This window comes from Monodon monoceros, unplaced genomic scaffold (assembly GCF_005190385.1).
Source record: "Monodon monoceros isolate NGI ecotype Baffin Bay Population unplaced genomic scaffold, NGI_Narwhal_1 Super_Scaffold_7, whole genome shotgun sequence".
Taxonomy (NCBI): Eukaryota; Metazoa; Chordata; class Mammalia; order Artiodactyla; family Monodontidae; genus Monodon; species Monodon monoceros.
This window is the reverse complement of record NW_021703784.1, coordinates 65193402-65265490: the sequence shown is the minus strand read 5'-3', so window position 1 is coordinate 65265490 and position 72089 is coordinate 65193402.

The window sequence follows — 72089 nt, the reverse complement described above, 5'->3', positions numbered from 1 at the left end:
CTAGCTGCCAGCCTCTCGGGCTGTGAGTCAGCCCAGGTCACCGCTCACTTCCCTTCCCCAGGTGCCTCGTGGGGAAGCAGCTCCCACTGATTTGAATTCAGGACATTGTTAAGAAGCCCCTTGTCACACTTGTCACACCCACAGCTGTCCCACCCCTGCCAGCGTAGGCGAGCCAGCCCTGGAAGGGGACTCACTGCACACACACAGAGTTCTTTGAAGCACTCCAGAGATTTCACTGAATTAACCTCCTTTGTCCTGCACATAATTCCAGTGGAATTAGTCAGCTTTAATGGGTAGCATCTCATCCTACTTCCCTTTCTGTCTGGAAGTACACCCACTAGCCTCTCCCTCCAAACCCTTTGTTTTTCAGCTCCAGGTTGGTAGCTATTCAGTCTATTAACCCTTGCACAGCCACGTCGGATGAGGAGGGGGGTGGGAAGGATATGCATTGAGGTTTACTAGGGCAGGAGCCTTTGCGCTATTATCCTGTTGAATCTTCACCATAGTCCTTCACGGTAGGAATTATTGTCCATTTTCTAGATGAAGAAACTGAGGGTCAAGCAAGTTATATGTAATTTGCTCAAAGTCACAAAGCTGGTGAGGGGCAGAGCAGGGATTTAAATTGGAGTCCATCTGATTCCTTGACCCCTGCTAATTTTACTAACCAGCAAAATTCTACTAACCAGCAAAGCAGGAGAGTTACTTGGGGGAATCTCTAGTCCTCACACTGTTTTTGTTTATTTTTCAGCAAAAGAAAATAAGTTCCTCCCACAGCCCCTCACTATAGGAAACCTTCTCGTTGACTGCATGACCCTGTCCTCAGTCACGGAGTGATTTTTGACAGTGTGATGACGCAGTGTTGCAAACTGCAGACAGTGCAGTCACCAGACTACGTACTGGCCTGGATAACACAGAGATCAGGAGCCTGTCTTTCAATTCTTCAAGTTCAGAGGATCGTCACTTGCCAAGTCTGTCCGTCCACCTGCTCCTCCACACTCCACTGCCCCACCTTGCTCTCCTACCCTGGCCTCCAGCTTCTCGGCTTTTTCCTCTATACTTTTCCTACTGGAATTTTCTAAACCAAAGTGTATTCAGAGAACATCATCTTCTGTTTAAAAACTACCAGCAACCTGACGCTGGGTATATGTCCAAAGGCAATGAAATCAGGATCTTGGAAAGATATCTGCTTTCCCATTCACTGCAGCATTATTCACAATAGCCAAGACACGGAAACAACCTAACTGTCCATTGATGGATGAATGGACAAAATAATGAAGTGTATCTTTATACAAAGGAATATTATTCAGCCTTAAGAGAGAGGGAAATCCTGCCATTTGCAACAACATGGATGAACCTGGAGGATGTTAGGCCAAGTGAAATAATCCAGACACAGAAAGACAAAAAATGGATGATCTCACTTACCTGTGGAACCTAAACTAGTTGAACTCACAGGGCAGAACGGGGTTGTCAGAGGTTTGGTCGGGGGGTGGAGGGGTGCAGGTGAAAAAATGGGGAGATATTGGTCAAAGCGTAAGAAGCTGAGCTATAAGGGATGAGTAAGTTCTGGGGATCTGATGTACAGCACGGTGACTGTAGTTAACACAGTGTATTGTACACCTGACATTTGCTAAGAGGGTAGATCTTAAGTGTTAAAAAGGTAACTCTGTGAGGAGATGGCTCTGTTATTTAGCTTGATTGTGGTGATCATTTCACAAGGTAAGTGTATATCAAAACACCGTACTGTGTGCCTTAAATATACACAATTTTTATTTGTCAACTATACCTCAATAAAGCTGAAGCAAACAAAAAACCTTCCAGGGCCCCCATACCTATGGGAAAAAGTTGAAATCCCTCAGTGAGTCATACAGGCCCTTCCCATCTCCACGGTTCCCTCTGTGCAGCAGGTTAAAGCCACTGAAGAATGTGTACCGGTCCTTAACTGGGCAGCATGTACTCGGGCCTCTAAGCCTTCATAGGAGTTCTTCCTTCTACCTGGAACGGGCTTCCCTCCTGCTCTGATTGGCAACCTTCTTCGAGATCCAACTCAGATGTCACTTCCTCTGAGAAGACTGCACTCTCTGTGACCCGCTGTGGGCTGCTGACCTTGCTCCTGTCTCCTGAGTTAGTGTCTGCCTTCCCCAGTAGACCGGCAGCCCTCAGCAACAGTGGCAGGATTCGCTGGCATGTTACACTTGGGTCTGAACAGACTAGCACGTAATTTGCTTTTATTAATAGTAAAAGCACCAAAGTTTTCGAATGAGCTGCTTTTGTTATAAATTGGAGTGGATTCAAGGTTATTCTTACAATAATGTCATTTTCACTCACTCGCATGTTTTTCTGAGTAGGCAAGAAAGGGGTGGGGTTGCAGCTAGCTTGCTGATAATTGTTCCAAGTGTTAAAAAAAAAAAAGATTAAGAAGGGATCAACAGATCTTGAGATACACTAGCGGGCCACGGATAATAAAGGATGCAGGCAGGGGTACATGTCTGCATGGAGAATTTATCATTTGTGTGTGTGTGTGTGTGTGTGTGTGTGTGTGGTGGTGCGCTTTATGTATTCATGCTCAAAAAAATACTCCTGGATTAGAGCAACAATTATTTTTGTCATATTGAAGGTTAACTGTGATAAAGATGGAACAATGTGGAGAATTCTTGATGTTAAGAGGAGAAAAAGGCAAAGTCTCAGACTACATGTAAGTAAGTAGTAAGTAAGTTGTAAGTCCATAAAAAGTCAGTGCAAATCTGGGAGGAAGTCAAGCTAAGAAACAAAAAAAGCTCTGATTTGTGAGATGGTGAGGTTTTAGGGTGAGTTTTTCCTCTAACGGGTTGAGCAGTGCCTCTATCTTGCAGTGCCTCTATCTTCTCCTGGGTCTACCGTCACCCAAGCTGGACAGTGTGTGGTCACCAAACCTGTAGCTGTTACCAGCCCATCTGTCTAGAGCTTCAGGGGATAACAGTCCACCGCACCTGCAGCCAGTACCTGGTGCCCATGCTCCTCAGAGGGAGAGTTGATACAAAATCCTCCCTATTGGTGATCCCTGTTTTAATTAGTCATCAACCCAAGTATAAGTTATCTAGCCATCACTTTGCTAATGTTCCATCCTTTCCACCATGCCCTGGACTTTCTTGCCTTTGACCGAGCCCCTGACCTCCCAAACTCCTATGACTGAGCCCTCAGGAATTGCTTGTTCCACAACCACCAAACCACCCAAGCTCTTCAACTCTTCCTCTGTGTGTTCCTTCCCCCTCCTTCTGAGTAATGAAGGCTGGCCGGCCCCGGGGACACCACACACCCTGCACCCCTCTCCAGTCATGGCTGTTTGCCCTCCACACCCGCAGTCTTAGGGTTGGAAGGTTTGTCGCTGTCCTTGTTCCCAAATGCTACCCTTTGAGGTTCATGCTGTTCAGCCAGACTGCTCTCTTCCCTGTTGCCGTCGTCATCCAGCCCACAGTCACGAGCTCTCATCCACTGGAGACTTGAGCACCTGGCTTATCGTCTTCCTTTGCATCCCTGTCTCTGCTTTATACCTGGTTGACCTCAGTATCTGCGTGGACGGCTGCTCCAACTCCACGGCCCCATCCATTTCTTTCTTTTCCTTCGCAGTTACGCTCCTCCAAAGTGTTGTCTCTACTTCATGTCTCCATTTTCCTTACTCCCCTACTCCCCCTTCAGTCACTCAGGGTAGGATGCTGGCGCTGCCCACCACCAGAAGAGCTCGCATTGAGGTCACCGATTACCTCCTTGTGATCATGTCCAAGGAACGTTTTCCCAGCCTTGTCTTACTTGCCCTCTCAGCAGGGGCTCCCACTGGACCATTCACTCCTTCTGAAAACACTCCTCCCTTGGCTTTAAAGACAAAATATTCTCCTGGTTTCTTCTCTGGTTTCCCTGTACCCTTTGCAGGTCTATCCTTCTCATTTTCACCATCAAATGTTAATGTTCCTCTTCCTAGGTGAGCACATCCTTACTCACAACTTCAGTTCTCTGTAAAGAACATGGAAACTTATACCTTCAGACTTGACCTCTTCTTCTAAGTTCCAGGCCCATAACTCCAACTTTGACTTGATATTTCCATGCAGATGTCTCAAAAGCAGCTCACGATCAACAGGCCCCAAGTCTTACCCCCTACATGTGGTCCTCTTCCAGTGTTTTTTGTCTTAGAGGACAGCACCACTGTTCATCTCATCACACAAGCCAGAAATCTCAGAGTTATTTTTGGTATCTCTTTATCTTGTACATCTTATCTCCAATTTATCGCCAAAGGCTATTTCTTTTCCCTCCTAAAAGTTTCTCAAATCCACCCACTGCTCTTGATCTCCAACTTACTGCCCTAGTCCAAGTCAACATTATCATTTGCAGGGACTAATTGCTATGGTTTGGGCTATCCCACGTGTAATTAGAGTCCCTCGAGTCCAGGCCCTACAGAGCATCTGTAGGCATCTTTTTGAAGTAGTCATCTCATTATGCTGCCATATGCTTAAAACTCAGATAATTTTTCATCTTTTTAGAACAATGACAAAACCCTGAACGTGGCCTATAGTTTTCCTTTTATCTATCGCCTCATCCTATTCTCCCCTCTCTAGCTTTCTTTCCCTTCCTTATTCCCCCTTGTTCCCTCTCGCCCCAGGGCCTTTGAATGGCTATTCCCACCGCCTGGAATAGTCTCTATACTCCTGGCTTAGTTAACTTCTACTTATGCTTTACATCAAGCAGTGCAAGCATCTTCTTACTTCAGTGTAAGCATCACGTTCTCAGAGAAATCCGTCCTGACCTCCCCAAAGAGGTCAAATTTCCTTTAACGAGGTTTCATAACACCATGCATGTATTTCTTCATGACACTAATAGCAGTAGACAATTGTATGTGTCATTATTTGAGTAGTGGCTTTCTCTCCCCCTGACATTAGAATTCCATGGGGGGCAGAAATCATGTCTGATTTTGATCAACATTGAATCTCCAGCACAAAAGACAGAACTTGAGCACCCAAGCTAAAATAACAGCTTCCACCATTCTTATTTTTTGGTAGCTTTATCCTTTTTCAGAGCAGTTATAATCACTTGCCATATATGTACATGTTTATTTGTCTATCTCCCTCACTAGATCGAAAGTTCCACGAGGACAGAGAATTTGTTTGCCACTGATGCATTTTATTTCTAGCACCTAAAACAGTGCCTAGCATGTGGTAGTTACTCCATAAGTAGTTTTTGCATAAATAGTATGTGTTTAATAAATATCTGTTGAAATAATAAATGTATTTTGCAGAAAACAAAAATAACAACCCTCCCCAGCAACAGTATGGTATTTATTTAGCCTTTCTAGCTATTATGCACTTGCATGCCTGCGTTTGCCATAAATAAATTCATTACATAAAGTTATAACAATAACTACCAAATTTACCAAAATAACTACCTACCCTAATTAATATATAAAAGTGAACATTAATTATAGTCAGCAGAGACTTGTTTGCTTACCTACCATTTAAAGAATTGACTAATCAATTGCCCCCAGAAAAAATTCAGATAGTGACAAACATCCCATCCATAAATGCAGTGCAGTATTTAAGTAAATCTTGAGTGCTTGCTTGTCTTCTCTAAGCTAAGTGTTCTCCTTTTCACAGGCATTGCCGAATTGCCCTTCAAATGGGTTTTACTAATATTCACAGCCGCTGGTGAAAATGGAAACCGTGCATTCTCAAAGAACAAAACTGAGCGAGGGTGCATTGAAGACGGTGGAGAACAGAGGCGGGAAAGCCACATATCTAGGAACTGAAATCCTAGGGGAGAACACTGAATCTGCTTTCATGTCTTGTGCCACAGCAAGGCAGGGAAAACAGAGGCTCATGTTCATGCTTCCAACTTCCCAATTTTTCCAAAACCTTACCTTGTGGGTTCCTTTGGTGTCGGTCGGAGAAATCTAGGTCACTTGCGCCACCTGCTGTTCAGATTGCGGAATGGCTTGCGAACACCAATGCCTCGGAATTTTTATTTCAAGCAATTTCTACCTAGCTCTCTCCCTATCCGTGACTTTTTTCTCCTTTTCTCCTACAGCACACCTCCTGAGCTATGAATGGACACAAAGGCATGGCTTGGGATGGTGGCTTGGAGAAAACTGGGACTCAAAGCCTTCACCCGCTGTTCTTATTTCTGTTAATGTTTAGCCACTTGTTTCAATTCAGTGAGCTACCAAACACCTGAGGAGGCCCTGGAGTAACCAAGACAATGAGATGTGATTCTGCTCCCCAAGGAGCTCACAGTCTAGTCGGGGAGTCAGACGCACAAGCAAATAATTACAGTGCCAGTGTCATGATATAAGCAATATAGCCCTGGAGGGACATGTGAAGTCCACCAGTAGAACCTGGAGGGCTTCAGAGAGATGATATTTACCTACACTCTGGGGACCAGTGGGGGCTCACAGGTGGAAAGGAGGCCTACCGTTTTAGGCAGACAGAATGGCATATGCAAAAGTAGGGAGGCTGGGACTTCCTTGGTGGTCCAGTGGTTAGACTCTGAGCTTCCACTGCAGGGAGCAAGGTTTCCATCCCTAGTCAGGGAACTAATATCCCTCCATGCCCCAAGGCATGGCAAAAAAAAAAAAAAAGTAGGGAGGCCAAAACATCTACAGCCTACTCTGGAAACGGCAAGAAGTTGGTAACTACTGTTAACAATTTATTATAGATCCTTTCAGGTTTTTCAAGATGCATTTTTATGAGTATATTTGTGGATGGATGTGCATCTATGACATCATTTCATTAAACTTTATATTTTAGAAATCTCTCCATGGTGGGGAAGCAAGACCTGCCTTGTTCTTTTAACTTCTGCACAATGTTCCATCGTGTTGATCTATGGTAGTCCCTCTTTAGTGCACATTTTATGTGGTTTCCAGTTTTTCGCCTTGTATGTCTCTTTATGAACATGTGCAGGTATTTCCTAGGAGGGAAGTCGTCAAGTCAAAGGGTACCCATATTTAAATTTTGACTGATAGTTCTTAAAGACCTTCCAGAAATTTTCTATCAATTTACATTCCTTATAACAAAGTAGCTAAAATAAGTCAGATAAGCTAGTAAGTCCTTCAAAAATTTCCCTTCCTGATTTAATCCATGTGCATAATGTTTTTCTCCCTAAAATAATGATCCTGGCAGTAATCCTACATGCATGGAATGATTTGTTTTTTATGCAGTCATGGCAACACCCTCCAAGATTGTTGCTATTATCCCCATTTTACAGATGACAAGACACTGAGGCTCAGAGGAGTTGGGTTTACCCACAGTGCCCCAGGTACTCAGAACCAGAACTGGAACTCAGCATCCAGAATCCTAAAGCTCTTTCTACTACTCTGTTACTAGGCAACGCTTCTCCCTTTCGATTCCTGTGCCAATGCTACTTGTTGCCATGGTATTGCTGGAACAAGGAGCAGTAAGTTGTAATTAAGCAGTGAGTGAGAATCTTTGCTCCTATCAGAAAAGGGTCTTTATGCCCTTACGTGTGGGTGCACAGAGAGGGGCAGCTGGATGGAGGTGTCTGGGTACCATGTGTGTGTCATGGGGGTCAGATGTTTGTCTTCACCTCTGTCCACTTAAAACAAAAAATTCCAGGAATGCCTTACCTTCACGCTGTCTTGTCAAAAATCGGCATCCATCTTCGGTGTATGACTTCTTTACTCAGGCTAGAAGAAACAGGGCATTGTTGTAAATGGCACCATTCTGGAATTAGATAGACCTGAGTTCAAATCCTATGTCTGCCCCTTTCCTGAAAGTTACCTACATTTTCTGATTCTCAGTTTTCTCATCTGAATGCAGACAATCATGCTCATGTTGTAAGGTTCTGTACGTGGGCTGAATGAGATAAGGGACACCACACATAGCCAAATGCCCAACATTCACTGCCATTTATTAAGTGCTCAGTACATGGAGCCAATGTTCGCATTGTTATTTTCATTATCCACCCACCCATTCGTCTTTGGATGCTTTGCAGTAATCAAAGGGGTTCCAAAACCTCTCTAGTATTCCATCACTCAAAACCCAGTTGAGGGATTACGAAAGCTCGTCGTGTTTTTTGTCTTTAGGCACGAACACTCACAAAAAGATTTCAAAAGATTGGCTGTAGTGAAGTTCTGAAATGCATTATTTGCCCCAGGAATGAGTCATCTGTAGTAGGAGGAAAAGTGAAACTGTTTTTCAAAGACGACACAGTAGAAATTGCACAATTCAAATTACTGCAATTGCCCTTTCAGCTGAATCCAAGGAAATTTTTAAAAAGTTCATTCACTTGACTATTTGAAAGCCTATGATATGTCAGGCCCCATGCAAGGGGTGGAACGTGACCCTTGCCCCAGGGACCTCAGGGATTAGCAGGGGAGACAGGCATTTATAATAATTATAGCAATGTGATAGCTGCTATAATGAGGTCTGTGGATGGTACTGTGGGAACACAGGGCAGGAAGTCCCCTTAACTGTGCTGGGGTGATAGGGAGGGAAGGATCAGGAAATACTTCACAGAGCTGGGACCAGCTGAGCAGACAGACAAGAGGCCAAGGCACTCAGAGAGAAAGACGGGGAAGCAGGAGAGAGCACGGTGTGCTCAGACCTGGTACAGGCTGCACACGGAGGGGGGTGGGGAATGAGACCAAAGAGGCAGGTATCTGCACTGGATCCCTCTCCAGCGGCCTGGCCCTACACTGGGGAACTCACACCCTGCAGAAGCATCCCTGCCTCCTCGCCTTCTTGCAGTGCTCACAGCTTCAGGCCTGAGCCTCCTGTTCGCCCTATCTCTGCTCCCCACCTGGCCCCTAATCCCCTGCCTTCTCACATCATGATTTATCTTCCTCCTTCCACTGTCACACCTGACACTCACAGCCTCATCTTTTGCTTTCCTTGCAAAGCTGTTCTACCACCTCTGGATAAATAACTCTACTTGGTCTGGTCTTTGTTGCAACCCTCAGTAGACCCGGAACCCAATTCTGGTTTTGCCCCAATCAGAATATGAATCTCACCCCAGGGCAGCCAGGTGGAGCTGTTGCCATTGTGAACAGCACTGATGACCTTTCCAAGGCTGTGTGTGTCCTGGGTACATGGCTCAGCTCCTAGACCTGTGGTGTAGGAAATGTCTCACAGTCGCAGCTGAGGCAGAGCAAATGCCATTCCTGACCTATCACTGACCTGGGAAGGAAAGATGCAGGCCATCCCACACATGTGGTTTCCGTGAGGTCCCAGCTGTGCCTGAGGGTGAGGATGGGAGCTCTTTGTTCTTCCTCTCTGATTACTGGGAGAATACCAAGTTGCCTTTCAGCATTCCTCCTGGGACATGAATCAGCCAGCTACCCCTCCACAGAGCTCTCCTGCCGACCCAGGGCTCTTCCTTAGAATGGCACTGTCTGCTCTGTTCCAGGAAGGCCTGTATGGACACATTCACAAGGAACTGTCTCAGACAGCTGAGAGGACTGATGTCTGTGTGTGGCTGCCTGTCTGGCCGTCCGTCCGAACTCCTGACCGAATGACTTCACCCCAGCAGCTGTGGACCGCACGACTTGTGGGGATGCCGTGCACACGGACTAGAATGTGCATGTCACCTCCTGGAGTTACGCAGTGCAGGGCCCTCCACCCCAAGCTCTGGGGCTGGCCCCCTTCAAGACTGGGAGGTACAAACATTTGTACACGTGGGTGAAGTGGAAGGAGGCGCGTAGGAACACAACGGTATCACACACGCCCTCCCTACGGTGCCTGGTCGGGCAATGGAAGGCTTTGGGACATCAAGGACTGTGTTGATCAGACTCCAAGGTCCAATGCCTCCATTTACAGCCCATTAGGTATCCCTCTCAAATTCTGTTGAGGCTGGACGGACTCAAGGGCATGAAGTTCAAAACAGTCGTTCTTGAACTTAACCTTGGCTGGAATGGAGGCTAGGTTCTTGTCTACTTCTTGAACTCCTAGTCTAGAGTCAAACACGATGAACTTAGGGACCACCCCTTCCTCACAACACACAAAAATGCATCTCACTGCTAGTAACCTATTATTAACTTTGTCCTGAGTGTATTACTGGATAAGCTTAGCTCCCACTGCATTGTATTATGCTTTGAAACATGCCCCGGTCAGGCAAACATGTATGGGGAAGTTAAAAGAGGACCAGAAGTCCTATTGCACAAACCGAAAAAAGATCAAATTCCAAAGTGGCTCTTCCACTACTTGCTGCAGAATCTTGGACAAATTACTAAGATCTCCATTTTCTCAAACAGGTATAACGATATGTCTATCTTAAGGTTGTTTCCAAAGTTAATGTGATACAACACATGTAAAATGCTTAGCACTGCACCTGGTACAGGTAAGCTCTCAGGAATATGAGCTATAATGGTATTGTTTGATTTTATTTATTTACATTTATTTATTTATTTATTTATGGCTGCGTTGGGTCTTTGTTGCTGCATGCGGGCTTTCTCTAGTTGCTTCGAGTAGGGACTACTCTTCTTGCAGTGTGCGGGCTTCTCACTGCGGTGGCTTCTCTTGTTGGGAAGCATGGGCTCTAGGTGTGCGGGCTTCAGTAGTTGTGGCACATGGGCTCAGTAGTTGTGGCTCGCAGGCTCTAGAGTGCAGGTTTAGTAGTTGTGGCACACGGGCTTAGTTGCTCCAAGACATGTGGGATCTTCCCGGACCAGGGATCAAACCCATGTCCTCTGCATTGGCAGGCAGATTCTTAAACAGTGTGCCACCAGGGAAGTCCCAGTATTGTTTTATTTTTATTGATAAAGCATCTGAGTGCTTCTAAGAAAGAATCAAAGCTAAGCTGACAATTTGGGGCAGTGACCCTTATCACTGAGCACAACCTGGACTATACTAACCTGACACACACCCCAAGTCCCATCTCTGATTTTAAAAGTGCAGGTTCAAAGGAATGGCCAATTGGTCTAATTAAGCCAGGAGTGGGGTCATTGTGGTTGGCATCTTCCAACTGCCTGAGAGACAATGGTTCAGATGGAACCCTGCTTTTCCATTCAAGTCCCGAGTCACTTATGTAAGTGACCCCCATTGTGACCAGCCAGCCAGGATGGATCCAGGAAAGAACATCTGCCTTTGAATTTACTCTTTTCTGCATGAGAAGATCCAACAGCTATGGGAGTCCCAACTATAAGTTTGCCCTTGCACTACTAGGAAAGGAAGAGAATGGGAGGGTATGCTATATTTCCCATCCTAGAGCTGGATCTAAGCAAAGGGCTTTTATTTTAAGGTCCTGAATGTCAATCAAGGTTTCTTTCAACTACTCTTGGGTTGGATAGGTTGGCGAAGTTGGAAATAAGTTCTACTGTCAGGGCAGTTGTGCTAGATTGTTTATTGGCAGCTCAACACCATTCCCCGTCTTATCTACTCTCCCCTGTACTGTGATGGATGGAAGCCTGAGTACTAGAATATTCCAGAATCCCTTGCCAGGGTTCTGTGCTAGATTGCACTACTCAGAGGTGCTTGAACAAGATTTGGAATGCGGAAAATAGGTGGAGGCTATGGTATTGCTCCTCTGGCACTGATGAACAGACGTGTGGCTTTAGCAGATGTGAGGTGCTTCAAAGGTCCAGACTTTCCCCTGGGAATCACCAGTGCTGGGGCTGCAGCCAGCTGTGATCATCACTAGTCTTCCTCCGGCTTCTGTGATTTCCTGCCTCTGAGTCCTAGAAGTAAGTCTCAGAGGCAGCTGTGGCTTTCCCTCACTTTTGCTCCTCAGCCATTTTCAACTGTACAGCAAACATCGAATTCCCTGGACTAAATCCCCTTCTGCTTAAAATATCTAAAAAGTTACTTCTGTTTTCCTGACCATTAGAAAGTGTCTGGCTTGAAAAGTCTTACTGGGTGCACTGAGAACTTAAAACTTTGGTTTTTTCCTGCATTACTGAATCTTCACTGAAGTAGTCCAGGCAAATTAATTATCTTTGAGTCTTATTTCTGCCCCAATGACCCAAAACTCTTTTTTTTCCAGGAAGTAAAAACAGAAAGGAAAGGTCTCCCTGAACAAATACAAAGCCCCATGCTTTCTATCAATTTGAAACTCCTTTTAAAAACATAAATACCGGGGCTTCCCTGGTGGCGCGGTGGTTGAGAGTCCGCCTGCCAATGCAGGGGACACAGGTGCGTGCCCTGGTCCAGGAGGATCCCACATGCCGCGGAGCGGCCGGGCCCGTGAGCCATGGCCGCTGAGCCTGCGCCTCTGGAGCCTGTGCTCCGCAGCAGGAGAGGCCACAACAGTGAGAGGCTCGCATACCGCAAAAAAAAAAACAAAAAAAAAAAAACCATAAATACCTACTGGGAAAGTAATGCCCCATAAATTACTTTGATTTGATAATCACCTAATCTAACTCATAACTAATACCATTTCAGGAAAAAGTTTAATTTTATGCATAAAGAGCGTTATAAATGCATTACCAGTTATCAGAATAAAAGAAAAAACACACCCATATTTTAAGCATCTTGACAAATCAAGTTGTTTTGGTTTTTTCATTGCCTGCTTGTCTTACCCACATGCATATGTAATTTTACACAGTGCTAACTATTGTGAAAACACAATTTTATAATTTTCTCTTTTTGTACTTAACAGTACATGAATAAAATTTCTATCTTGTTATGTAGACTTCCTAATTGTCATGCTTAATTACTTCATAATATTTAGTTGAGTGAACTGATCATAATTTAACATTTTTCCCCATGGCTGAGTATTTAGGCAGGTTCTAATTACTTTGTTAGTATGCTTAATGCTTCAATGCACATCTTTTTCTTCTATTGATTAACCTCCTTGGGATAAATTCCCACAAGTGGAATTTCTAGGGCAGGAAGTTTAATTGACACCTCTGGAATGATTTCCACTCTCCTCTCACCTAACCTCATGGTTTTATGCCTGATTAGTTACTTGAATAGGATAGAAGGAAAAAGGGAGAAGTAATCGGAGATCCTGGAGTTCTTCTAAAGTCAAGCTGGCTTAGCTGTGGGAGACTCTGGGCTATCCAGGTAGCTGTCTGAGGAGAACTGAGCCTGAGAGATTGGGCAGAGAGACTCCTGGATCAGGAAAGACACAGAGATAACCCTAGCCTCTGAGTTACTTGGAAGAACAAACAGCCTCAAACTTTTAACATAATGAATAAGTTTACTTCTCATTTGGTGACAGACAGGGTGAGGGACCTCCAGTTATTCAGGCTTTTTCATCCTGAGGCTTCACCCTGGTAGGGTCCCTGGTATCCTCTCCATGCAGCCAGCGTGTGGGAAAGAGACTGAGTATCACGTAGGGGGGTTTATGGGTCGGGTCTGTAAGTGGTCCCCATCACTTCTGCTCATGTTCCACTGTACAGAGTCCAATCACAAGCCCTCACTTAACTGTAAGAGAGGCTGGGAAGTGTAGTTTAGGTGTGTGCCCAGGAGAAAGAGGTGAGTGTAGATGCCGGTGTGCACCAGCGGTCCCTGCCACAGTCCTTCTCACAATTTAAACCTGAGAACAGGAGGGGCCGAGCAGCAGTGAGAAATGGAGCTCTGCTGCTTGCACACTTTTTGCATGCAAAGTAATGCAGATAGAATGTGCCTTTCCAGATGCTGGCAGTTTTATGCAACGGCTGCAGAATCGCACAATTCCTGGGATTCCGCGCCCCCCCCAAAATCAACACAGGAAGAGGTACTGAAGGAGTCACTTGTCACTTTTTCTTGGATTTCAGGGGAAGCAGACACTAGAAATATTACTTGCTGACCACTACTCTTTTTCTCTCCCTCTCTACCACTTGGTTCCTTCCATTCTGAAGCTTCATCAGCTGATTCTGGCTCCAGGTCTTTTTATCCCATTGTTCCAGTTTCCTAATCTCAATCTTCCTCCCCTATTTATTGGATGCTTATTATATGCTAGTGATTGTGTTAAGAACTTTATATATGTAATGGAAAGAAAAAATATATTGCTACTTAGAAAGGTAGCAAAAATCCATGAAGGGGGGAAAAACTGTCTTTTTGTTAGGGACACACCTCAATGGACTTGTTTGGCTATAAAAGTGGAAGCTTCTCTGAGCAGAATCATACAGGAATAAGTTTGGCAACAAACAAACAAAAACAGTGAGGGGCAGGGGGAGAGGGGGTATTGCTCAGTATGACAGAGTGAAAAGAAAAGTTTTGGAGAATTTTAGAGCTGTCTTCTGCTGGGTCCTTAAGAAGGTACTGGTGACTTGGAAAAGAAGAAAAAGAATTTAACCCTGGCTGTGCATTACAATTACATGGGTGACTTTTACGATTTTTAAAAAAATTGAAAAACAAAAAAGAAATCTAGCATGAAGTCCCCTTCAGGCCCCTTGCCAGCTACTACTCTGCTCCACCAAGGTAGCCACTATCCTGCTTTCTTATGCCATGGATTCGTTTTGCCTGTTATTGAATTTTATAAAAATTTATAAAAATGAAGTGATAAAGTATGCACACTTTTTTGTTGGACTTCTCTCTTTTAACATTATTTTTGTGAGATTCAGCTATGTTGATACAAGTAGCAGGAATCTGGTCATTTTCGTTCATGTATATAGCATGAATATAGCAAAAATGTATAATATGGATATTCCTCAATATTTTTGTTCATCGTTGATGGACATTTGTCTTGTTTCCAGTGTCTGGCTGTTTTTAATATCGCTATTTTGAACGTTCTTTTAAAAATTTTATAATTATGGTAAAATATATGTAACATAAAATTTTAGCCATTTTTAAGTGGCATTAATTCAGCAGCATTAATTCACTATCTACCATCTACTTCCAGGACATTTTAAAAATAACAACTTTATTGAGATTTGATTCACCTACCATACAATTCCTCTATTTAAAGTATAAAATTCAATGGTTTTTAGTATATTCACAGAATTGTGCAACCTTTGCCACAATCAATTTTAGCATTTTTATCACCCCAGTAAGAAACGCCGTACCCATAAGCAGTCACTCTATTTCTGCCTATCATTCCCCCCATCCCCCCCCAGCCTTAGGCAACCGCTAATCTACTTTCTTTCTCTATAGATATATAAATGTCCCTATTCTGGACATTTCACATAAATAAAACTATACATTATAAGGTCTTTTGTGACTGGCTTCTTTCACTTGGCATAACATTTTTAAACATGTTCTAGCATGCATCAGTATTTCGTTCCTTTTTATCACTGAATCACATTCCATTGTACAAATATAAACATTTTATTTCTCCATCCATCAGCTGATGGACATTTGAGTTGTTTCCAGTTTTTGGCTGTTATGCATAATGCTGCTATAGATATTTGTGTACAGCTGTTTCTCTGAACATATGTTTTCATTTCTCTTGGGTATATATACCAAGGAGTGGAATTACTGGATCATATGGTAACTCTACGTTTAACATTTTCAGAAAATGCCAGACTGTTTTCCAAAGTGCGCTCAACTCTTTCACAGTACCACCAGTAGTGTACGAAGGTTCCAATTTCTTCACATCCTCACTAATGCTTGTCATTATCACCTTTTTGATATTTGCCATTACAGTAGGTGTGAAGTGGTATCCCATCGTGTTTTTATTCGCTTTTCCCTGATGTCAATGATACTGAGCATTTTTTCATGTGGTTATTGGCCATTTACATATCTTCTTTGGAGAAATGTCTATTCAGATCCTTCGGGTTATTCATTTTTATTACTGAGTTGTAAGAGTTCTTTCTACATTCTAGATATAAATCCCTTATCAGATATATGACTCACAAATAGTTTCTCCCATCTTGCGGATTGTTTTCACTTTCTTGATGGTATCATTTGAAGCACTAAAGTTTTAAATGTTGATGAAGTACAACTTATCTTTTATTCTTTGGCTGTTTGTGCTTTAGGTATCATATCTAAAAATCTATTGCTTAATCCCCAAATCCATTGTTTACAAAGATTTATGCCAAGGTTTTCTTCTCAAAGTTTATAGTTTTAGTTCTTACATTTTGATCTTTGATCCATTTTTTTCCTGAATATTCTTGTACATGACTTTTGGTGAATATATGTACACATTTCTTTGGGTATATACATAAGAATGGAATCACTGGGACATAGGGGTTTTGTATGTTCAGCTATAATTCTGCAAAATAGTTTTTCAAAGTGGTTGTACCAATTTATCATCTGACTCCCAGTGTATGAGAGTTTCAGTTGCTCTATACCTTTGTCAACACTTGGTATCGTTTTCATTTTAACCTTTCTAAGAATGTTTACTACTATCATGTTGTGGTTTTTTTATGCATTCCTTTGAGGACTAATGAAATTAAAAATATTTTCATATATTTATTTGCCTTTGGGACACTTCTTTTGTGAAGTGCCTTTTCAAGTATTTTGCCTAATTTTTTCTTATTGTAGGAGTTCTGTTTTAGTTATATATTGCCACGTAACAGAACACCTCAAAATCTTTGGTGGCAATGATTTATCATTGATTTCTAATAGTGACAAAACATTGATAAAACAATAATTTATCACTTTTTTGTGTTGGCTCGTGTTTCCTTTGCTAGTTTGGCCTGAGCTTACTCATGTAACTATATTCAGCTAGAAGGCTGGCTGAGTGTATAGAAATAGACTCTGTCTCCGTATAAGACAAATGGCAAAGGCACATTATAAAAGGGTGTGCGTACTGGGATAGAGGGAGTTTGTGACCATTTAACAATTTGCCACGGAAGGAAATCTAAAAAAGAGTGGATGTATGTATACATATGACTGATTCACTTTGCTGTACAGCAAGAAGCTAACACAACATTGTAAAACAACTATACTTCAATAAAAATTAATTTAAAAAACCCAAACACTCTGCCAGCTTTTTTACATGTTCTAGATAGGCACTCTTCATATACACACACACACATATCAATATATACATATATAAATACATATATAAGTATATATTTTTTCTCCAACTCTGGCTTGCCTTTTCTCTCATCTATTAGGATCTTTTGATAAACAAAATTCTTAAGTTTAAACTGGTCTAATTTATCAATCTCTTCCTTTACGATTAGTGCTTTCTGTGTCCTAAGAACACAAAATAATTAAATATTTAAAAGTATTTGTCTACTCCAAGGTCATAAAGATATCTTCCTATGTTATCTTCTTAAAGCTTTATTGTTTACATTAATTGCATTTAGATTTAAAATCCACTTTGTGTTGACTTTTTATATATGGCACATGGTAGGGATCAATTTTCATGCTTTTCTGTATTATAATACAAATAATAACACAGTTCATCAAAAAGGCCACCCTTTCTCCACTATGTGTTGTCGTAATTCAACTGTCCATGTATGTGTGAGTCTGTTTCTGCGATGTCTATTCTGCTCCACTGGTCTATTTGCATATTCCTGCCCCAATTCTTGCACCAATACCACATTAAATGCTGTAGCTTTATAAAAAATATTGAAATTGGAGAGTGTAGGTCATCAAATTTTGTTTTTCTTAAGGTACACTGACTCATCTTGGTCCTTTGCATTTCCAGATGAATTTTAGATATGTGAATTAGAGAGAAGGAAAGGCCATGCACAGCCCAGCAAGTTTCTATACCTCCCTTCTCTTTCACTTTGGAATATGAAAAAGACACTCATCCTGAAAAAAACACTCATTCTATTTGCTTCTCTGTGTCCTAGTTTCATAGGACTCCCTCACCTCCCCCTGCAAGGGAGGCCTGTGGGTTTCCAGCATCGTCTGGGTGGGTAAGTCCAATTCAAGGAGGAAATGTTAGGAAGCCTTCTTAGCTAATATAACAAACGTTTGCCCACCTACCTTTATTAATAAAACAAAACAAAGCAAAAAACCAAACAGACAAAAGGATGTATTTTGGTCTCCTTCAGTCTGACTACTGCATCTGGTTCTCAGTGGGTTTTGAACTTAGACAAGGAGAAGTGCTATTTTGGGATTTCCCCCAAACCTGTGAGGAATTGTGAGGAATAATGACTCTTGACATTCAGTTTTCTGCCTGGGCTGCAATTACTCTTTGTTATTTCCACCTCTTTAGTAAAAGACTCTCATATACACATAAGCCTTCAGTTGGTGGCTCTCTGGGGAATGAAGAAATAAAAGTGGCTGGAACCTCCAAGTGAGGAGGATGGGGGAGGGCGGAGGGGGGCAGGGGTGGGGCGGAGCAGCCCTCAGGAGCCCTGGAGGTGTCAGGGGAGGCCATGGCCTCCTGTATGGTAGACATACAGCTCATTCCTCTGCATATTAATAAAAAGCCATTCCCGGAAGAGTGCTAGTGACCCACATGTATCAACAAGTAAACACTGCATAACAAATTAGATTATTCCTCACAACAACCATTTATTCCTATTTACAGATGTAGATGAGAAGACCTTGCAAGTCCATTTGTTCTAGAAAATAAATTCCAAAAAGAACTGGGGAGAGAAAAACTCCCCCTCCCCCGACACATTCACACCTGTGTCCAGAGACCTGCAGAGAGGGTGCCCTTGGAAATGGTGGAGTGGCGGCATTGTGAGGATTAGACTTACAACCACACAGGGAGCTATGGCTTCTTCTGTGAAAAACGGCCGAGTCTGGGTCTGCGGCCAGCATCAGGGAGTTGGTGGAAGCCAAGCCAATGCCTCCAGAGATCCCCTTGCCTCTCATCATTGACATGAGCTTGTACCATCACTGCACAGGTGCTCCCAACCAAGCAAGGACCTTCTTGAATGTCATATTTAGAATGACCAAAAGAAGGATGTCTGCCTATGCCATGTGACCTTGCTGACCTGCATCTGAATGGTCCCATGTGGACACCCTCAGGACACTGGCGGGCCCTTTAAAACAGGATGTGTTTCTTAACAGGCTGAAGGGTGGTTGTAGCTTAAAAAAGAAAACCCAGCACACATTCTTGGCAGGGACTGGACAGTAGGGAATCACATTTTCATTGGGGAAACTGAGGCTTAGAGGGGGTTAAGTGATTTGTTCAAAACCACAAATGTAGATAGTGATGGAGCCAGTATTTGCACCGGTCACTTTAAGTACAAACCTTTTATCTTTAGCCAATCTACCACACCACCTCACAAGTTATTGCTGCAGGTGGAGAAAGGCCCCTATACTCTAAATTTTTCATGTGCCCCAGTGCAGATCTACTTTAAACTCATCTCCACCCCTCTCTGTGCTCTTTGAGGTTGACCTTTGTGGACTGCATCCAGGGGTTCTTTTGCCTTCTGGCTTCCAGTTGGATTTGGCCAATGGGAAGCACAGGCAAGAGGTCGGAGGGCAGGAAGAGAGCGAGGGTGAGCTATTTATTTTCTTGAGCCAAGGACTGGCTGTGCCCCTTGGCTGACAGCCACAGTGTGCTCCAATGTCCCTTTCCTGCAGCTATTCCCTCTGGGTTCTGGTACTCTCTCCCTCCCCCTGTCCCTTCAGCCTTCTCTTCTCACCCCAGGGTACTTCACCATGCTTGTGGTTTCCCTTAACCCTTCTAAATAATCCCTTCCCTAAATTCTCTTTACTTACCTGTTTGATGGAGGGTAACGTCTGCTCTCTGCTGGGACCCCCAAACGATCCAACTCACAGCCCCCTTGCTCACTAGATTTGGTTGGACCCTGGAATTGGGCCAGATGGAAAACTGGAGGAAGAAAATAAAGAGAGGATCAGATACTGGCCCAGGATACAGAATTTGCCCTAGTGGGGACAGCACTGCCCAAAGCGCCAGCCCACAGCAGCTCAGTGGGTCTCCAGCCCCACCCACCAGGTCCCCCCCTGCTGCCCCCGCTCCCACGGCAGCCCCTACCCCACACTAGCAGTGGCTTGGAGCTGGGAGAAACCCTGGTGTCCCAGCCCGGCAGATGTGGGATGGGGACAAATAACACAAGAAGACCTCCTGGCTCTACCACACAAAGGACCGTGCAGATCAGAATCCTGAGGTCAGAGGTTGGAATCCTGAGTGGGTTTTTCTCCAGAAACTTTTTGCATATACCTCTGTCACAACGGTGTGATATTTTAGATACATTAAGTGATCAATAACATTCAATGACAAATGAATTTTGTGGATGGCTAGGGCCTGACGTTTCTATGGTGATGTGTCACAAATATTTGCCAACCAAGTACCCAAGACAATAAAATGACCTCATTTACTAAGTGAAGACAGAACACGTCTAACCTACACTCCTATCATTTACACCGATGCAAAGCAGGATCCTCATGATTCCTAAATCAAATAAAAGCTGCCCCTGCCCCTCTCACTGCCTTCCCAGGAGACCTCTCAGCTGCTCTCTTTGGCAGCCCAGTAGGGCTGGAAGTGAATCCCTTAGGGAACCCACTGGGCTCCCAGTGGCATGGGCACATCAGTCAAATGACTAAGCCCCTTTGCAGACTGTTGGCGTGGGAGTCATTCTGTCAGACTTCCCTGGTTCTCCTCTGGTGATCTAGCAAGGGCTGGAAACACATTGCCTGGAGGTGAGATTGCTTGGTTTCAAGTCTTCTGTGGCTCTGCTAAATTCCTCCAGCAATACCAGTCCCCAGTAAGTTGGCCCTCTGTATCTGCAAGTTCCACATCCACAGATTCAACCAAACTTGAATAGAAAATATTTGGAAAAAAATTCCAGAAAGTTCCAAAAAGCAAAATTTGAGTTTGCTGCACACTGGCCACTGTTTACATAGCATTTGCATTGTATTAGGTGTTATAAATAAGTAATCCAGAGATGACTTAAAGTATATGGGAGGATATGCAAGGTTATATGCAAACACTATACCACTTCATATAAGGGACTTTAGCAACTATAGATTTAGGTATCCACAGGTGGTCCTGAAACCAAACCCCCAAGGATACTGAGGGACAACTGTAATTAAACTCCCATGTGCTGTGGAACCAGATAATCTTCATAAATGGCACCAGCCCTGTGATGAATCTTACTGGGAGCACTCAGATGCTGTGGCTGATTGCCCACTTGACCAGGGAGAATTATTTGTGACTAGGAAGCATGATTAAAGTCTAAATGCTTCCTTGAGTTAGCATTTGAATGGTTATCTTTAGTATGTGTTGTGATCAATTTTGTGTTTAAATGTGCACCTGAAATGGCTCTCTGAAATGATATCAAAAAATACATGGATGGATTTTACGTAATAAATTGCATAACAAGCAAGTTGGAGGCAATGTGACATAGAAGAAAAACTGTGAGCTTTAACATTAGACAGACCAGGGTTACAATCTAGGCACTGTGACTTATCAGCTGTGTGTTCTTGGCAAGGTTACTTAACCTCTCTGAGCATGTTTCCTATTATTCCAATAGGAATATTATTCCTATTATTAAGAATAATAGCCTCACGAGTCTATAGTAAGTATTAAATGGGCCAAGCATGTAAAGCATCTATTCATTGCCTGGCACATTTGAAGGTGCTCTTAAACAGAAGATTAAATATTCAGGATCTCATTTCAATCATAAACTAAATCTATGGATATTGGCTGCATTTACTACAAAGAACAGTAGAGGGCAGGCTTTACAAAGTTATTTATGAAATACTGTCTTTCAAGTCATCTTCCAAGCCGAAAGCCAGAATTCCAGAAATGACTTTCTTAAATCCTTTTGGCTGAAAGATGCTTCTACCACTACTTTTAATTTCTTCACAGAAACTGGGGCTTTCCTGTTTTGCAAGAATTCCAAAGGAGGATGTTGGGCAATATTTACCCACAACTTTCACCACCATGATGTGTGTGTCTGGTCCCCAGATTACAGTGGAGGGGTTTTGACAGATTTCTCTGACCACATTTATGCCTGTCATAAATTTAACGATAAATAGAGGAAATAAAAGATGCCAAACTCTCTTGACATCATTTCAAATTGCATCATGTAAGAATGGCATGAAGTTTGTGACTAGAAGCATTATAGAATACAAGGAGTCAACCTGCAGCTGACTGGAGATCAGATTACGTTTAGTTAATGACTGGGATTACAGTGGGTGTGAATTCCATTCCATGACAAAAGAACAAATGGGCATTTAATAAATGTTTGTGGAAATCTGAAGAGGTTCTGAAGGGTAAACATTTGTTCCAATTTTCACTGCCACCCGCAGTCTCTGGGGGAACCAGCCTCACCCAGGCTCCACAGCAATAAGTGATACCACTGCTTGGCATATTCAGTAATTTGGAGATGGAAAAATGGCACCTCAAATTGCTTAAAACTCATATTTCTTTGGTCACCAGCGATGAACATCTTTCCCCTCTGTGGATGTGAACATTTTTATTTCTTCTTTCATGGATGGCCTGATCATATCTTTGGCTCATTCTTCTATTTGAGTCCTGAACATTTTTTTCTTGACTTCTGCAAAGGATTCATTGTAAATCCTTGATATCATCCTTGGAAAACATAAGTGACCCAGTTCTATCAGTCTGTGGTTTTCCTAGCATATCACGTAGCACACGATTGGCACTCAAAAATGTTTATTGAATTGTACTCTTTTAAATTATTTTATATTTTAAAATACAGTTTTGAAATATAAAGTAAATATATACTCATTATTTTTAAAAATATTGAATAGGTAGGCAAAGTAGAAAGATCACCCACAGAGGCAAAGACTGTAGTTTTACTAGGCACTTTTTTTTTTTTTTTTTTTTTTACTAGGCACTTTTTAATGGCTAAATACTGTTCAATCAAGTTATATTCTCACTTAGCTATTTTCTAACTCTGTTTTCACTTTTGTTCTATGATAACGCTGTTAAAGGGACAGAAACACCAAATTGTAAGTATTTATATTTATAGTTCTACTCCCCACAAGCAGTGTAATCCACCACCTCTGTACACACATACACCAATGCTCTCTCCAGCCCTCCTCCATTTCTCTCTCTCTCCCTCCCCCCACCAGAACAGCAGGTACAGAGGAAGGCATTTTTGCTTTGCTGAGCTGCGGGGAAGTAGAAGGGATGAATGGCTGAAGGTTTGAGGAGTGTTTACTAAGAAGGTAGTTGAAGTTGCTCAGGGGGAAGAAATATCAGTGAGGTAGGTTGTGAGATAGAGAAGATGAGGGGGTTGAACTTTGGGAAGACAGACAGAGATGATTAAAGAGGATTTTAAGGAAGTTTTGATGTCTAAACCAGCACTCTCCATGCTGGGTTGTGAACTGTTTATCTCTCTGTGCTAAGCTAATTGCAAAAATCAAGAGCAAGCATTTAGAAACATTTACAGAAATCTGTCATGGCTGCAATACCCAAGTGAACTTGTCTTGTTGAACAGAACGTGGGCAAGCTGCACGGTAGTCTTGTGTGAAACGCTCACGTCACAGCATGCCGTGTTTGAAGTTATTTTATCAACTGTAACTCAAAAGTTTATAAAAAACTGAGAAAATGTAAGATTATAAAGATGAATTATTGGTGTTTATACAAGATGAGAAGCCATTTTGATCAACTTTTAGAAGATGTGAATTGGATAACCAGACTTGCTTATTCGTCTGATGTTTTGATAGTTTTAATCATCATAATGCTTCCACGCAAGGAGGTTAACATAGCATATTTCTTTCCATGGCAGATAAGATCTAAGGGTATTAAAAAAAACAGAAGCTTGGAAGAACTGAGTTTCTACAGATTGTTAGGCATGTTCCACAGTATAACAACAATTTTCTGTGAAATGCGTCCGTGACTCTCTGCTCTTCCACTTCTGACCCCTCATCTTTATTCTCCTTCACTCTCTGCCTTTTTTCTCTCCACCCTCTGGGAAGGTGTTTCTCATCCTCTTCTTTTCTATTCCCTTGGGGGAATCTCATCAAACTCACAGGTCCCAATGTTCACTCTCACATTTATATAAGTCACATAGCTGCAGAGAGCAGTTTTCCAAACTTCTAATTTTAATTTGTTGGCTCAAATTTTGATAATGATTTTTTAAAAGTCCATTGTTTTCCTTGAACAGATAGGCTTACTTCATTCATCTACAAGAAAATACCGGCCAGGTACCCAACTCTGAATGTCCATAGTTTATCAGTTCTGCAAGTAAAGGTGGCTCTCCATGAAACAAGCAGCTAGATTAGCTCTTATGTGAAACCACTGTATATGTGATTTTCCTCAGCATGCAGCATCCTACGAGCCTTCTTGGCAGTGTCATGGCTGAGAAATAAGGTGCTTTCTCTTTAACATTTAGCCTTGACTATTCCTAGTCTTTAAGCCTTACACTAGGGTGACTTTATTTCCTGAATCTCAGATCAGAACATATGGTTTGCAAAACGACTTTTATGCCAATTTGAGGTATAAGAGGCAGGCTGAAAAGTAGACGTTTCAATGGCTTTGATATTTTGTACGACTGACCAAGAGACTGCTTGAAATTGGAACTATCTTAAACATCCCTGACATAAGCCACTAATGAAACTGGTGAGTGCAAAGCTCCTCCAGGAAGGTAATGGGGAGCAATGGAACCATGTCAGTGCCCCACTTGGAGATGTTTAGGCAAATCCTTGAATGTCAGGCTTAGCATGGTCTAATTTAAATTGACATTCCATAATGGGGCTGCTTAGAACTGCCTCATCAACTCTGTCAACAGACACCAGACACTGAAATACCAAGTCAAAGAGCATCTGATAAAGACCACACCTGTCTTACCTCCTTGCATACACAGGTGATGGACATTTATACTAGAAATGCTGGATAGACTGTTTATCCATCTGATTTTGGAGGTGGATCTGATATGGTCATATGATCACAGGTACCATCTGTTGGGGAGACAAGACTCATAATTAATCCATGATTGTTGGAGAGGTGAAAAAATGGGGCATTGTTGAGGGAGAGAACTGATGACGGTCTTGATGTCCATCTGGCTGCATTAAAACACATGCACACTCTGACATATGGTCACTAGCTGGAGAGAAGTGAGAGGATTACAATATACAAATGATAAATGGACGCCACAGCTTCCCTTTGTGGCCAATACAAGAGGGGTCTTATTTTTAAGTTGTTTAAAAAATATTCATGAAGAAAAGGGTCTTTTACTTTTTTGGAACATTTTGAGGCTCTAGCCAAGCATGCCACTTCTCCATTCTCTCAAACAGAAACCTTAAATGTTTCTACCCACTTGCCTTTTGCCATGTGGGTATGTTAACTGATGTTTGATGGTGGTTGGAAGATTTGTGGAAGAAATGTCATATATTTGTATGAGCAATTATTACTGTATTATTATAATTTCTATCATGTATAAGGGCAACTCACATGTAGTGGGATATTATTATGTGTTAGGCATTTTGAGTGTACTGCATGTGTTAACTAATTGAAATCTTACAAAATCATACAAGATAGGAACTACCATCCCTATTTTACAGAGGAAGAAACTGAGGTACACAATGATTAAGGGACTCATCAAGGGAACAGCTAATAAATGGCAGAGCTGAGCCTATCTGACTGATTCTAAAGTCTGTTCTTCACCATTTGCTTTACTGTAGGTAAAATGGAAAGAACATAAGACAAGAAGAAGACCCCATGTCTACTGCCAGCCACATGGTGAACTAACTGTATGACTTTGGATAATACAACTCTTGGTTGATTCACTTTTTTTAAAAATTGAAGTATAGTTGATTCAATTATCAATTATAGTTAATATTGTATTAGTTTCAGGTGTACAGCAAGGTGATTCGGTTTTATATATATATATATATATATAAAACTATATATATATGAAAATTCAGATTATCTTCCATTATAGATTATTAAAAGGTACTGGATATATTTCCCTGTATTGTACAGTAAATCCTTGTTGCTTACCTATATTTTATGTGTAGTACTTTGTATCTGTCAATCCCATACTCCTAATTTATCCCTACCCTTACTCCCTTTCCCCTTTGGTAACCATACATTTGTTTTCTGTCTGTGAGTCTGTTTTGTATATAGATTCATTTGTATTATTTTTCAGATTCCATGTGTAAGTGGTATCATATAATATTTGTCTTTACTGTCTCATTTACTTCACTTAGTATGATATTCTCTTGGTCTATCCATGTTGCTGTAAATGGCAATATTTCATTCTTTTTAATGGCTGAGTAATATTCCATTGTGTATATATACCACATCTTTTTAAACCAATTGTCTGTTGATGGGCACTTGAGCTGTTTCCATGTCTTGGTTATTGTAAATAGTGCTGCTATGAACACTGTGGTCCATGTATCTTTTCAAATTAGAGTTTTCGTCTTTTCTAGGTATATACCCTGGAGTGGGACTGCTGGATCATATGGTTGTCCTATTTTTAGTTTTTTAAGGAACCTCCATACTGTTCTCCATAGTGGCTCTATCAATTTACATTCCCACCAACAGTACAAGAGGGTTCCCTTTTCTCCACACCCTCTCCAGCATTTATTACTTGTAGATTTTTGATGATAGTCATTCTGACCGGTGTGAGGTGATGCCTCATTGTGGTTTTGATGTGCATTTCTCTAATAATTAGTGATGTTGAGCATTATTTCATGTGCCTGTTGGCCATCTGTATGTCTTCTTTGGAGAAATGTCTATTTAGGTCTTCTGCCCATTTTTTTGATTGGGTTTTTACTTTTTTGATATTAAGTTGTATGAGCTGTTGGTATATTTTGTATATTAACCCCATGTTGGTTGCATCATTTGCAAATATTTTCTCCCAGGCCATAGGTAAGACACACAACCCTTTGGTTCTCAGTTTTCTCATTTCTAAAACAGGGGTGATAATACCTGCCCTGTTTAACTCATGTGGTTGGTGAGGATAAAAAGACTGTTAGTTCCCTGAGAAAGGAATTGTAGGATTTGTAACTGTAATCTACACCCCAAGCACAATGCTTGATAGAGAATTTTTTAATGATCACGTGCATGCATGAATGAATGAGTCAGTGATTCTATTAGATGATGTACGTGAAAGCACCTTTAAAAACTGTAGACCATACAATTATAAAGGCTTATTCTTAACTTGCCTATGATATCTTAAATGAAAAATTTCATCAAAATTTTAAATTTAGTTTTTTACTTTGAGATAATTGTAGATTCACATGCAAATGCAAGAAGTAATACAGAAAGATCCCATGTACCCTTTACTTGGTTTTCCTCAGTGGTAACATCTTGAAAAACTACACTACTATATCACAATCTGGCTATTATATAGGCAAGATACAGAACATTTCCATCACCACAAAGATCCCTCATTTTACCCTTTTATAACCACACTCACTTCTCCTCTGCCCCCATACCCTTCCTGAAAAACTCTTATTTATTCTCTATTTCAATAATTTTGTCATTTTTATTTGTCCAATTTTATATAAATGGAATAACACAATAGCAGCCTTTTGAGATTGCCTTTTTTTCACTCAGCGTAATTCTCTAGAAATTCACCCAGGTTGTGTTTGTTCCTGGATGAATCAATGGTTTGTTCCTTTTTATTGCTGAGTGATGTTCTTCGGTATGGATGTACCACACTTGGTCTAACCCTTCATTCATTGCAGGACATCTGGTCATCTAGTTTTTGGTAATTACAAATAAGGCTGCAATAAACATTTGTGGGTAGATTTTTAGGTGAACTTAAGCTTTCTTTCTCTGGGATCAATGCCCAGGAGTGCAATTACTGTGTCATATGGTAGTTGGGTGTTTAGTTGTTTGTTTGTTTGTTTTTTTTAAAGAAACTGCTTGTTTTTCTAAGGGAGCTGTACCATATTATATTCCCAGCAGCCATGTGTAAGTGATAGTTTCACTGCATCCTTGCCAGCATTTGGTACTCTACTTTTAACTTTAGCCATTCTGATAGCTGAATAGTTACTACAGAATGAATTGTGTCTCCCTTTGAATTCATTTGTTGAAGCCCTGACCCCCAATATGACTATATTTGTATACAGGGCCTTCAGGGAGGTAATTAAGGTTAAATGAGGACATAAGGGTGGGACCATAATCATATAGGACTGGGGTCCTTATAAAAAGAGGAAGAGCCACCAGACAGCTCATTCTTTTTTTTCTTTTTTTCCGACCAGGGATTGAGCCCATGCCCCCTGCATTGGGAGCACGAAGTCTTAATCACTGGACCACCAGGGAAGTCCTCTAGAGAGCTCATTCTATGAGTAAAGAGAAGAGCACAGAGGTCATGTGAGGACACAGCAAGAAGGCAGCTGTCTACAAGTTGGGAAGAGAGGTCTCACCAGAAACCAACTGTGATGGCACTTTAATCTTGAACTTGTAACCTCCAGAACTGTTAGAAAATAAATTTCTGTTGTTTAAGTCATCAAGTCTGTGACATTTTTTTATGTCAGCCCTAGCAGACTAATATAGTAATGATATCTCTTGTGGTTTTCACCTGAATTTCCTAATAGCGAATGATGTTGAATATCTTTTCACGTGCTTATTTTCCATGTGTACATCCTCTTCAGTGAAATTTCTGTTTATGTCTTTTGCTCGTTTTCTAATTGGATTTTTTTAAACTGTTGAGTTTGAAAGTTCTCCATATTCTAGATACTAGCCCTTTGTCAGATATGAGGTTTGCAAATAATTCCTCTCAACCTGTAACTCGTCTTTCATCCTCTTCATAGGGTCTTTCATAGAATGAAGGTTTGGTATTTAAATGAAGTTGAATGTATTAGTTATTCCTTTTTAGATCATGCTTTTGGTGTCAAATCAGTGTTGTGTAGTTTTCAGCATAGAAATTCTGTACATGTTTTGTTAGATTTACACCTATGCATTTCTTTGAGCAATTGTAAATGATATTGTATTTTCTTATTCCACTGTCTATGTGTTTATTGCTAGTATATAGAAACACAATTGACTTGTGTATGTTTATCTTCTGCATCCTTGCTGAACTCGCTTATTAGATCTAGAACTTAAAAAAATATATTCCCTGTGATTTTCTACATAGACAACCAAATAGGGACCATTTTATTACTTCCTTTCCAATCTCTATACGTTTTCTTTTCTTTTCTTGCCTTGTTGCATTGGCTAGAATTTCCTGTCCTATCTTGAATACAAGCAGTGACAGTGGACAACTTGCCGTGTTCCCAAACTCAAAGGGAAAATATTTAGTCTTTCATCTTTTAAGTATATTGTTAGCTTCAGAGTTTTTGTAGATGTTCTTTATCAAGTTGGGGAAGTTCCCTTCTATTTTTGAGTGTTTTTATCATAAATAGGTGCTGAATTTTGTCAAAAATTTTTTTCTGTATCAATTCATGTGATCATGCTTTTTTTCTTTTTTAGCTTGTTAATATGGTGTTGGTTGATTTTTCACTGATTGGTTTTCAAATATAACACCAGCATTGTATCCTTGGAATAAACCCTTTACATTCATGGTGTATATGTCTTTTTATATATTGTTGAATTCTCTTTGCCAATTTTTTGTTAAGGGTTTTTGTGTCTTTATTTATGAAAGATATTGATCTATAGCTTTCTTTTTTTATACTGTCTTTGTCTGGTTTTGTTATTAGGGTAATTCTAGCTTCATAAAAATATATTGAAAGTACTCTATTTTCTGGAAGAAATTGTGTAGAATGGTTTTTCTTGTGTTTGGTAGACTTCTCCAATGAAGTCATCTGGGCCTGAAGATTTCTCTTTTGTGGAGATTTTTTAAATTACAAATTCAATATCCTTGATAGTTATAGTGTTATTCAAATTATCAATATAATATTGCTGGCTTGTGTTTTTCAAGGAATTGGTTTATTTCATCTAAGTTGTCAAATTTATTTGTGTAGAGCTGTTCATAGTATTCCCTTGTCTTTTTTTTTTTTTTTTTTTTTGTGGTACGCGGGCCTCTCACTGTTGTGGCTTCTCCTTTACCAAGCACAGGCTCCGGATGCGCAGGCTCAGCGGCTATGGCCCACGGGCCCAGCCGCTCCGTGGCACGTGGGATCCTCCCGGACAGGGGCACGAACCCGTGTCCCCTGCATCGGCAGGCGGACTCTCAACCACTGCGCCACCAGGGAAGCCCCTCCCCTGTCTTTTTGATATCTACCTGTTCTGTAGTGATATCCTCCATTTCATCCATGATATGGATAATTTGTATCTTCAGTTTTTCTCTGTCAGTCTTGCTAGAGGTTTACCAATTTCATTAATCTTTTCAAAGAAATAGCTCTTTGTTTTATTATTTTTCTGTATTATTTTTCTATTTTCAATTTCATTGATTTTCACTTTTATCTTTATTATGTCCTTCCTTTTAAATACTTGCTTAAGGTTTAATTTGCTCTTCTTTTTCTATGTTCTTGAGGTGGGAATTTAAATTATTGATTTGAGACTTTTCCTCTTTTAAATGTAAAGTATCCATTTAGTGCTATAAACTTCCCTCTTAGTACTACAGTCCCACAAATTTTGTGTCCCACACTTTTTTTTTTTTTTTTTTTTGCGGTACGCGGGCCTCTCACTGCTGTGACCTCTCCCGTTGCGGACGCGCAGGCTCAGCAGCCATGGCTCACGGGCTCAGCTGCTCCGCGGCATGTGGGATCTTCCTGGACCGGGGCACGAACCCGCATCCCCTGCATCGGCAGGCGGACTCTCAACCACTGTGCCACCAGGGAAGCCCCTCTAGCCCTTTTAAAGTTAGAGTATCATTGTAGGCACACCCAGGAGGCACTCAGATGGAATTTGAATTCCTCATGCTCATAATCAGAATTGGAAGTCCACACCCCTGCTTCAGAGAGCAACAGAGTGAATGCTTAGGTCATCCATTCCTTGCAGAAGTTTCTCAAGACTCAAGTCCATGACTGGAACTGGCCTCCTTTGTCGCTCTCTTGCTCTGGCAAGACTCAAGATGCCCACAGCTAGCGTTTGTCAACCACAGGGCATGGTGACCCATGGTTGACCCCCAAACCTTGTGTAATTCCTTAACCCTGAGGCCCAGAGCCCTGATGTCTGGGTGTGCCTTCTCTGCCCTGCTCACTCCCCACTTTGACCGACCTTTAAGAAAGACTCTCAGAGGCCGACTGCCTTCTGCTGTGGTAGCTGAACCTTTTCCCTTTCAATCAGACTCTTCCTAGCACAGATGAAGACTCAGCTCCCTCAAGGAGCACAGGAAAAGTCACCTAAAATACAGCCCCGTGCAGATGTGTAGAGTTTACGTGCTAGTCCCTTCAAGTTTATAGAAACAAGCGTGCCTACTCTGGGAGAAGGAAACAGAAAGACCTGCTGCACCTTTTTCTTGAGATTAATGGCTGGGAGATGTTGCAACAGACCTGAACCCCTTCTGGGAAAGGGTGTACTGTTTACTTTTGGAGCCACCAGCATGGTGGTGAGTTAGGCTAAGGGAGGATCCATACCCTTTTTGCATCGCTCTAGTCCAACATGCAGCCTTGCTGGAGCATCAGGTTTCAGCCTACAGAGCCAGAGTGGGCTGCCGGACAGAAAGAGCTGTTACTTTTCATGTGGTCAGTGTGGGATTCTGTCCAGCAGGGGAACACTGTACGTCCTTTGAGGCTTGGTTCTTTAGTCTTTGCAGCTGAGCCAAATGGCAGTGCCAGGGAGAAGGCGCTGCCCTCTGGTGTATGGATGCTCTTGTCTGTCAAGGCCAAAGAGACTCCAGCTCTGGAGTTTCTGGTGAAAGGCGCTTTTCAGCCCTGGGGCATTTGCATTTTGAGCGAGGCTCCAGTCTGACAGGAGACAGCCTCCCTCTGCAGCTGGAGCAAAACTCACTCTGAACCAAACCTTTGGGAGGCTGGGGGTGGAGATGAGGGGAGAGAAGAGAAGAAAATAGCAGTTGTGTGTATTCTGTCCCCACTCAAAAATGGCTGGCTCATCAATAGGACAGTTTCCTGGAGTTCCCTTTTTCACTCACAAAGACAAGAGTAACTGAATAAAAAAGAAAAGAAGTAAAAAGAAAGGGGGAAAAAAGGAAAACCAAAAAAAGCAGTACTTTTGTCAATTCTCCTCTTTGGGAAGTTAGCCCTAGTTATGCACACTAGAAAGCTCTGTCTACATTGTACAAACACACGGGCTGAAAGTAAATCAAACAGCTAGATCTGTGTGTGTGTGTGTGTGTGTGTGTGTGTGTGAATGCATTTCAATGGGCCAATAGCCAGTTTCTTTTGTTGTTCTGGTAAAAACAAAGTGCTTAATACACAAAGCTGAATTAATGATAAATGTCTTATCTATTCCTGAATGCAGATTTTAGAACCAGGCAGGAATGGATTCATGTTCCACTGGAGAAATTTGGCAGCTTCACGACTTTGGCTAATTCATGAAATCTCCTTGAGGATCAGAGGAGAACTCCTCACCTATAAAATTGGATTAACAAACCTGTCTAAGATGAAAGAAGACTAGATGAGAGAGCAAATATAAAATGATGGACATGTGGAAGTGGGTCTGGAGAGAGGCAAGGACTGAGTCTGGCGGCCTTGGAAGTTGTAGGAAGTATCTTGTCTTTATCCTAAAAGCAATAGGTGTAATGAGGTGGATGGACATACAGTCTGTCATACAGAGTGAAGTAAGTCAGAAATAGAAAAACAAATACCATATACTAACACATACATATGGAATCTAAAAAAAAAAAATGGTTTTGAAGAACCTAGGGGCAGGACAGGAATAAAGACGCAGACGTAGAGAATGGACTTGAGGACATGGGGAGGAGGAAGGGTAAGCTGGGACGAAGTGAGAAAGTAGCACTGACATATATACACTACCAAATGTAAAATAAATAGCTAGTGGGAGGTAGCCGCATAGCACAGGGAGATCAGCTCGGTGCTTTGTGACCACCTAGAGGGGTGGGATAGGGAGAGTGGGAGGGACGAAGATACAAGAGGGAGGGGATATGGGGATATATGTATGCATATAGCTGATTCACTTTGTTATACAGCAGAAACTAACACACCATTGTAAAGCAATTATGCTCCAATAAAGATGTTAAAAAAATAAATAAAAGCAATAGGAAACTAAAGAAGGCTTTAAGCAAGGTAGTGACTAGTGGCTGTGACATGGAGAAGGCATTATCAGGGGTGAGAAGGGTCAGGATCCAAGGCAGAAAGACCAGCTGACCATTGCAGCATATTCCAGCCCAAGTGACTTCAGATATTTTCTGGGCTTTGACCCTCTGTGATTTCCTGGCTTTTTTTTTTTTTTAATAAATTTATTTATTTATTTACTTTTGGCTGTGTTGGGTCTTCGTTTCTGTGTGAGGGCTTTCTCTAGTTGCGGCAAGTGGGGGCCACTCTTCATCGCGGTGCACGGGCCTCTCACTATCGTGGCCTCTCTTGTTGAGGAGCACAGGCTCCAGACGTGCAGGCTCAGTAGTTGTGGCTCATGGGCCTAGTTGCTCCGCGGCATGTGGGATCTTCCCAGACCAGGGCTCGAACCCGTGTCCCCTGCATTAGCAGGCATTTTCTCAACCACTGTGCCACCAGGGAAGCCCGACTTCCTGGCTTTTGGCACTACCCCTGACTCAAATTCCATGAAACTTCTTTGGTCTTCATGTTCCTAATGTTTGACCCACCACTGTTACTAAATTCACTCCTTGGGTCAAAGATAGCTTTGGTTTGTTTTTTGTTAAATCAATATTTATTAAGTGCCCATCATATCCTAAGAACCGTACTGGCTGAATATAGAGTTTAATGCAGAGATGGCAAGTAGATTTCAACTGCTCACACTAGTACAGCCTTCATTGAAAGGGTTCTAGGGTCCCACAGTTAAGAGGGCCAGGACTGATGAGCATGTCTGCTCTGGGTGAGGGGAGTATTGCCAGCATCTTTGTCCCATATTTGCCATCTCCGGCCCAGGATTTCTCAGCTCTGATATTCCACCCTAGCTTGATCTTGGCTCTGCTTGCAACGTATTATCCTCAGACAGCTCCCACGAGTCTGAACACAGTAGTTGACACCTCTAGCTGTTTCCTGCCCAGCAACCATTGGAAAAAGAAGCACTCTTTTACCATTGGGACTGCTATGCTAGCAGTACGTTAGCTGACAGGGACCCACATGTGGAGAGAGCATTCCTGATAGTGAACACACAGGAAGGCAAGGTTGAGAGATAAAGAGGTTGAACAGGAGTTATAGTTTGAAGCCCTGGGTCTAGCAATGTTGGAAGCTCTCATCCAGGAGAGAGACATGCATTTGTGTCCACAAGTGCAGTGAATTAGTACATCCTGGAGAGGCCTCAAACTCAACACAAGGGTAACCACACACAGAGAGTATGGCAATGGTTGGAGCAAAGTGGCTGAGTTTTAATAGCCAACAACCAAAATGGGCTTATGGACACGTGAATGTTTCGTGGCAGATTTTCAGAAACAGTTGGGAAGGGGAACCTCGAAGGACTTAACTTTCTGTCATACCAGATGGGTGCCTGAATGGTTGCTTTTGGGGATATCAAAGAGAAGGTGATGCATAATTCTGATCTGGGGCAGCTAAAAGTGGGTGTGCTTTCCCCTGCTCTTTCTTTCCCATCCATAGGGCTGGAAGTAAAGACCCTTGGGAAGGCAAAGCTATAGGACAGAAACCTCTCGGTTCCTGAGTCATCCTTTGGAGAAAAGCTGCTCAGAAGAGCCACACAATCTATATTAAACTGTTATGAGATATAAACTTCAAATGCTAGGCCACTGAGGATTTGAGGTTTATTTGTTACTTTAGCTTATAGTATATTGATTAATGTACAATAAGTTATACATTAATTAATTATAAATTGATACATTGACAATAAACTTATACATTAATATAAGGAAAGAGCTAAAAATTCCATTACTTCAGTGTTCAGAAAGGGTTACCTATATACCGCCCTCCCCCCAAAAAAATCTCTACCACTTATTTGTTCATACAATGTTCATTTTGTTGATGATAATGCAAAGTTAAGCAGGCTGAGAGTTTGGTGAGATGAACACTTTCATACATGGCTTACATTGTAAACTGCTGGAAGGTTTTGGAAGGCAATTTGGCAAAATTTATCAATTATCTTAAAACTATTCATACCCTTTGAACAAATGGTTCTACTTCTAGGAATCCAGCCTAAAGAAACTATGAGACTATGTGTAAAGAATAATGTACATACAGATGGTCAACTGACACATGAAAAAATGCTCAAAATCACTAATTATTAGAGAAATGCAAATCAAAACTACAATGAGGTATCACCTCACACTGGTCAGAATGGCCATGATTAAAAAGTCTACAAATAACAAATGCTGGAGAGGGTGTGGAGAGAAGGGAAACCTCCTACACTGTTAGTGGGAATGTAAATTGGTGCAGCCATTATGGAAAACAGTATGGAGGTACCTCAAAACACAAAAATAGAGTTGTCATATGATCCAGCAATCCCACTCTTGGGCATATATTCAGACAAAACTATAATTCAAAAAGATACATGCACCCTAATGTTCATAGCAGTGCTATTTAAAATAGCCAAGACATAAAAGCAACCTAAATGTCCATGGACAGATGAATGGATAAAGAAGATGTGGCGTGTATATATATATATATATATATATATATATATATATACACAATGGAATACTACTCAGCCATACAAAAGAATGAAATAATGCCATTTGCAGCAACATGGATGGACCTAGAGATTAGCACACTAAGTGAAGTAAGTCAGAAAGAGAAAGACAAATATTGTATATCACTCATATGTGGAATCTAAAATATGACACATATGAACTTATTTATGAAACAGAAACAGACTCACAGACATAGAGAACAGACTTGTGGTTGCCAAGGGGGTGAGGGGTGGGGGAGGGATGGAGTGGGAGGTTGGGGTTAGCAGATGCAAATTATTATATATAGTACAGATAAACAACAAGGTCCTACTGTATAGCATAGGGAACTATATTCAATATCCTGTAATACACCATAATGGAAAAGAAAAATAGAATAATGTACAAAGTCATTTATGATCATGGAAACAACATAAATTTTCAAAAATGTCAGAATGGTGGGAAATTATGGTACCTGCATAAAATGGAATACTATGTGTCAATTATATTTGTGTTTATGAAGACATCTTAATGGCATGGGGAAATGTTTATATTATAATGTCAGTAAAAATCAGGAAGTGAAACTATATAAAATCCTACTTATTCTGTGTATATGTATTTAAGGAAAAAACATAGAAGAAAATGCACCAAATTTAACAGTTAATAGTGGTTTTTGACAGGCCTCTTATATAGCCTTATCCACCAGAGGGCAGACCGCAGAAGCAAGAACTACAATCCTGCAGCCTCTGGAACAAAAACCACATTCACAGAAAGATAGACAAGATGAAAAGGCAGAGGGCTATGTACCAGATGAAGGAACAAGATAAAACCCCAGAAAAACAAGTAAATGAAGTGGAGATAGGCAACCTTCCAGAAAAAGAATTCAGAATAATGATAGTGAAGATGATCCAGGACCTCGGAAAAAGAATGGAGGCAAAGATCGAGAAGATGGAAGAAATGTTTAACAAAGACATAGAAAAATTAAAGAACAAACAAACAGAGATGAACAATGCAATAACTGAAATGAAAACTACACTAGAAGGAATCAATAGCAGAATAACTGAGGCAAAAGAACGGATAAGTGACCTGGAAGACAGAATGGTGTAATTCACTGCCACAGAACAGAATAAAGATAAAAGAATTAAAAGAAATGAAGACAGCCTAAGAGACCTCTGGGACAACATTAAACACAATAACATTTGCATTATAGTGGTCCCAGAAGGAGAAGAGAGAGAGAAAGCACCCGAGAAACTATTTGAAGAGATTATAGTCGAAAATTTCCCTAACATGGGAAAGGAAATAGCCACCCAAGTCCAGGAAGCGCAGAGAGTCCCATACAGGATAAACCCAAGGAGAAACACACCGAGACACATAGTAATCAAATTGGCAAAAATTAAAGACAAAGAAAAATTATTGAAAGCAGCAAGGGAAAAACGACAAATAATATACAAGGGAACTCCCAGAAGGTTAACAGCTGATTTTTCAGAAGAAACTCTACAAGCCAGAAGGGAGTGGCATGATACTTAAAGTAATGAACGGGAAAAACCTACAACCAAGATTACTCTACCCAGCAAGGATCTCATTCAGATGCACTGGGGAAATCAAAAGCTTTACAGACAAGCAAAAGCTAAGAGAATTGAGCACAACCAAACCAGATCTACAACAAATGCCAAAGGAACTTCTCTAAGTGGGAAACACAAGAGAAGAAAAGGACATACAAAAATAAACCCAAAACAGTTAAGAAAATGGTCACAGGAACATACATATTGATAATTACCTTAAATGTGAATGGATTAAATGCTCCAACCAAAAGACACAGGCTTGCTGAATGGATACAAAAACAAGACCCATATATACGCTGTCTACAAGAGTGCCACTTCAGATCTAGGGACACATACAGACTGAAAGTGAGGGGATGGAAAAAGATATTCCATGCCAATGGAAATCAAAAGCAAGCTGGAGTAGCAATACTCAGATAAAATAGACTTTAAAATAAAGAATGTTACAAGAGACAAGGAAGGACACTACATAATGATCAAGGGATCAATCCAAGAAGAAGATATAACAATTATAAATATATATGCATCCAACATAGGAGCACCTCAATACATAAGGCAACTGCTAACAGCTATAAAAGAGGAAATCGACAGTAACACAATAATAGTGGGGGACTTTAACACCTCACTTACACCAACAGACAGATCAAACAAAACGAAAATTAGTAAGGAAACACAAGCTTTAAATGACACGATAGACCAGATAGATTTAATTGATATTTATAGGACATTCCATCCCAAAACAGCAGACTACACTTTCTTCTCAAGTGCACACATTCTCCAGGATAGATCACATCTTGGGTCACAAATCAAGCCTCAGTAAATTTAAGAAAATTGAAATCATATCAAGCATCTTTTCTGACCACAACGCTATGAGATTAGAAATCAATTACAGGGAAAAAAACGTAAAAAAACACAAACACATGCAGGCCAAACAATACATTACTAAATAACCAAGAGATCACTGAAGAAATCAAAGAGGAAATCAGAAAATACCTAGACACAAATGACAATGAAAACACAATGATCGAAAACCTATGGGATGCAGCAAAAGCAGTTCCAAGAGGGAAGTTTATAGCTATACAAGCCTACCTCAAGAAACAAGAAAAATCTCAAATAAAAAATTTGACCCTACACCTAAAGGAACTAGGGAAAGAAGAGCAAACAAAACCCAAAGTTAGCAGAAGGAAAGAAATCATAAAGATGAGAGCAGAAAAAAATGAAATAGAAACAAAGAATAGCAAATATCAATAAAACTAAAAGCTGGTTCTTTGAGAAGGTAAACAAAATTGATAAACCATTAGCCAGACTCATCAAGAAAAAGAGGGAGAGGACTCAAATCGATAAAATTAGAAATGAAAAAGAAGTTACAACAGACACCGCAGAAATACAAAGCACCCTAAGAGACTACTACAAGCAACTCTATGCCAATAAAATAGACAACCTGGAAGAAATGGACAAATTCTTAGAAAGGTATAACCTTCCAGGACTGAACCAAGAAGAAACAGAAAATATGAACAGACCAATCACAAGTAATGAAATTGAAACTGTGATTAAAAATCTTCCAACAAACAAAAGTCCAGGACCAGATGGCTTCACAGGTGAATTCTATCAAACATTTAGAGAAGAGCTACCACCCATTCTTCTCAAACTCTTCAAAAAAACTGCAGAGGAAGGAACACTCCCAAACTCATTCTATGAGGCCACCATCACTCTGATACCAAAACCAGAAAAAGATACTACAAAAAAAGAAAATTACAGACCAATATCAGTGATGAATATAGATGCAAAAATCCTCAACAAAATTCTAGCAAACAGAATCCAACAACACATTAAAAGGATCATACACCATGATGAAGTGGGATTTATGCCAGGGATGCAAGGATTCTTCAATATATGCAAATCAATCAATGTGATACCCCATACTAACAAATTAAAGAAGAAAAACCATATGATCATCTCAATAGATGCAGAAAAAGCATTTGACAAAATTCAACACCCATTAATGATAAAAACTCTCCAGAAAGTGGGTAACGTGGCCTACCTCAACATAATAAAGGCCATATATGACAAACCCACAGCAAACATCATTCTCAATGGTGAAAAACTGAAACCATTTCCTCTAAGATCAGGAACAAGACAAGGATGTCCACTCTCACCACTGTTATTCAGCACAGTTTTGGAAGTCCTAGCCATGGCAATCAGAGAAGAAAAAGAAATAAAAGGAATACAAGTTGGAAAAGAAGAAGTAAAACTGTCACTGTTTGCAGATGACATGATACTATACATAGAGTATCCTAAAGATGTCACCGGAAAAGTACTAGAGCTAATCAATGAATTTGGTAAAGTTGCAGGATACAAAATTAATGCACAGAAATCTCTTGCATTCCTATACACTAATGACGAAAAATCTGAAAGAGAAATTAAGGAAACACTCCCATTTACCACTGCAACAAAAAGAATAAAATACCTAGGAATAAACCTACCTAGGGAGACAAAAGACCTGTATGCAGAAAACTATAAGACACTGTTGAAAGAAATGAAAGATGATACCAAAAGATGGAGAGATATACCATGTTCTTGGATTGGAAGAATCAATACTGTGAAAATGAGTATACTACCCAAAGCAATCTACAGACTCAATGCAACCCCTTTCAAACTACCAATGGCATTTTTTACAGAACTAGAACAAAAAAATCTTAAAATTTGTATGGAGACACAAAAGAGCCCGAATAGCCAAAGCAGTCTTGAGGGAAACAAACTGAGCTGGAGGAATCAGACTCCCTGACTTCAGACTATACTACAAAGCTACAGTAATCAAGACAATATGGTACTGGCACAAAAACAAATATAGATCAATGGAACAGTACAGAAAGCCCAGAGATAAACCCACGCACCTATGGTCAAGTAATCTATGACAAAGGAGGCAAGGATATACAATGGATAAAAGACAGTCTCCTCAATAAGTGGTGCTGGGAAAACTGGACAGCTACATGTAAAAGAATGAAATTAGAACACTCCCTAACACCATACACAAAAATAAACTCAAAATGGATTAGAGACCTAAATGTAAGACTGGACATTATAAAACTCTTAGAGGAAAACATAGGAAGAACACTCTTTGACATAAATCACAGCAAGATCTTTTTTGATCCACCTCCTAGAGTAATGGAAATAAAAACAAAAATAAACAAATAGGACCTAATGAAACTTAAAAGCTTTTGCAAAGCAAAGGAAACTACAAACAAGATGAAAAAACAACGCTCAGAAAGGGAGAAAATATTTGCAAACGAGTCAGTGGACAAAGGATTAATCTCCAAAATATATAAACAGCTCATGCAGCTCAATATTAAAAAAAAAAAACAATCTGGATTCCAAAAATGGGCAGAAGACCTAAATAGGCATTTCTTCGAAGAAGACATACAGATGGCCAAGAAGCACATGAAAAGCTGCTCAACATCACTAATTATTAGAGAAACGCAAATGAAAACTACAATGAGGTATCACCTCACACCAGTCAGAATGGGCATCATCAGAAAATCTACAAACAACAAATGCTAGAGAGGGTGTGGAGAAAAGGGAACCCTCTTGCACTGTTGGTGGGAATGTAAATTGATACAGCCACTATGGACAACAGTATGGAGGTTCCTTAAAAAACTAAAAATAGAATTACCATATGACCCAGCAATCCCACTACTGGGCATATACCCAGAGAAAACCATAATTCAAAAAGACACATGCACCCCAATGTTCACTGTAGCACTATTTACAATAGTCAGGTCATGGAAGCAACCTAAAGGCTCATCGACAGACGAATGGATAAAGAAGATGTGGCACATATATACAATGGAATATTACTCAGCCATAAAAAGGAATGAAGTTGAGTCATTTGTTGAGACGTGGATGGATCTAGAGACTGTCATACAGAGTGAAATAAGCCAGAAGGAGAAAAACAAATACCATATATTAACGCATGTATGTGGAACCTAGAAAAATGGTACAGATGAACCAGTTTGCAGGGCATAAGTTGAGACACAGATGTAGAGTACAAACGTATGGACACCAAGGGGGGAAAACCACGGTGGGGTGGGGATGGTGGTGTGCTAAATTGGGCGATTGGGATTGACGTGTACACTGATGTGTATAAAATTGATGACTAATAAGAACCTGCAGTATAAAAACAAAGAAACAAACAAAAACTAATACTAAACTTTCTTTGGGTTATTTGTAGGAAATATATTAATATAAATACTTCAGACACTACATGAAATTTCTAAAAATCTTATATGTTCTGGTATAATGTTATAAGTCATAATTCTAGTTATTACTTTAAAATGTATATCTCAGAAATAAAAAAAAAATTTTTTTTAAGCTAAAAAAAAAGACACATGCACTCCAATGTTCATTGCAGCACTATTTACAATAGTCAGGTCATGGAAGCAACCTAAATGCCCATCGACAGACAAATGGATAAAGAGGATGTGGTACATATATACAATGGAATATTACTCAGCCATAAAAAGGAAAGAAATTGGGTCCTTTGTAGAGACGTGGATGAATCTAGAGACTGTCATACAGAGTGAAGTAAGTCAGAAAGAGAAAAACAAATATTGTATATTAACGCATATATGTGGAACCTAGAAAAATGGTACAGATGAACCAGTTTGCAGGGCAGAAATTGAGACACAGATGTAGAGAAGAAACGTATAGACACCAAGGGGGGAAAGCGGCAGCGGGTGGGGATCGTGGTGGGATGATTTGGGAGATTGGTATTGACATGTATACACTGATGTGTATAAAATGGATGACTAATAAGAACCTGCTATATAAAAAATAAATAAAATAAAATTCAAGAAGATTAAAATAAATAAAATAAACTACAAGGATATATTGTACAACACAGGGAATATAGCCAATATTTTATAATAACTATAAATGGAGTTTAATCAAAAAATTGTGAATTACTATATTGTATACCTGTAACTTACATCATATTGTACATCAACTATACATCAATAAGAAATTAAAATTAAAAAATTTTAAAAATAGCAGGTTTTGTCTTATCAATGGGATTATATGGAATTTCTATTTTTTTCTGTATACTTTCCTATATTTTCCAGTTTTAAGGAATGCTGATATATTATTTTTTATAATCAAGAAAAAAAATTGCAAAAAGCTTTATTTTAGAATGTTTGCCAGAGTGTTTCCCAACAGGTTGAGGTTGTCATTGGGCTTCTCAAAGGTAAGGTTGCACTTCCTGAGATATGTTCAGGACATGGTCTTTACCCAGGCCTCTAAGTGTAGCCCTTAACCTGATGGCCACTCAGTGGTTCATCAGAAAAGCCTCAGGGCTTCTAGTGAATGTCTGAGCATGTAATAAAGGCAGTAATCAGGGTAAATGATTTCTGCAAGTTGGGGAGAATTTTGCAAGTGATGGTCACCCCCATGTAACCTCTGCCCTCTGCTGCAGAAAGATAGAGGGCAAGGAAGGAGTGCTCAGGGAAAAGTTGGGGTGGGGGGCATGGGGTGAAGAACAAGAGTAAGAGGGAGAATGTGCAAGAAAGAGAGAAAGAGCATGAAGGCAACAGATTCTGGAGGGGAAAAATATACTTAACTTCTGGCATTGCAGAGAGATGTCAATAGGGATTTGCAACAGAATAATCAGAGTTACCGAATTACAGGTAGAAGATGCTTGAATAATTTCAAACGAAGAGATGGAGACTTTTCTGTAATTATTACAAAAGCCCTGATATCTAGAGGTATGCATTCTGATGTAATGAACCCAGATTAGAATTAAAAAATAATAATCATTTTAAAAAGAGATGAGCATTTGAGCAATTGAGTACAACCAAAATGAAGATATTTCCCTCTCCCTAAAAAGGAAGAATTGAATTTTTTTTTTTTTTTTGCAGTATGCGGGCCTCTCACCGCTGTGGCCTCTCCCGTTGCGGAGCACAGGCTCCGGATGCGCAGGCTCAGCGGCCATGGCTCACGGGCCCAGTCGCTCCGCAGCATGCGGGATCCTCCCGGACCGGGGCACGAACCCGTGTCCCCTGCATCGGCAGGTGGACTCTCAACCACTACGCCACCAGGGAAGCCCAAGAATTGAATATTAATATCACATCAGTGTTGTATGGTTTTCATTACTTGTTTTAGTGTTTCCCTTTGGCTCCAGAAATGCAAATGGAAATATTTGATAGAGAAAAAATTAACATACTTAGTACAGCAATGTGAACTGGAGGAGTGGGTGAAACACACCAAGTCAACTGCTTCATCGATGCTTCATTCATTCATTTACTCACTCATTTAGCCCTTGTGTGTGCCAAGAATCAACCCAAATGTGCCTGCACTGGAGACACAAAGATGAATCAGTTCTCTGTTTTCAATGAGCACAGAATCTAATGAGGAAGACAACCATGTAAATAAACCAATTATTACACGGTGTGAGAAGTGCTGTAATGATGGAAATATACAAAGTGTACAGCACACACCCTTGATGGGATAGTATATTCATGAGCCTGTAGGAGGGTCCAGGTCAAGAGAGTAGGAAGGGAATTTGAGGTGGTGACAGGAGCATGCCATGCAAAGTCAGAGAGGTGAAAGGCAGGGCATGTTTGGGGAACCAAGAGATATTTGGTGTGGCTAAAACTTGGATGTGGGGAGTAACAGCCTATGAATCTGGTGCTACATTGAGAATGACCTCCTGCAATGCAATAGCATCTCTCAATCTTGGCTGAGGATTTATTGGTTGGGGAGTTTTAAAAATATTGATGTCGGGGTCCCACCCAGGGATTCTTATTTAATTGACCTGTCAAGTGGTTTGGCCAGTGGGACCACAAAAGCTCCCCAGGTGACATTAATATGCAGCCATGGTTGAGAACCGTTGCTCAAAGGGATAGGAAGTCTTTGAATAATCTAATTGAATCAATTAATTTTTTTATAATATTAATTTGGCATCATTTTGGAGGCCAGAGACTGGTGGCAGAGAGGCACATTAGAGACCAAGTACAAATGTCCAGGTAAGAGAGGGTAAAGGTCTTAAACAAGACATTGACCATAAGGAAGGAGGGGAGGGAACAGGTCTGAAATATACCAGGGAGGGAGAATTGGTGGGCTGGGGTGGGAGGAGGGAAAAGAACAAAAACAGTCCACTTTCCTGGTGAATGTCAGTGCCTCCACTGAGGTATAAACCCAGGAGAGGAAACAGGGTTGGTGCATGCTTAAGGTGTTTGGAAAGCAGGAGTGGAGATGATAAGTTCAATTTGTCTCTTGTTGCATTTGAGGCATTTGTCTAAGTTTTCCATCTTTCAAGCCCCAGCCATCACTTTACAGGCTTTTCCAGTTGCTTGGATACCACGAATCAGATTGTTCAATATCCATTCCAATTTTCTTCTAGATGCTTTCTGATGGTGCAGAGGCTGCACAGAAAAAGAAGCCTATATTTTTTCAGACTCCAATACAGCTAGGGTTCTGCATGAGATTTAGGCTCTGCCAGTCAGAAGTATCCACACAAGATTCAACAGATAAAAGGGAAACACGATGAGATGGAAGCCACTCTTCTGAACTGAAGCAGCTTGTGCTGCTGGTAGTTCTGTTGGCAAACACTCCCATGCAGGCATGCGGGTTTGGGGGTTTTCTTTGGCATTTGAACAGAGATCACAACTCCCTCCTCTTATTTTACAAAAGAAAGGGGCACCTGCCAACCCCTCTCCTCGTAAATCTTACTACAGGGCTTTGCCCTGGAGTGAAAAATCCTCTGTATTCCAAATAACAGGACAATTTGTAATATTTATTTCTAATTGTATTTACGAAGTCTCCTTTAATCAAGGCACCATTGATGTGTTATTGGGCTCTTCCCCTGCTTAATACATATTTCCATTAAGAAAAAAGTGTGGCTGTAAAAAAGCAGATTTTGGTGCACACTGGGATGATATAAAATTTAAGACAGGGCTTCCCTGGTGGCGCAGTGGTTGAGAGTCCGCCTGCTGATGCAGGGGACACGGGTTCGTGCCCCGGTCCAGGAGGATCCCACATGCCGCGGAGCGCCTGGGCCCGTGAGCCATGGCCGCTGATCCTGCGCGTCCGGAACCTGTGCTCCGCAGTGGGAGAGGCCACAACAGTGAGAGGCCCGCGTACCGCAAAAAAAAATAAAATTTAAGACATATTACAGAGTGTGGTATGGGGTGATAATTTTTATCTAACCGCCTGTCTCTATCATCCCCAAATATTGTCAAGGAATACCTTACTTCTGACAATACAGCCTCTTAAAGTACAGCAGAGTACAGGTCTAAGTAATGAGAGCAGCTATGTCTCATTTCCTCTCTTACCAATCCACTCAGGGCAAAGCTCTGTTATCTGTCTGTCTGTCTCGCCTTCAGAATTAGGATACTCAACATTCATGAAAAGCATACTGGGAAATACTAACCTCCTAGGAGGTGTGTCCTCCCTGCATTTTCTCCATTTTCATTAAGGGAAGAGAGCTTGGTGAGAACCCTTATTCATTTGGTCTTGATCTGTGTCTCATTTGCATCTTTTGTATTTCAAGGAAAAGAAGGTGATAAGCTTCATGTTTATCTCTTAAAAACCCAACATTACTTTATTTTAAACTAAAAATATTCTGTGAGAGGCAAGAAGTGTTTTAAATTTTTCTGCACACTTATTTAACCTCCTTTCTTATTTTGCTTTTACAAAAGGATTATTGGATAACACATTTAACACTTACAGACTTATGGTCACAGGAAATAAAAATAAATAAAATCTTCAATTTGTATACTTAGCTTTGTTGCAGAAAAAGTATTGAGTAATAAGTTAAAAAAATTAGACTAAAACGATATAGAAGGCTAAAATACAGTATAGGAAATGGAATGGAAATCAAAATTCAAGAAGAGAAAACCACAACGTTAGATATTAGACAACCAAAGAAGATTTGCATATGTATTCTTTAAATGGATTATGATGGGAACTAAGATTTATGATACTACTGGATACATTTAAAATAATGTCAGCTTAATTTTTAAAATTAATATTTACAATGTATCATAAATTACATCATTTACAGCTATTTAATGATGAAATATTTTAGCTGTCAACTTAAAAATGTGCAAATAGGTACACAGTTTTTCAAAATTCTTTTAGATGGAATGCCAATAAACGTAGTGAAGTAAATCAAAGACAAATATCATATGACATCACTCATATGTGGAATCTAATTTTAAAAAATGATACAAATGAACTTATTTACAAAACAGAAACAGACTTGCAGATATCAAAAACGAATTTATGGCTACCAAAGGGGAAAGGTCGGGGGAGGGATAAATCAGGAGCTTGGGATGAACACACGCACACTACTGTATATAAGACAGACAACCAACAAGGACCTACTGTATAGCACAGGGAACTCTACTCAGTATTCTGTGATAACCTATATGAGAAAAGAATCTGAAAAAGAATGAATACATGTATATGTATAACTGAATCACTTTGCTGCACACCTGAAACTAACACAACATTGTAAATCAGCTATACTCCAATAAAATTTAAAAAAAAGAAAAGTGTGAAGGCCATTTATCCAGAGACAAGTCTGGGGAGCTTCTGGATAAGGTCAACTCTCCCCTCCTTCCTCCCCAGCTACTCCACCACCACCACCTGCATGGCTGAGCCTGGGTGGGATCAGAGGATGCAAACTAACTTAGCAGTAGCTAGAGAGAAATACCACTGGAAGCATCACCCTGCTGCTGAGGGCCCATGTTCAGATAACTTCCCAAACTTAAGCAGGAGAGACTTCAGGTCCTTGACTGGTTGCATTATTTATGCCTATGATCCCCTCTGTCAGGCTAATCCAGACTTGACAAAAATTAAAAGTGTGGGCATGTCTTGCTGAGATGTGTCACACATGTGTCATCCACCATTTACACATGGCTGACTTTACAACCATTTACAACTTATAGTTACAAGCAGGAACATGCTAGTTTGGGTAGTAATAGCTATTTGGATAAGTGTTCAGGGTTTATGAACAGTTGCACACAATGGACAAAGTGAAAAGTAGGTCATTGACATGCTTTTCTTCACCTTCCTTCTCATCTTGGTCCCCTCTTGAAGGTTCCCTACTTTACCTGCACACTTCAGGCCACATCTGGCTCTTGCGGATGAAAAGATTTTTAAAACCCAAAAGGTTTTACTCACTACGGGGGTTGGAGTGGTCTCCAGGCGACTTCTCGCCTCAAATTGTCTGTTTGTCCGTGAATTAGAAACCCCTCTGAGATCCTGCCATCTCGAAGTCTTTGTTAGGGAGCCAAAGCCCTGCAGGCAGCTTCCCCAGATGTCAGCGTCTTGGCAATGCTCTGGTCTGAACAGGATTTTAATAGCAACTAATTCCCTTGGCTGTGGCACTGCTGCAAACGGCTCATTGCTTTACAGGCAAGTTTCAACAGTCATGTAACCAGATGAGAATATTTGCCAGAACAATAGCATGTGGTAGAAAACAGCTAAGGCATGTCAGGGGACCGCTGTGAGGCAGGTAGCGCAATGGAAGGTGGGATGAATTATCTATGTCCTGGAGTGATTACTCATTTAAATCTTTAATAGTTCCTGACATTAACAGGGGGTTGTTTTTTATTTTTAGTACATTTGTACTAATTATTTTTAGTACATTTGTAATGTCCAAGAGAGAGTTTGTACTCAGGGACAATGGCTGCCAGTAAAGTGGGTGTAGGCTGTCAGAGGAGTTATTCTTTTTTTGTTTGTTTGGTTTTTTTTTTTGCCGTACGCGGGCCTCTCACTGTTGTGGCCTCTCCCATTGAGGAGCACAGGCTCCGGATGCGCAGGCTCAGCAGCCATGGCTCACGGGCCCAGCCGCTCCGCAGCATGTGGGCTCTTCCCGGACCAGGGCACGAACCCTTTCCCCTGCATCGGCAGGCAGACTCCCAACCACTGCGCCACCAGGGAAGCCCAGAGGAGTTATTCTTAAATTCCAACCCACACTTGGAGGGAAGGAAAAGCCACCGTCCAGAAATGCTGCTAGACTCATGCCAGCCTGAAGCAGCAAATTCATCCCTGTTTTTGAGGTGCCATGGCCCCATCCTCCCCATCCCCTACCACTCACCCAATAGGTCATCAGAAATCCTGTTGTTTCATCCCTCTAGTGGTTCATTCATTCAGGATTCTGCCCCATGACAGGGGTGGGGTGGGGGTGGGGGGTGGTAGGAGGGTACAAATGGATGATGTACCCGAGGCTGGGATGTTCAGTCTCTGAGATGTCAACCTCTAAAGCATATGGCATTATTCAAACATCTGTCATTTGCCTTATAGCCAATGATAAACTAACAATTCATTTAAACCCACAGTGCCTCTAGTTGGAGGTTCAGCTTAGGCTACCTCTGATAATATGAAGGATCAGATGACTTGAATGAATTGGTACTCGCAAAAAGGCCATCTTTTCTTGCATTCATTTTCAGTGATAGTTATCGTTCTTTGTTATCTGCTTTGCGGCAGGTTCTTTAAGCAGATCAATGTAAATTCTCATCTTTGAGTTATCAAACAAATAGTCTTATTCCTTTTCCTCCAGATAAAGAAGCTGAGACTCAAAGAGATGACTGAATTTTCTCCAAGTGAGTGACTTCTATGGAGTAGAACCCAGTCTATCTGACTCTGGAGTCTAGGTCCTTTCCGCTACATTTGCTGTCGCTAACTTTGCTTTCCCTGAACTTGGGTGATAAGTCCACAGTTCTGACCATGTGCCTTGTGATTTTGTAGACTTTGGCATCTCTCAGTTTTTCCAACAACAGAGTCCTCCTTGTCTTAGAATCCATGGGAAGGCAGTGGCTCCAGGCTACAACTTCTCTCATTTGCCCTTCTCTGGAATTGTCCAGCTTTGCCAAGTTTTCCTTGAATTTCAATGGTCAGGCCCCAAACCAGTGCTCCAGAAGCCAATGTCCTTTTGTTTGGTACAAGGATAGGGAGCCATTTCTTGCTTAGTTTTTAATACCCAATATTGACCACGAAACTCCAAAATTTTTGAGTTGGAAAGAAGCTTAGGAATCCCAGTGGTACTCAAAATGTAAGTGTGCAACAGAATCATTAGCAGGGCTTGTGCATCTATTGCTGCATAACAAATTACCCCAAACTCAGCAGCCTGAAATAACAAAAATTTATTATCTCATGCAGTTTCTGAGGGTCAGGAATCCAGGAGTAGCTTAGCAGAGTGGTTCTGGCTCAAGGTCTCTGATGAGACTGCAGTCAAGGTGTTTTTTGGGACTGCAGTCATCTGAAGGCTTGATTGATTAAGGCTGGATGATCTGCTTCTAAAAGGACTTACATGTCTGGAGGTGAGGTCTCTTCTTCACCAGGGGGCCTCTCTATAAAGCTGCCTGAATGTCCTAAAAACCTGGCATCTAGCTTTCCTATAGCCAGTGATCCAAGAAAGATCAGGAGAGTAACCAAGATGGAAGCCACAGTGTACTGTGAAATATAATCTTGGACGAGACATATCATCCCTTTTGAAGTATTTTAGTCATCAGACAGACCAATTCTGGTTCAAGGTGGGACAGGGCTACACAAAGTTGTGAATTCCAGGAAGTGAGGATCACTGGGGACCATCTTGGAGTTTGGCTATCACAGCTTGTTGAAACACAGATTCCTGAGCCCCATCCCTAGAGCTCTGATTCAGTAGGTTTGGAGAGGGACCCAAGAATTTTCTAATAAGTTCCCAGGTGATGCTGATGCTACTCCTCTAGGACACATACTTTGAGAACCACTAATCTATTCTGATTTCACAGATGATGAAACTGAATCTCACAAAGATAGAGAAAAATGAGGAGCAGAGAAATATACCAACGATGAATTATTGAATACCTACTATGTGTCAGGTGCTCGGTAGATGCCTTTATATACATCTTCTTGTTTAATACAACCATTCCTGTGCATTAGTCACCATTTCATGAATGTGGAAACCAAAACTAAGGTTAAGTAACTTACCCAAATTCACATATACAGTTACTGACAGGGACAGGTCTTGAACTCAAATGTCCTGATTCTCAAGTCAATGTCAAAGTATTTTGTACAAACAAATAGCCCCCAATCTACTATTCTATTATAAGTGGAATTGTTTTCCCTGAAAATGTGTTAGCTGCATTATTATAGCCCCGTCGCACAGGACTAGGAAATCACCCTGTAAATTGTACCCATTGAATTGGCAGCTCATAGGCTAAAAACTAACCTTAGTTTCTTTTGAAGACACAGAGATTCAACATTCATGGTGCTAGGTCTTGTAGGACATGTCTAAGAAACACTGGTTCCAGCAGGGATCCCCAGGGAATGCTGACAATTATATCAATTACCCACGGGATGTAACCTCAGTCTATTCAACTGCTAAACTTGCTTGCTGTTCACAGGTTCCACCATAACCTTGGGCAAGTCTCTTAAAAGCCCTGTGCCTTTAGTTCACCGTTTGTAAAATGGAAATAATAATAATTGCTTTTTTGCCGACCTCACAGAGTTAGTGTGAGGTTCAAATGAAATGATATATACAAAGCCCTTTGTAAACTGCTAAGCGCCTTGCACACAGAAGATCCTGTTGCTTTACTGCATTTGTCCATCCAGTACCTGCTTATTTCTGCTCTTTGGTTTTTAACTCTTATTCTTAAGAATAGGATGCTGGACTTTATTGAAAGCCTTTAGGCATAATTTGAAATGATTATTTGATTTTTCTTATGAAACAGGTATTTCTCTAGGAAGAATCAGCTGTAACCTAAGAATTTTTAAAAATAAAAGAAGGGAGAAAACAAACTCTTACTATTTGGAGAGTCCTGTGCTGGGTGCTTAACTTATTTACGCCTCATAACAAGTCTATAAGGGTGATATCAATATCTCTGTTTTAGGAACTTCCCTGGTGGCGCAGTGGTTGGGAATCCGCCTGCCAGTGCGGGGGACGTGGGTTCCAGCCCTGGTCTGGGAAGATCCCACATGCTGCGGAGCAACTAAGCCCGTGCGCCACAACTACTGAGCCTGCGCTCTAGAGCCCGCGAGCCACAATTACTGAGCCCTCGTACCACAACTACTGAAGCCCGCGTGCCTGGAGCCTGTTTTCCGCAACAAGAGAAGCCACCACAATGAGAAGCCCACGCACCGCACCACAACAAAGAGTAGCCCCTGCTCGCCACAACTAGAGAAAGTCTGCAGGCAGCAACGAAGACCCAATGCAGCCAATAAATAAATAAATAAATAAATTTATTTTTTAAAAATCTGTCTTAGATGTAGACATTAAGGAAAAGAGACATAAGGGCATTGCTGTATTCGACTCCATTAAATTACCCAGCACAGGGCCTGGCTCATAGAAAACGTTCAAAGAATGGAAGCATCTCAGTATCGCACTGATGCATCTATTGGTGATGAACAGGACCACCCTCTCACCAAAGTGGATGGGCTTGCTGGAATTAGAGACAATATTTGGAAAGCAGCCATATGAGGAGGACTTACAAATCCTTTCTTCCCAGCATGGAGCATGGTAGAAAGACTTTTTCTGGTAGAGGGTCAGATTTCGATTAAGTCTGTCATTGCTGACTTTTTCCATCATTATGGATGATACTGGGAGCAGAGTTTCACAATGCTGACTACTTGGGAACATTTTAAAGCATCCAACAAGTACAGTGGTCACTAGGAGGCAGCACGGGTTAACTAAGAACCAAGGTGCTGTTGGGGAAGGATTATTGGATGATAAGAAAAATAAGAAAAATGCTGTAAATGTAGTACATCTTGATTTCTACAAAAATATTTTGAGACAGATGGAGGAAAGGGAGTTGGACACAGGGAATTCCAAAGAGCTGGCTGAAAATTATACCCAAGAAAATAGTGATCCAGTAACATGTTACAAGGTTCCATCCTTGATCCTGTTCTATGCAACAGTTATATTCGTGCCTTTGTCAAAAAGTTGATGACCTGCATATCAAATTTAGAGACAATGTACATCTCGGAGGGATAGAGTGTATGTTGTATGACAGAATAAAGGTTTAAAATGAACATTAGGCAAACTAAGTTAAAACTTAACAACTATTAACATAAGTCCTCCACATGGATTCAATAAAAGCAATATCATAAAGAACAAAGTGGTTTGTCTATAGCTCTTATAATAATGACATAGGTGTTTAAGTTAATCATAACTATAGCCAAAGTTCATTTTAGTTAGTTAAGAAGGTAGGTAGTTAAAGGGTTCTAGCCAATACACTTTATCATATGGCTCCCATAAACAGCCTTGGGCTATACTGATAGATGAGCAGAAGAAATGTAGTCATAAATTTTTACACAGCTTTACGATATCTGGAGGTCTTGGCTGCTACATTTCCAAAGGGATACTGACACACATCATAATACGCAGAGGACGGAAGTTAAAAGTATGAGAGACACGGACACTGAAGACTTCCAAAAGACCTGGGACTATTCAGTCTGGAGAAGAAAAGAGTTGGAGGGAGGACACGGCAGTTATGTTCAAATGGCTTCTGGAAGGGTTAGAGCCAGTTATGAGCCAAGCGTGTAGGTCATTATAGCCTGCATTATCACCTTCATCCCTGGATCTCCTTTATTGTCTCAACCTTGTCAATTTTTTTGGTATCCTTTTTAATTAAAAGCTTTTATTGAGATATGACATACCCGCAGTGAAGTGCACACCTGTTATGTGTACAACTTGATGGATTTTTATATATGTATGTACCTCTGTAACCCCCACCCAGATCAAGGGTCAGAACAGGTTCCCTTGTGCCCCAGAAGTAACCTCTATCCTGACCTCTGTGACTAAAGATCAGTCTTATCTGTAACAGAATTACATAGGATGTACTTCTGTGTAGGCTTTTGTGATCTACATTATTGTGAGAACTTCATTCATGTTGTTGGGGGAAGTGGTAGTTCATGATTTTTCATTGCTGTATTCTATTGTATAAATACACTACAATTTATTTATTCAGTCCACTGCTGTTTACAATTTGGGGCTATTTTGATGAGCTCTCTTTTAAGCTATACTAACTTGTCATCTTTTATAACTTACTTTAAGTAATTTTTAATACAAATACCTAATGTGCTGAAGAATTAGATCTATTCCATGTTGTTCCACAGGCTGAAACCAGCACTTGTGTATTTCCTGACACATAGTAGGTGCTCAACAAACATATGATGAGTCTGATGAATTATCTGTTAAGTTGCTTAGAATCAATGAGTAGAAATTACAGAGATGCACATTTTAGCCCTATAAGGAGGAATATTCTCAATATTAGCCCTGAACACCATAAAGTGACACCAGGTATTGAACACCAGAAAGTGACAAGTTGTAAAACAGTAAGTTCCCCTTTTCCTGAAGGTGTGAAAGTAGAAAATATGATCCTCCAACAGGGAACTTGGAGGAGTGGACACAGCGGACTGCCCAGGTCTCCCTGGACCCCCTTTATCATTTCTTGTACCGCACTCCCAGCTTCTGTGTTCTTTTGATTCTAAGGTTCAGCAGGGTCTGCTTCTAAAGAACATGACCTAAGACATTTGGTAAGGAACGAATTGATCTGAACAATTCTGACAGATGATAATTCAGGCCAAATAGTGTGGAAAGAAACCGATTTAGCAAACCTACTGTAGCTGTCTTTTGACACCTAAATGATGCACAGTTCTGACTGTCTGAAGTCAGGATGCACTGTTGAAACCTGGAGGAGCTGAGTCACTAGGCAAGGCTGGGACCTCTGAGGTGGATCAGCCTGTGCAGAAGGATAAGCTGGAGGAAGGTGGGCTAAGAAAATAGCAATGCAGAGACTGATCTGGAAGAGGAGATAATCAACAGTCTAAATCACAGGTGAGAGACACAGTCTCCACCATTTACCTCCCAGGGAAACACTCAGAGTCCACTGCAGATAGCATCAGGATTCATTGAGTTTAGGTGAGGATCTCGACTGGGGGCTGGTTGCCATTATCCAAGGCAAAAGACCTATGCATGCTGGCTAGACATAAAAGCGGGGACGAGGGGAATGTTGTGACTTCAGAGACAGAGACATGCCTGTTCTCAACAGAGATACTCATGCTGGACTTGTCAGCAAAACAAATTTCAAATTTCTCCCGTAAGTGGAACAGAATTTCTAATAGACTATGCTCTGGTTAGAGTAGGATACAGGGAGAAGTATACAGGCCGAGAAATATTTGTTAGGACTAATATGTGCCCGGCCCACTACTAGGTGCTTTTTATACATTACCTTTAACCTGCACAGCCACCCTAGGAAGAAAGTATTATTAACCTCATTTTTCAAATTTTGAGAATGAGGCTCACTGAGGTTAAATTAAGTGCCCTAGGTCACTGGTTTGGGCCGAATTCACAAGCATCAAACATTAGCTAATTGAACAATGCCCTCTGTGGTCTGTGCCAGGGGAGTGGTGCAAATGATAATTGCCACAGGGTGTAAACAGAAAAGGCCGAGATGCCAAACCAGCTTTGTAATAAAATGAAAAAATATCAGTCATCCTCATGAGTTGCCCCTTAATGCCAGCTTATTGGGAAATAGAGCATGACTTCTCTCAAAGCACTTTTCTAGACCTATGTATTCCAGAAACTTTTCTTGATTTTTCATACAAATGCCTCAACTGGCTTGGGGCAAGAGATGAGGAAGCAAATTGTTTTAGTCCTTTTATCTGGGTTACCTTGTTTAATTTTCTCAATACCAGTGAGGAAGGTATTAATCATTCTATATTTAAGAGACGGGACTGTTGAAGGTCAGAGAACTTGAACTTCCCCAAATCTCACAACCGATAAAATAATCCTGTTTCCTGTGATCCTGAGTCTATGTGGGTTATTCTTTTTTTTTTTTTTTTTGCGGTATGTGGGCCTCTCACTGTTGTGGCCCCTCCCGCTGCGGAGCACAGGCTCTGAACGCGCAGGCTCAGTGGCCATGGCTCACGGGCCCAGCCACTCCGCGGCATGTGGGATCTTCCCGGACCGGGGCACGAACCCGTGTCCCCTGCATCGGCAGGCGGACTCCCAATCACTGCGCCACCAGGGAAGCCCTATGTGGGTTATTCTTTACCTGTGCCTCCTTCTCTGTGAAATTCTTGAAATTATCATGGAATTTATCTATATGTTGGTTGTTTGGCCTCTATAACTGCCTTTCTGCTAATTGAGGGATTTATTCCTTGCTCTGGATTTGTGAATGACTGATCCTCACTTAGTTTCCTACCTAGGCCATAGCATAGTGGCTCCTTGGCAAGAATTTGGGTTCTTGGTTCCAACTAAACATGAAAACTTTGACTGCAGAGTCTGAATTGAGGATATCCAGATAGATGGTTTACACTTGTGAAATACAGATCTTTTCAAAGCCCCATCTTGTGAATCTGTATTACTCTGTTCACCCAGCAGCCCTCCCTTCTTCTAGGAATAACCCTCGTTCATTTGGAGAGCTTCGACCCCCTCACTCCAACATGATTTTAGGGGAGATGAACATCCTCCCCTTTGGCCATAGAAGTTGGTCCAGGGAGCTGTCACACGAGCCAAACCAGACCAATCAGAATAGTTCCCTGGGGTTTTTTTGAACTGGAACTCAGTAGGGATTTTCTTAGATGGTGATGCAGGGAAGATATGAGCCTGCAACTTTGGGGAGAATTGGTCCATCTTTGGAGAGAGTCAGTTTGAAAAGATGAGGTTGCCATGGAGAGAAGCAGAGATCAGAAAAACAGAGAGAGAGAGAGAGAGCACATGAGCGATGGAGTGCTGATGGAGTCCCTGTCTTGGTCCTCTAATTCCAGAGCCCAGCTCACCCCAGGGTTAGGTGACCCCAAAAATGTCCCCTTGATGCCCAAGCTAGTCTCTGTTTCTGTCACTTGTAACCAAGTCTCGCATAATACAGTCTCTTTTTTTCTATTGCTTATTCTCAGCCTAAGGCCAAGACAGTACATGACTCTGAAATAAGTAGTTTTGATTTCAGTGAGGCCTGTGGAATTGCTGTAAAACTGACAGACCTGATGGCTTCATTTTTTAAGGCTAGAATGTATCCCGGTCTGCTCAGGACAGCTGTGGTTGATGCCTGTTGCCCTAGAGTAACTATTGCAAGTGCCCCCTTCCAGTATTATAAGGGCCTGACATGGCTGATAAACCATATATTTACCTTATTCATCTCAGTCATCCCCTTTTTGAAGCCTTTTCTGACCCCCCAACCTTGAGCCATCCTCCCATAAGTGGGAGCCCCTGGGAGACATAGACAGAGCATGCCTCACCCATCGCTGTAGCCCAGTGGAGTTTTCTGCAACATCCTGCACACTGTCTGAACTCACGCAGTTGTGGCTGCTTTGAATAGGTATGCCTTAAAATAACTATTAAACAGGCTTACCTAAAAGAAATCAATTTGATGGATGTGCATTAGTCATGACCTAGGTTTCTAGTCCTTCAAGTTTAAAGGGAACCTAGTCTCATTTATGAGACATTATTATTATGGAAACTTTGAATATGTGCTTTCATTTAATTCCCTAAGGTAAATCTTATCTCCATTTTTACAGAGTAGGGAATTGACAAAGAGGTGAAGTATGTGCCCCCAAACCTGATCTCTCCCTACAATATGGGAGCCTTCACTGTGTCATGGATTCACCCCTTGGAGTGCCATTCTGCCCTGCAGAGGCTGAAAGCTAACCACAACATCTCCCACACTTCTTTATAGAGAGGGTTCTGGGTGTGATTCAGGCCCTCCTATCTGATGCTATTACACTGGTTGGAGAATGGAATTAATTCCATAGGATGAGAGGTGGACATTCATTTTGCTGGTGCAGGTCATGGCAGAAGCATGATAGTTCTGGAGCCAGCAGATGCAGGTCCCCACTTCAGCAGAAATGACTTCCTGATCGTGGCGAGAGCAACAGGCCCCTTGAGACCTCCATCTACAGTGTGGCTTTTGGGTGTCACTCCTGGAAGCTCAACCTGGAGTCTGTTTCTTCGGTTCTGCTATCGATTCTGTGGATTTAATACCCTTACAGCCAGGTACAATGGGAGTTCCTCTTTGCGCAAGTAAGCACTGACCATTAGATTATGTCTGCACATACCCGGGAGGCATCACAGATCATGGTTAAGATTCAGGGGAGCCAGGTGGGCTGGGTTCACTTCTCTTTACATATGCTTTGATTCTCTTCTTCGTGATGAGTGGAGACGGAGTCTGAGGACCCTCCTCTAGACTTCTGGCCCCTCATTTAATAATATCGAGTTCAAGCCATACCTGCTCACTTCCTACTGCTATCTGCCAGAAGATTATGATCACTACCCAGTCTCATTCAGACAGAGCTATATGGAGGAAGAACCAGCTTAATCATGACCTCACTGCTGAATTAAAATCATCTGGAGCTTTCCTTACACTGATATATGTTAGAAATTTTTTCTCCTCATTTATATGGGGGCCAAACAAAGGAATACGTCTTTTATTTATTTCCTTGAAATGATTCTTACATGATAATTGTCCTTAGCATAATCACAGCTTGGTTCCATATTCTCACAACTGAACATTTTTCTTTTCATTTTGGGGTGAGGTGACAGAATCATAGAGAAATACTAATCATTTGGTGTGGTTTTCTTGATTAAAGGAACTGTAAATGACTATTTGAAAAAGTCAAGGAAGGTTTATTCTTGGATTAATACCAGGTAAAATTTGTGTCTATAATTCATCTTACAGAGCAACTGGCTACTCTTTAAAAGTTCAAACACAGTAAGATAAGGAAAATGAGAATAATCATGCCATAAGCCTCAATTAGTAAAATATCTCAGGGAATGGGCTGTCCAACCATTAGGGTAACAAGAAGGACTTTTCTTACTAATTTCTTTGTAGCATAATTTTGGCAGCCTCGAGAAAGACCCACACATCCAAAGAAATTCCACTCCCTTGGCTAACAAATTGCTTTGAATTTCTTTACGAAGTTATAATGGTTAATTTTATGTGCCTTGACTGAGCCATGGGGTGACCAGACGTTTGGCTAAACGTTATTCAGGGCGTTTCCTGAGGGTGTTTTTGATGAGAGGAACATCTGCATTGGTAGACTGAGTAAAGCTGATTGCCCTCCCTAATGTGGTTGGGCCTCATCCAATCAGTTAAAGGCTTAAATAGAACAAAAATTCTGACCCTCCTCCAAGTAAGAGGGAATTCTTCCTGCCTGACTTCCTTCAAGATGTAACATTATTATTTTTCCCCCTGCCTTCAAACTGAAACATCGGCTCTTCCTGGGTCTTAAACCTGCCAGCCTTTGGACTGGAACTGCACCACTGGCTCACCTGGGTCTCCAGCTTCACAACTCAACCTACAGATCTTGGGGCTTCTCAGCTGCTATAACCACACGAGCCAATTCCTTATGATGTATGTACAGAAGACATATATATTCATCCTATTGGTTCTGTTTCTCTAGAGAACGCTGACTAACACAGTAACAGAGAAGGGACAAAAAAGTACCCATATATCCCAGAGGGGAAGCAGGACTCTCATATACACCCACATACTCAGGAGTGAGTGGCTCATCTCCCTGCTTCTCGAGCACACATTTGTAAGGAGAGGATGGAGGAAGAGCCAAACACTTGACCCAAAAGAGCACAGAAAACACCTGTGAAGGAGATACTTGCCACAAAAACCAGAAGCTTCATTTGGTCATAAAACGTATCTAAGATTTTTCAGCAGAAACTTAGCTACTGGTAGAGGGGTAAAGAGAACATTTCCATTTAGGGGACATGGACTAGACAGACTGGTTAAGAGATGGCCACAGCTTCCCAGTGACAGCTCAGCTGGAATGGTTTCACCCCATTACTAATCAAGTAGGATTTTAAACAGTGTCCATCACTTCCCGGGCAAAATAAGAATGGGTTTTGCAAGTCAGAAGTCCAAATATGCAGGCTTGGATGCAAGGTAGGTTTCCCTGGCCTGCTGGTCCCTGACTCTTTGGCAGGATGGCGGCTCACTCTGAGCTGGTGAAAATGTGACTACCCACATAGACCTCTGCTCAAATGTCTGAATCTTGATTCCAGATTTCAGTTGTCAGCCTCGAGACCACGAGGGTCAGGAGGGATAGAGACTGGGAACCTGGCATCGCAAGAAGGACAAACAAATAGTGAAACAAGGGGAAAGTCCAGATTGTCTGAGGCAAAGAGAAGCAAGCAGGGACATGGTCGAGGTGAGCTTTGGGGATCAGGATAGACAGTTCCTCAGGCGTCTTCTGGTCTAACACTTCCATTTTTCAGGTGGTGACACTAAGGTCCAGAGAAGGGAAGAGGCTTGCCCACGTCATACAAGACATTCTAGGGATAGAACTCTGGACTCTGTCTCCAAGACCCAATAACTTTTCTGCTTTATAACAATACTTCTTAAAAGAAACCCAAACCCTATCCTTCCACCAATAGGACAGGAGACCTTAGGATCAGGATCCAGGCCAGAGCAGCTCTAGAAAGCAGGATTTCGTACTCCGGGCCTAGAATAGAAGCCATGTGGACACTGCCCATCCCTACACCTCTCACTCCCATCCACACATTGGAGCAGGAAGGGGGCCTGCAGGTGACCTGCCCAGAAGAGTGGAGAGGAAGGGCCCAGGTGACCAAACACCCATGTTCCATATCTGTCCCTGTCAATCCCCACAAATCACTTTCCCTCTTTGTGCTTCAGTTTCCCCATCTGTAGAATACCTTGGTCTAACTTCACGCTCTTTAGTTTTATTGATATTTGGACATCCTACACGTTAAATGGTTAAGTATACCTGTTTGAGGCAGAGACAGAAATACTATATTTATGTCCAGAGGCAGAACCATTCTGTGCTGCAGTCACCAAGGTGTAGACGTTCTGGAAGCAAAGCCACACAAAGGGCAGATTTCTATTACAATTAAAAGAGGAGTCAGAGGACGCAAGAGAAAACGCTAATTTGTCTTCACTTGAAAATATTTCCAACAGAAGTTTTGAGGAGGCTCATCCCCTCTTCCAGCCGTGCGCCTCTCCCATCTTTCCCGAACGGAATTCAGCTTGACAGACAAATAAAGGATGACATTTTCCTTTCAAAGGTAGCCTGTCTCAGGTCCCAGGGCAGCTGGCTTTGACAGAGGTGACAGGTGAGAGCAGGCGCTCCTGAGTGAGGACTCGGAAGTGGACATCCTGCATGGCTTTAGGTACAGGTTATAAAGGTGTTACTGACAGCTCCCCACTGAGGTCTGGAGCAGAAAGGACACTAGGTAGGAGTATGTGGGGATTTTTTTGTTTGTTTGTTTGAAAAGATATTGGGTATCCTGATGCTATTATCTTGGTAATTACAAATTGCTTATACCTGTGAAAAGCAGCGACCTAAGGGAGGGGAGGGGTCCCCTTGAATGTGGTTATCACAGGGCATTTGCCCCCTGCCCTGCCCGTCCTCCTCTGCCATCTCCCCACCTCAGGTCTCTCACATATCTTTGGCTGGTGATTCCCAGATATGGGAATCATATGCTCCACCTGCCAGGCTGCAGTGTACCTGCTCAGGAAGTCTATCTTGACCCATAAAGTTGGGCTGGGTGCCTGTATCAGATGTTGATGCTCCATCCAGAGCTCCTTGGATCCCTTTACTATTTCTCTGTACTCCTCCCTGGCTTCCTTCTGTTTTCCCCTTTGGAATGTTTTTGCTTCCTGAAGCTTCTCCAGGACAACTGCCCTGGGCCCACTGGCGCTGGCAGGTGTAGCGTGTTGGAGAACGTGCCTGCCCCCGCAGAAGTGCCTAGCCAATGACTGGCAGGGTGGGAGTCTGAAAGCTCATCCTCTCTTGTTGGGACAAACTCTGAGACCCGGCTAATGCTCCAGAGTTTCCCTATGGGGTCAGGTGGAAGCCACTTGCAGTGGGACTTATGCCTCTCACCCTTGTTGGGTCTCTTCCCCTGTCCTGCTTCCTCTGCTCTCTTTTTTTTTTTTTTTTTAATATTTTATTTATTTGTTTGGCTGCGCCGGGTCTTAGTTGCCACGTGCGGAATCTTTTAGTTGCAGCATGTGGGCTCTTAGTTGCGGCACGCAGGATCTAGTTCCCTGACCAGGGATCGAACCTGGGCCCCCTGCACTGGGAGCGTGGAGTGCTACCCACTGGACCACCAGGGAAGTCCCTCCCCCGCTCTCTTACCGGTTTCTCCCGAGACCACTGCTTGAAAAATCAGGCACATATCAGATGTACCAATCTCTAGGGCACCCAACCTAGGATGGCACTCTCATGTGCTGCCACAGCTCTATGGACCTGCCCCATTTATAGTACTGACCACAGTGACCCATAACTCTCTATCCACTAGCCGGCCCTGCCACTGAACTGAGAGCTTTCCAAAGGCAGGAACTGTGTTTTGTCCAGGGCTGTACCTCAGGACAAACTGAGGACCTGCCAACAGACTCAATGAGAGCTTGTAAATGAATGAATGAACCATGAACTCCAGCTATCAGAATCAATCCCAATAGAAGGCTGAACCCAGAAAGATATCTGAACAGTATGCTTTCTTGAAAATGGAGTAAGAATGTTATGGGACCCTACCCGCTGGGCCTAGGACCAAAATAACCCCTTCTTCCTCGTGCTCTTTTTGTGTGTCTTCACCAGCACACTTCATCAGGCCTTTGCCTGTTGATCCCATTTTCCAACAGGCCTTACTCTTAAAAATAGACCTATGGGGCTTCCCTGGTGGCGCAGTGGTTGAGAGTCCGCCTGCCGAAGCAGGGGACACAGGTTCGTGCCCCGGTCCGGGAAGATCCCACATGCCGCGGAGCGGCTGGGACCGTGAGCCATGGCCGCTGAGCCTGCACGTCTGGAGCCTGTGCTCCGCGACGGGAGAGGCCACAACAGTGAGAGGCCCGCGTACCGCTTAAAAAAAAAAAAAAAAAAAAGACCTATGTATTTACATCTGTCTTCTTAGTTTTTAATTCCTCTGCAGCTTCTGCATCCAGGCTCTCAGAGTCCCCCACAGCGTCCACATTCATCTCTTAGCTTCTCGCTTACTGCTGGATACTGACCTGTCTCAGAATTCCACCCTGAGTCCTGCATCTGCCACATCAGATCTGCTAACTGCTGTCCCCAAGTGCCCCCAGTCTCCAACTGGCCCCCATCAGGTGTCCTTTCCAGATGGCAGGACCTAGAGCATTGGACTCTCACCACAACACCCCTGGCCCCTCCTCTGTTCTCACCCGGGGCCAGCACAGTGTGGAATGTGGCTGTGACAGAGAAGCCCATTCTGTTACCACCACACAATCTCTGGCACGTTCAGGCAGGCCTGGGCAGGTCACCACGGGTTTTGTTGCCAGGAGGGAAGGCCCACAGCTTTCCCAGAAAAAACCGTGATGAAGGCTTGGAACTGTCACTTGGCCTAAATGGAGACAAGCAGATTGGAGGGCTCTTACACTCTAAGTCATCTGGGGTTCTGGAGGATGGCTGGCCATGGGCTGAATTTATCCTCAGGGAGGACACCAAGGCCCGTTTGTCCAAATTATTTGAGGGCAGGGGTGAGGCACAGAAAAAATAAGTCATATAAAAGAAACAAAAGAGCTTGAGAGAAAGAGGCCCCTGCTGGAAAAGGAGGCCCACCGGCTCAGGAGAGGGCCCGGGAAGCAGGTGTAGAGGAGAGAGAGCCATTGGAAAGGGCTATTTAGTTGCAGAGAAAAGGCTCCTAAATCTCACACACACAAAAAAGTGCTTGAAAATGAACTTTGTGAACTTATGCTCCTTTGCCTTTGCTAATGTGGCAAATGCCATCCTTTCATCAAATATTCACAGGCAAGCTATGAATACTTGGGAGTCAGGCTGTGCAGGAAATGATGGTGACCTTGGCTGGGCAGTCAAAGAGAGGGCAGATAGGGCTTCCCTGGTGGCGCAGTGGTGGAGAGTCCGCCAGCCGATGCAGGGGACACAGGTTTGTGCCCCGGTCCGGGAAGATCCCACATGCCGCGGAGCGGCTGGGTCCGGAGCCTGTGCTCCGCCAGCAACGGGAGAGGCCACAACAGTGAGAGGCCCGCGTACCGCAAAAATAAATAAATAAATAAAATAAAAAAAGAGGGCAGAGGATATGTTAATGATTTACAGCCAGGAGGCCTGGGGATTCCTTCGACACAGACTCACGGCACAAAGAGCCACAGGAGGGATGGCAAAGATGAAAAGGCTCCGTGCAAGGTGATCCCGGGAAGAGCATCTGGGCAAACAAGACTAGTTTCAAGTTTTCTCTACCTTTATCTCTACCACATTGCCCATTCCAGATCCTCATCTGTCACACCCATAAAAATGTCAGAGACCCCCAATCTCCTGGCCTTCTTTCCCCTCTTCCTTCAATGAATATATATTGTCTTCCTTGTACCAGGCACTAGGGAAACTGCAGTGAACAAAACATCAAAATCTCTGCCCCGGTGGCGCTTACATTCCAGAGGGAGGACACAGACACACGTATAGCAAGTCAGAGAGCCATAAGCCATGGAGAGAAGAGGAAAAGGGAATACGAGGGTAACGGGAGGGGAGGGCTGCAAAGTTAAAGACAGAAGTCAGGGAAGGCCTTGCAGTTGAAACTTTTATTAAGCTTCTCTATGCCAGACATCATGCTGGCCACTATGCATGCGTTGGGCACAAATTCCGAATAAAAGGATGGGATTCACCCTTGTAAAGCTGACCATCTAGCTCCTTTTCTGCACACCTTAAATCTCTCCTCGATATGGCTGGCCTGGTGATTTTCCTATAACACAGGGACCACCACATCACTACCCTGCTTAAAAATCTTTCGATTTTCCTCACACCTCAATGTGGCGAGGATCAAATTCTGCCTCCTGAGCAGGTTTAACGTTCCCCGTCCCACCCACATTCCAGTCTAGGATCTGATTACAGCCTTCCTTCCCTCTTAACTAGGTACCACACAGGCTAATTTGCCTGTCATTCTGCCCTCATATTAGTAGTGTGCACTGTACTCTCAAGGTGGATAATAGCTCATGCAGTCACGCTACTTGTAGCACACGCCCAACGCTTCAGCTTGTACAAAATACCCACAATTCTCCAAAAACACGTGCTATTGCCAGCTTCCTCACCTTGCTCACGCTCCCCCCCTCAGTCGGGGTTACCCTTTCCTGCCGTGCTTTCTGACGAAATCCTCTTTATCCTAAAAACCAGCTGAAATGATAACTTCTCTCTGTTTCTGGGCTGTCTCCGCACCCTCACCCCTCTACTAGACAGCATCATTTGTTCCCTCCTCTGTGTCCCCAGTGCATCACCCCTTAAGCTGGTGCAGTGTGCTCCACACCTCCATCTGGGTGTCATCTCCACCTCTGCCCTGGGGGAAGGGCCTGGACGCTGTCCAGCCCTGTGTCCACAGGGCCTTGCCCAGCGTCTGAACCACAGTAGGTACTAAGTGTGGAGTAGGTTGAATGCAGTGTGGTTGTGCTCTAGCTGCAAATATAACAGCTGAAAGCACTAAATGCTTTCAAGGAAACTTCTAGAACTTGAAGACTGGATGTGCCATGCATTCCCCCCCGCCCCGCCCCCAATCTGTCGCATAATTTCTTCAACATAGTGTGAAGTCGGTGTCCTAACAGTGGATCTCTTGTTGATCTGCACCTTAATTTTCTGGCTCACAGGTGCTCACTCACCTGTACTCTGTATTGTCTCACCTTCCACTTCCCTTGCCTCCTGGGGGAGAGCCACTGTGACATGTACCTTAGCTCTGAGTCTTGGGTCAGGGGAGCAACGAAGGATATTCTCAGCCTATGATGACTGGGATAGTAGGGAAGTGAGATTGGGGTGGGGGTGATGTCAAGAGTGGGAGCCAGCAAAAAAGCACCCCTTATCCAAAGCTGAAATGAGAAGTTTCTAAAAAGGGAGACATTAGAGGGCAAAGTGTTGGTACCAGCAGCAAAGTTTCAAGCAATTCTATGTTTATGAGTCTTGAGTAAGGGAGGACGAGGGAGGAAGTTTAACATGTGACTAAAGTCAGGAAGCCAATGGTTAGAAGAGGGGGTATGAAGCAATGGAATGAAAACAAGCTATGCTTTTAAAACCCTGGCTCACCATCACTCAGGTGTTGTTTTATTCATTCATATTCAGTCACAGTCACCCAATGAATACTGAGTGCCTATCTTGGGCTGGGCACTGTGCAAGGTGTTTAAAAGACAATGATTAGAAAAACAAAAGGCCCAGTGCATGCCAGTCTAGTGAGGAAGTCAGAGATAATCAAATGCTCATAAGATAAAAATGCCCACTTTAGCATTAACATACATACACCACCAAATGTAAAATAGATAGCTAGTGGGAGGCAGCCGCATAGCACAGGGAGAGCAGCTCGGTGCTTCATGACCACCTAGAGGGGAGGGTGGGAGGGAGACGCAAGAGGGAGGGGATAGGGGGATATATGTATACGTATAGCTGATTCACTTTGTTATACAGCAGAACATATATATAATTGCTTAACAATGTAGAGCAATTATACTCCAATAAAGATGTTTAAAAAAATGCCCATTTTAAATGGTCGTAAGTGCTCTGAAGGAAGCATACACAGGACTCTAAGGGCCTATAATAGACCAGGCCTGCCTGGGGAAATGATGGGGAGTTGTGAGCTTACGGATGAAGAAAAGTGGGCCTGCGGTGGCTCCCCAGGGGGAGGTGGTAGCATGTGGGAAGGTCTGGTGCCAGAGAGAAGCAACGCACCGCAGACTTGGTTTGGAGCCCAGAGGGTAAAGGGAAAGCAGGACAAGATGAGGCTGAGAGAGGAGGGCACATACCCTGCAGGGCTGTGTCAGATACCTTAGGGCATCTGGTCTTTTTGCCAAGAGCATGAGATGACAGGGAGGTTTCTAGCAGTGGGAGTGGGGGTAAAGAGTATGTATGTGTCACCTGATCAGATATGTATTTTGAAAACTTCATTCTAGCTGCAGGGTGAAAATGTGTCATAGTGGAGAGATTACTCAGCAAGCAATTGCAAGAATACAGGCCAGAGATGGGGTGTGGAGCTCAGACTAAGGAGGGGGCCATGTGACTTCCCATAACCTCCCTGAGTTTCCGTGTGTCATCCTATAAAAGAGACAGTAAGATTTAAAGCTCTGGGTAAGTAAATAGGCAGAGCGTCTACTTCACAGTAAATGCTCAATAGACGTGTGGTTTCCTTCCCTCCTGAGTGAAGCAGGCAGCTGACACCTTGGCCGAGATTCCTGGGCCTGTCAGGCTCTGCTTTCTGAGACAATTTTGGTTTTATTCACAGAAGCAACCCTGTGTTTGTGCAGGGAAATGGGGACAGGAAACAGCCCAAGACACATTGTGGAGAAGTTCCTTTCCAAAATATTTTTGAGGTGTAAAAAGAGAGGCCAAACTATATAGATTCCAGGAGTCTCTCTCTCTCTCTCTCTCTCTCTCTCTCTCTCTCTCTCACACACACACACACACACACACACACACACACACACGGGTGAGGTTCCTTAGGTAAAAAATGACATTGGTCTCTATCACAATAGGGAGGGCCAGTGTCCTAGCTAAGAAGGCTGATGGATTCCCAGGAGTATTGTTATATCTGAGGTTTCCTTGGAAAACCCTTCCTGTCCCTTACAGCCAGTCAAGTAATGAAAGTTGCATTGGACTGTGATCAGGTAACTTAGATAAAGGCCTCTTGTGTTCATCCTGGTGTGTGCAATATCAGGTGACCTGCTCTTCCAAGGAAAATAAAGAGTAGCCATCCTCCAACTCAGCAGAGGGGGAGAGAAAGCCTCCGCCCATTTCATGTGGTCAGCTGGAACAAAGGCTTCATCATTGGTTGGCTTACAGAGTACACAGCCAAGGGATACCTGCACATTTGCATTAATCAGATGGTGTTATCGTAAGCACAGTCAGAGATGCTTCTGGCAAAAAAGAAGATGCAATTTCATTATCTTCTCTCAAAGTAACAACCTACAAAAGAAAGCTCAACTTGAAGCACTGAAAACAAATCATTCGTTCCTAAAGACAAAATTGGGCAAGAACATTTTGCAAAACTTACTGTAACGTAAACAATTCCTGCGATAAAAGCTTGTAACCAAGAAAGTCACACTTCCTTTTAGTACCCAAATGATGATGGCATTAACCCCAGCAACTGGGTTGTTAATTAATAGCTCCCATCAAAGTGTCCCTTAGTTATCTCAGAAAGCTCCCAAAGGGCGCCCCAGTCTAGCCTCTCAGCACAGACTCCTTGGGTGGGGCCTTCACCCTCCTCTCCTGGTTGGCTGTCCACTCAACCGGATGCTCCCTTGCTGTTCCAACCTGTCAAGCAGATGCCAATGACCCTATTACGGGGGCTCCTCCACGGAATGGCCAGGAAACTACTGGAGGGTCCTGATCAGAGAAGCACATGCTCTTCTTATCTTTTAACAGGTTCACGATGTTGCTATGCTAGAAACAAACTGTAGGGGGCGAAAGTGCCAGCAGGGAGACCTGTTTAGAGCCTACTGATGCGCAGGTGAGAGATGAGGAGGCTTGGACCAGGGTGGTGGCAGTGGGGGTGGTGACATGTGGTCAGATTCTGGATGTATTTTAAAGGTGGAACTAATAGGATTGCCTAATTGCAATGCAAGAGAAAGAGCAGAGTCAGGGATAACGCCAAGGTCCTTGGCTGAGAACCAACCGGGATGGAGCCACCATCACGTTCCCTGAGTAGAGACTTGGCTCTATCCACCTTGCTTGCCTGACTGAGCCCTAACATTGTTGCTTACTAGTTCTTAAGCCCGATACTGGGACCAATGAAAGCTGTCTTTCAACTTTATTCACTGATGATTATATTTACCTCTAGCAAACAAACCACAGTCACTTGTCAGCCAAAAAAGAAAACTTTAAACAGATTTTTTTTTAAATAGCAATTTTACAGGCAAAATTTCTTTTCTTTTCTTTAAATTGAGATATAATTGACATATAACCAGGCAGATTTTCTGATTATTATCTAATAACTTTAAACATAAATTATTAAAAGGTGAATAAAAATCTTTACTTAAGAAGTGTGCACCTAGACAATCTTTGGCTTAATGAGGAAATCAAAAGGGAAATTCTTACTGCTAAAAAGCAATAAAAAGGAGAAACACAAAACTAAAACAAATGACCCAGCAAAGCTGTCTTGAGAGAAATATTTATGGTCTATTACAATTCTCTTATAATTGGAAAAAGAAGACTAAAAAGTAAAAGAACTAAGGACTTGTCTTAAAGAACTAGCAAAATAACAATAAACCAAAGGAAACTAGGAAGAGATTTGTAAAAATAAAAGCAAAATTTAATTAAATATGAATTAATTAAATTTTAATTTATTGATTTATTAAAATTTAATTAAATTTAACATTTATTTAAAAGTTTAAATAAACCTAAAAGCTGGTTCCTTAAAATAGCTAAACCCTTAAGAAACCTGAATAAGTAAAAAAGAGAAACAAAAAAGGGAGATTCAACCCTATTGCAACAAATTCAAGAATTTAGAGAGAGAAGATGACTTCCTGGCACAGTACGTACTACTAACACTGACCTAAGAGAAAGAGGGAAACCTAAACAGACCAATTCCCATTACTTTGAAAGGTGGTTAAAGGTGTACAATATCAAGAGTTTCTAGGGCCAGATGGCTTCCCAGGTTAGTAACAAACCACTGTTTGTTCCATTTCCCTCTCTTTTTAATTCAGCCACACCACTTGGTTCTACAGTGAATAATAGTTACATAGTCATAATATCTGAATTCTCTTTATTGGTTTTCTATTTTAATAGAAACAGAAAAATCAGCTACAGACGAAGCAAACTCAATTATAACTGTACTATAACATCCAAATGTTATGAATATCGAAAATATGGTTCCTTGACTAAAAAGGGAAGGCTAATACGAAGAGAAGTAGATGGGAGAGTAGGCGCATCTAATAAAAAGCAAGTGTATAAGTATGTACAACTTTGATGGATCAAGATATAGAGGTTTAGGTATATTATTTAATGATAATCATCAGAACTCAAATTAGGACTAACACAAAAACCAAGAAAAGGGAGAGGGAATGGAAAAAAGAAGTGGGAGGTGGAGTAAGTGTGCTAATTTCACCATATTTCATATTGAGGAGTCAACAAATACTGTCTTAGATGGATAACTTATGAAATAAAGATTTAAGTATCAGAAGTTAAAGTCATGGTGGTAACCACCAGAAAAACTCAAAATAGAAGTGGGTAAAAGTAGTCATTTCTGGGTGTAAAAGAGATATAGTACTTTAATTTTATTTTGCACTTTTTTTTTTTAAAGCTGATCATCTCTTTTATTTATTTATCTATTTATTTATTTATGGCTGCATTGGGTCTTCATTGCTATGCACGGGCTTTCTCAGGGTCTACCCTTCGTTGCGGTGTGTGGGCTTCTGACAACGGTGGCTTCTCTAGTTGCCGAGTGCGGGCTCTAGGCACGTGGGCTTCAGTAGTTGTGGCACGTAGGCTCAGTAGTTGTGGCTCGCGGGCTCTAGAGCGCAGGCTCAGTAGTTGTGGTGCACGGGCTTAGATGCTCTGCGGCATGTGGGATCTTCCTGGACTAGGGCTCGAACACGTGTCCCCTACATTGGCAGACGGTTTCTTAACCACTGTGCCACCAGGGAAGTCCCTTATTTTGCACTCTTATGTTCTGTTTGCATTCTTAAAATCAATTCTTATAAATAGCAACATTCATGTATACATACACAAAAATAGAGGAGAAAAGAGCCAACATAACAGGTATCCTTTGGGGGAGGGGAAGAGAGAAAAGCCTCTGGTTGTAGCATGGCCAAGGAAGGAATTTCATGGGAAGACCTCTGATGAGCAGTTTTCAGTTGTTTGCGGTGGGGTGCACCCTGTGAGTCCCCCTCCACCATTCCCACACAGTCTGCATTGCTCCGGGGTGGATCAGAAGTCCTCAGGAGCTACCAAATGGAGCACCCGGGTGGGCTTGGGGTGAACACAGACAGCACATGTGGATTATAGAGCTGTAAGACAAGGAGAAGCCAGCGCCCTGGTTACACAAAGATGGATCCAACAGTTTCTGTCTTGAGGAGTTCACAGTCTATAGAAAGAGCAAGATACAAAAATAGAGCTTTGCTTAGGGCTATGTGTAGGTGAACATAGAGAAGAAAACTGGAAGAGTCCGGAAGGTCACTATGGAAAAGATGACCTCTGAGTTACATGTTGGAAGTTGAGTAGAGAGAGGGAGAAAAAGGGCTTTCTTGGCAGAGGAAGAGGAAAGGGGCCTGACAGGATTACGCTTGTTCCTGGAATGGTGGGTGATTGGTGTGGCTAGACCAGAGGCTATGTGGGGTGGGGAGATTGACAGGAAATAAAGCTAGAATGATACTCTGAGGCAAATCGTGAAGAGGTTGGGCATTAGCCCATGGGTGTTGAAGCACCAGTCAAGGGCTGGGAGTGGGAAAACAGCATGACAAGATTTGCACTTTGGAAAGATCACTCTGAGTGGAGGCTGAGAGGCCAGTTAAGACTGTGAAAACTAGGGAAGATATAGTGAAAGTATGAAACAAGTCTGTGGTGTGGGAGTTGTGAATCTCAGTACTTGTCAGCAGCACATGGGCGGTCACTCAGAGAAATCCAGGGAAGATGGGCTTGACCTTGACCCACTCAATAGAGTGCTGCCTGGAGAGACCTAGCCAATGGTCAAGCACAATACGTCTGGGTGCAGTAATCCCCAGGTATGGTTTAGGAAAATGGCGGGCATCAGTGATTCTGAAAGTATGGCTATCTCAACAGATAGGACACCAGACTGGAGGATCCAGAAAGGAGACTTCAGAAATCCAGGCAGGCAGAGGCCTAAGCCAGAGCAGGGCTATCAGATGCAGCAAAAGCCTCTCAAAGGCTTACTTTCCCCCCTTTTTCTTCTAAACCAACATCTGAATCAGAGTTGGGGCCAGATAGAGTCCTGTGGCTGCCCCAGTCAGGTCTAATCTACTTTAATATTTATTCTATATTCATTCAACAGAGTTGGAAAGAGAAAACCTATTTTCAATAAAAATGCAATGCAAACATGAAAAAAAGGTCCTCTTTATTTTCAAACAAAGCATTGTTAAATATTAAACAATATACTAAATTTTTTTATTTAAAATTTTAATTTTTGTGTTTCATTGATTGTTTTTTCTCACTTATAACTAGATAACGTTAGGTCACTCACCAACTCAATTACTGTAGATTAAAGTAATTTACAATAATATATGGGTTGGCCAAAAAGTTCGTTCGCATTGTTTCCATAAGATCTTATAGAAAAACCTGAACAAACTTTTTGGTTAACCCAATAGTTACACAAGTTTTTACCCATCTACCTCCTACCCCTGGGTTTTGAACAAACTGCTTTGAATCAATCCCTTCTTCATTATTGACTAGCTGTATGACAAGGCATGTTACTAAACTAAGGAACATTTTTCTGATCTGGAAGGCAACAGTATTATTATCTTCCTCTCAGAGTTGCTGTGAGGATGAACAAAGTTTATTGTGTGGAAGTTCCAGGAACATAATAGCTACTCAATAGATGCTGGTTGCCTTGTTTTCCCAGTCATGTGGTATCTAGAAGTGGGGTTACTGGCAATCTGCTATAGCCAGTGAGACAACATCCCTCATGCCCTCAGTCTTCTGGAAAATTAGGAGGAGGTAGGGAAGAATCATCAGGAGGTATTCAGGCTGTACCTGTTGAAAGTGTACCATATACTCCTGTGAAGTCGTCACTACGGTCGAGATAGTGAATATCCATCATGCCCTAAGTTTTCTTGTGCCCCTTAGTAATCGCTCCCTTCTGCCCCTCTCCACTATCCTCATTCTCCTGCTCCCAGGAAACCACTAATATGCTTTCTTTAACTCTCCAGGTTGTCTTCTTCTTATCGAGTTTTGAGAGTTCTTATACATGGTGGGAAAAAAAAAGTTCTTCAGCAATTATACAATTTGCGAGTGTTTTCTCCCAGTCTCTGCCTTCAGTTTGGGTTTGTCTGACATTTTCTCATGATCAAACTGGGGTTATGGGATTTGGGGAGGAATATCACAGAGGTGAGGTGCTCTTCTCATAGCATTATATTGGGGTGCATGCTAGCAAAATGACTTATCGCTGGTGATGTTGATACGGATCAATTGGTTATGGTGGTACCTGCCAGGTTTCTCCACTGTAAAGTTTCTTTTTATCCACTTTCTATATTCTTTGAAAGTTGGTTAAGTCCATTCCGTACTCAACTAGAGGGGAATTAAGTTCCACTTCCTGGAAGGGAGAATATCTATGTATATTATTCAGATTTTTCTGTAAAGAAGTTATCCCTTTTCCCTGTTATTTATTTACTCACTCATTTATATCAGTATAAACTCATGGATATTTGTGGGTTTTTGACATGCTCCCATCTCCCCCCCCTTTA